Below are 72,089 nucleotides of genomic sequence, written 5' to 3'. Positions count from 1 at the left end.
GACACTGGGTGATCCTCGACTTGTAGACTATGTGCCCTGGACTGTTGCATTTAAATGCAATTGGGCTGTATAGTAGCAGAATATCATATACTAAATGTAGTCTGAAAAAAATATTGTGTTCTAAATATAATTTACAAAAATACCACCCTATTGAAGTTAATATATTACAACCTACACCTAGTGGGTTGCTATTTCAGTAAACAATATTAGGGAAACAATATTTATGTCAGATTATATTTTTGTCAATGATGTTGTATGCAGCCAATTCTGGCCAACAGTAAAGGTTGTAGAATTTCCCTTGCACATGACATTCTCATTCAGAGTACCCTTACTCGGTAGGTATGGCCATCAATTTGCCCACATTCAGTATTAGAATGAATCTCATTATAGCTGGCCGACAGAGCGCGCTGCACAACAGACAGTCACAGAATTTCACATAGCAACACAACCAGGTACTTGACATCTATTTGTGTATTTATGTACGTATGTGGTATTTCTATAGTGTGAACCATAGCAAAAGGCAGCGGAGCCAGATAGATAGCCCAGATTTTTAAAAACTGCAAAATACAACGCCCTGTTTTACATACTGCATTGAAATACCCTGGAACATGTTACATGATTTGCAAAATGCACAATGCAACACTTTAAGCAGGATAAATAAGCTCTAAGCTGGCTGATGTGGTTTGATATCCTTGTGACCATCCCACAAAAGTTGTGATCCAGTCCAATACAGCTATATGTGAAAGATGGTCATAATTAAAACAGACGTGTTAAGAATTATACATAATGCTCCCTGTAAAACGTGCAGAACACATGGATTAATCTTAAAGCAAAATGTGTGTGACCTAATACAGTAGCTATGTTGCTTTAAGATCAAATATATGACAGTTTTACCAGGCAAAAAAGGTACAATACCCACTTTAAACATAACATAATGCCTGGTTAAAATGCATTATTGATAAAATGACTTAAATATTATATATACTGTTAAATAATTATAACCTCTATTTCTTTAAACCCATTTGAAAGGCATACACAGTACAATGGCCCCTGCACACGTCATGCTGCACATTTAAATTAATTGTGCCATTAAATTTCCATGTACTTGCCATATTAGGCCTTGTGGTCCTCATTTAAAAAAGGCTGTCACTTGTTTTAGCAATGTTTAAACATTTTTGATAGTCCTGAGTACCTCACTGCTTTAAAACTAGAATGATGCAATGCCCCCAGCACAGGATAAGTTGCTGGGGACACTGCGCAATGCATTGTTAGTATTGGGTAGTAAACACTATAGCTCTAATTATAATACCCCAAACACAATTTATGTTGCCAACTGTGTTTTTTTAGAAATGTATTCTCTGACTAAGTTTTGGGCAGATAAAAAAATGCATCCAAAATGATTGCAAAAATAAACTCTTCATTTCGATCCCTCAACTGTTCTGCTTAATTGAAAAATAATCTGAAGGGCAAGCAGATGATCTTCATGCAAATCCAGGGCTCCATAGTAAGGGGACTCATCCCATACTCTGAAGGGTCTTTGTAGGAGGATGGCCTGGCTTATACCTGGTGGTACTTGGACCTTGTGTCAGGTCCAGTTATCCATTATTAGTAGATTAGAAGTGTTCTAGCAGTTTAGGCTGATAGAGGCAGCTATAGCAGAGCAGCTTAGGCTGAACTAGGAGACATGCAAAGCTCCTACTATACCACTTATATCATATAGCACTATATCATAAGAAACACAATATTCAGAGTCACTAAAAATAAAGGTACTTTATTTTAGTGACAATATGCCAAAAGTATCTCAGAGGATATACTCCCTTAGGAGGTAAGTCATTTACACAAAATATACACACAAACCAAAATCTGGTAAGTAAACAGTTCGAAAAGTAGTGCAAACACTGTAGAACACAATCGAATGCAATAGGAGACAATAGGCCTAGGGGCAACAAAAACCATATACTCCAAAAGTGGAATGCGAACCACGAATGGACCCCAGGCCTAGTGTAGTGTGTAGAGGGTCGCTGGGAGTGTAAGAAAACACTAAGGGTGTCCAGGATACCCCACCCCAAGACCCTGAAAAGTAGGAGTAAAGTTACCCTACTACCCCAAAAAGACAGTAAAGTCGAGATAGGGGATTCTGCAAAGACAACAACTGACTGCAAAGCACTGAAGACGGATTCCTGGACCTGAGGACCTGCAAAGGAAGGGGACCAAGTCCAAGAGTCACGAAAGTGTCCGGGGTGTCAGGAGCCGTGAGAAAGTAGCCTCTTTCTAGCCTTGTTACCCCCACTTTTGGCCTGTTTGTGAGTGTATGTCAGGGTGTTTTCACTGTCTCACTGGGATCCTGCCAGCCAGGGCCCAGTGCTCATAGTGAAAACCCTATGTTTTCAGTATGTCTGTTATGTGTCACTGGGTCCCTGCTAGTCAGGACCCCAGTGCTCATAAGTTTGTGGCCTATATGTATGTGTTCCCTGTGTGGTGCCTAACTGTCTCACTGAGGCTCTGCTAACCAGAACCTCAGTGGTTATGCTCTCTCTTTACAAATTGTCACTAACAGGCTAGTGACCAATTTTTCCAATTTACATTGGCTTACTGGAACACCCTTATAATTCCCTAGTATATGGTACTGAGGTACCCAGGGTATTGGGGTTCCAGGAGATCCCTATGGGCTGCAGCATTTCTTTTGCCACCCATAGGGAGCTCTGACAATTCTTATACAGGCCTGCCACTGCAGCCTGAGTGAAATAACGTACACGTTATTTCACAGCCATTTTACACTGCACTTAAGTAACTTATAAGTCACCTATATGTCTAACCTTTACCTGGTAAAGGTTAGGTGCAAAGTTACTTAGTGTGAGGGCACCCTGGCACTAGCCAAGGTGCCCCCACATTGTTCAGAGCCAATTCCCTGAACTTTGTGAGTGCGGGGACACCATTACACGCGTGCACTACATATAGGTCACTACCTATATGTAGCTTCACAATGGTAACTCCGAATATGGCCATGTAACATGTCTATGATCATGGAATTGCCCCCTCTATACCATCCTGGCATAGTTGGCACAATCCCATGATCCCAGTGGTCTGTAGCACAGACCCTGGTACTGCCAAACTGCCCTTCCTGGGGTTTCACTGCAGCTGCTTCCAGCCCCTCAGACAGGCAGCTACCCTCCTGGGGTCCAGCCAGGCCTGGCCCAGGATGGCAGAACAAAGGACTTCCTCTGAGAGAGGGTGTGACACCCTCTCCCTTTGGAAAATGGTGTGAAGGCAGGGGAGGAGTAGCCTCCCCCAGCCTCTGGAAATGCTTTCTTGGGCACAGATGTGCCCAATTCTGCATAAGCCAGTCTACACCGGTTCAGGGACCCCTTAGCCCTGCTCTGGCGCGAAACTGGACAATGGAAAGGGGAGTGACCACTCCCCTGACCTGTACCTGCCCTGGGAGGTGCCCAGAGCTCCTCCAGTGTGCTCCAGACCTCTGCCATCTTGGAAACAGAGGTGCTGCTGGCACACTGGACTGCTCTGAGTGGCCAGTGCCACCAGGTGACGTCAGAGACTCCTTGTGATAGGCTCCTTCAGGTGTTGCTAGCCTATCCTCTCTCCTAGGTAGCCAAACCCTCTTTTCTGGCTATTTAGGGTCTCTGTCTCTTGGGATTCCATAGATAACGAATGCAAGAGCTCATCCGAGTTCCTCTGCATCTCTCTCTTCACCTTCTGCCAAGGAATCGACTGCTGACCGCGCTGGAAGCCTGCAAACCTGCAACATAGTAGCAAAGACGACTACTGCAACTCTGTAACGCTGATCCTGCCGCCTTCTCGACTGTTTTCCTGCTTGTGCATGCTGTGGGGGTAGTCTGCCTCCTCTCTGCACCAGAAGCTCCGAAGAAATCTCCCGTGGGTCGACGGAATCTTCCCCCTGCAACCGCAGGCACCAAAAAGCTGCATTACCGGTCCCTTGGGTCTCCTCTCAGCACGACGAGCGAGGTCCCTCGAATCCAGCGACTCTGTCCAAGTGACCCCCACAGTCCAGTGACTCTTCAGTCCAAGTTTGGTGGAGGTAAGTCCTTGCCTCACCTCACTGGGCTGCATTGCTGGGAACCGCAACTTTTGCAGCTACTCCGGCCCCTGTGCACTTCCGGCGGATATCCTTTGTGCACAGCCAAGCCTGGGTCCACGGCACTCTAACCTGCATTGCACGACTTTCTAAGTTGGTCTCCGGCGACGTGGGACTCCTTTGTGCAACTTCGGCGAGCACCATTTCACGCATCCTTGTAGTGCCTGTTTCTGGCACTTCTCTGGGTGCTACCTGCTTCAGAGAGGGCTCCTTGTCTTGCTCGACGTCCCCTCTCTCTGCTGGTCCAATTTGCGACCTCCTGGTCCCTCCTGGGCCTCAGCAGCGTCCAAAAACGCTAACCGCACGATTTGCAGCTAGCAAGGCTTGTTGGCGTTCTTTCGGCGGAAAAACACTTCTGCACAACTCTCCACGGCGAGAGGGATCCGTCTACCAAAGGGGAAGTCTCTAGCCCTTTTCGTTCCTGCAGAAACCTCAGCTGCTTCTATCCAGTAGAAGCTTCTTTGCACCCGCAGCTGGCATTTCCTGGGCATTTGCCCATCTCCGACTTGCTTGTGACTTTTGGACTTGGTCCCCTTGTTCCACAGGTACCCTAGATTGGAAATCCACAGTTGTTGCATTGCTGGTTTGTGTCTTTCCTGCATTATTCCTCTAACACGACTTCTTTGTCCTTAGGGGAACTTTAGTGCACTTTGCACTCACTTTTCAGGGTCTTGGGGAGGGTTATTTTTCTAACTCTCACTATTTTCTAATAGTCCCAGCGACCCTCTACAAGGTCACATAGGTTTGGGGTCCATTCGTGGTTCGCATTCCACTTTTGGAGTATATGGTTTGTGTTGCCCCTATCCCTATGTTTCCCCATTGCATCCTATTGTAACTATACATTGTTTGCACTGTTTTCTAAGACTATACTGCATATTTTTGCTATTGTGTATATATATCTTGTGTATATTTTCTATCCTCTCACTGAGGGTACACTCTAAGATACTTTGGCATATTGTCATAAAAATAAAGTACCTTTATTTTTAGTATAACTGTGTATTGTGTTTTCTTATGATATTGTGCATATGACACTAAGTGGTACTGTAGTAGCTTCACACGTCTCCTAGTTCAGCCTAAGCTGCTCTGCTAAACTACCATTATCTATCAGCCTAAGCTGCTAGACACCCTATACACTAATAAGGGATAACTGGGCCTGGTGCAAGGTGCAAGTACCCCTTGGTACTCACTACAAGCCAGTCCAGCCTCCTACATTGGTTGTGCAGCGGTGGGATAAGTGCTTTGAGACTACTTACCACTCTTGTCATTGTACTTTTCTTAAGAGAAAAATATACAAAACAAGGTCAGTGTATATACACATAGCCAAAATGTTTTGCATTTTCTCTTTTCACTCTGTTCTAAGTGCTGAAAAGTACTTCTAACTTTCTAAAAAGTTCTAAAAAGTTTAAAAAGTTTTTTTCTCTGTCTTTCTACAAGCTCTGACAAACTTTTTATCTTTTACTATCACTTTAACTCTCTCTAAAAATGTCTGGCACAGGCCAAAATGTTGATCTGTCCAAACTTGCATATGATCACCTTAGCTGGAAAGGAGCAAGGAGTCTCTGCATAGAGAGAGGTTTGAGTGTAGGGAAGAATCCTTCCTTAGAACTGTTAATTAACATGCTTAGAGTACAGGATAAGGCCATAAGTGCCCCATCTGTTGAAAAAGTAGCTAATGGTTCTCAATCTGATCCAGGGACTCCCCCAGGAAAAGATTCAGGAAAGAAACTTCCTAGCCTGCCCATTACTAGACAGTCTAGCATAGTTGGTAATGATGAAGAGCCACACCATATAAATAGTGTTGTCTCACATCATAGCAAAAGCATTTATTCTCACCATACTGGTAGTGATGTTTCTGTTAGCCAAGCTGTTAGGGTGGCTTCTGTAAGGGACAGGTCTCCTTCTGTCCATTCTCACCATACTTCTGTTTCAAGGCATGTCCCTCCCACCCACCCTGATGACAGATTGTTAGAAAGGGAGCTCAATAGATTGAGAGTGGAACAAACCAGACTGAAGCTCAAGAAGCAACAGCTGGATTTGGATAGACAGACTTTAGAAGTAGAGAAGGAGAGACAGAAACTGGGTTTAGAAACCCATGGTGGCAGCAGCAGTATTCCCCATAGTCATCCTGCAAAAGAGCATGATTCCAGGAATCTGCATAAGATAGTTCCCCCTTATAAGGAGGGGGATGACATTAACAAGTGGTTTGCTGCACTTGAGAGGGCCTGTGCTGTACAGGATGTCCCTCAAAGGCAGTGGGCTGCTATCCTATGGCTATCATTTAGTGGAAAAGGTAGGGATAGGCTCCTTACTGTGAAAGAAAATTAAGCTAATGATTACAAAGTTCTTAAGAATGCACTCCTGGATGGTTATGGCTTAACCACTGAACAATACAGGATAAAGTTCAGAGAGACCAAAAAGGAGTCTTCACAAGACTGGGTTGATTTCATTGACCATTCAGTGAAGGCCTTGGAGGGGTGGTTACATGGCAGTAAAGTTACTGATTATGACAGCCTGTATAACTTGATCCTGAGAGAGCATATTCTTAATAATTGTGTGTCTGATTGGTTGCACCAGTACCTGGTAGACTCTGATCTGACCTCTCCCCAAGAATTGGGAAAGAAGGCAGACAAATGGGTCAGAACAAGGGTGAACAGAAAAGTTCATACAGGGGGTGACAAAGATGGCAATAAGAAGAAAGATGGTGAAAAATCTCAAGATAAGCATGGGGATAAGGGTAAAACCAAAGATCCCACTTCAAATCTTAAACACTCTTCAGAGGGTGGGGATAAAACAAATTCTTCCTCTTCTTCTCAACCCACACACATTAAAAAGCCTTGGTGCTTTGTGTGTAAAAACAGAGGCCATAGGCCAGGGGATAAGTCCTGTCCAGGTAAACCCCCTGAGCCTACCACCACTAATACATCAAGCTCTAGTGCCCCTAGCAGTAGTGGTACTAGTGGTGGGACTGCTGGCAACAGTCAAGCAAAGGGTGTAGTTGGGTTCACTTATGGGTCCATCATAGAAACTGGGGTAGTCAGTCCCAAGACAGTTTCTGTCACACCTAGTGGCATTGGCCTTGCCACACTGGCTGCTAGTCCCCTTACAATGGATAAGTACAGGCAGACAGTTTCAATAAATGGTGTTGAGGCCTTGGCCTACAGGGACACAGGTGCCAGTATCACTTTGGTGACTGAAAACCTAGTGCCTCCTGAACAACACATCATTGGACAACAGTATAAGATTATTGATGTCTATAACTCCACTAAGTTTCTTCCCTTAGCTATAATTCAGTTTAGTTGGGGTGGAGTTACTGGCCCTAAGCAGGTGGTGGTATCACCTAGCTTACCTGTAGACTGTCTCTTAGGTAATGACCTAGAGGTCTCAGGTTGGGCTGATGTAGAGTTTTATGCCCATGCAGCCATGCTGGGCATCCCAGAGGAATTGTTCCCTCTCATTTCTACTGAAATGAAAAAGCAAAGGAGAGAAGGCCTGAAAACTCAGGATCCCTCTCCATCAACAGGTAGAAAGGGTATCACAGTATCCCCTAACCACCCTGCCATTCAGGATACCATTCCTGTGGTGGGAGAAACCTCTCCTGGGGTGGCACCTGTTCCAAGGGAATCATCAGCTGGCGAAGCTGTACTCCCTGAGGTAGAAGTACCTCTCTGTGGGATAACTAACATTGGTGACAAAAAGAGCACCATTTTAGTTAACATGGAGCATCCCTCCAACCCTCCCAGAGAAACTTTAGTGCAGAAACTCTGCACTGCCTCACAACACTTAGGACAGCATCCCTGCCCTAGTGTGGAGCTGATAGGACAGCATCCCTGCCCTGCTCCAACCCAAGAGAAACAGCATCCCTGTTCTCTCTTCCAGCCATATGGACAAAGTTTTTGCCCAGCTATGGCTTTTCTGAGACAGCATCCCTGTCTGGCATTTCCATCACTACAAATAGGTTCAGTGGACAATTCCCACTGCTCTAAACTAAAACTTACTGATAGAAACTCTGAAAATACATCTTCACATTGTTGCTTAGCTAAAAAACTTCAAACAGGGTGGTTTACATCCCCACAGGGAAGTAACCATATAGTGGATGATAAAGGGAGTAACCAGTCTATTGCAGAGCTACTCTCTACTTATCACCACTTAGACAATAAAGTCTCAACTGGCCTTATTGTCCTTCGTTTGGGGGGGGGGTTGTGTGAGAAGTAGCCTCTTTCTAGCCTTGTTACCCCCACTTTTGGCCTGTTTGTGAGTGTATGTCAGGGTATTTTCACTGTCTCACTGGGATCCTGCCAGCCAGGGCCCAGTGCTCATAGTGAAAACCCTATGTTTTCAGTATGTCTGTTATGTGTCACTGGGTCCCTGCTAGTCAGGACCCCAGTGCTCATAAGTTTGTGGCCTATATGTATGTGTTCCCTGTGTGGTGCCTAACTGTCTCACTGAGGCTCTGCTAACCAGAACCTCAGTGGTTATGTCCTCTCTTTACAAATTGTCACTAACAGGCTAGTGACCAATTTTTCCAATTTACATTGGCTTACTGGAACACCCTTATAATTCCCTAGTATATGGTACTGAGGTACCCAGGGTATTGGGGTTCCAGGAGATCCCTATGGGCTGCAGCATTTCTTTTGCCACCCATAGGGAGCTCTGACAATTCTTACACAGGCCTGCCACTGCAGCCTGAGTGAAATAACGTCCACGTTATTTCACAGCCATTTTACACTGCACTTAAGTAACTTATAAGTCACCTATATGTCTAACCTTTACCTAGTAAAGGTTAGGTGCAAAGTTACTTAGTGTGAGGGCACCCTGGCACTAGCCAAGGTGCCCCCACATTGTTCAGAGCCAATTCCCTGAACTTTGTGAGTGCGGGGACACCATTACACGCGTGCACTACATATAGGTCACTACCTATATGTAGCTTCACAATGGTAACTCCGAATATGGCCATGTAACATGTCTATGATCATGGAATTGCCCCCTCTATACCATCCTGGCATAGTTGGCACAATCCCATGATCCCAGTGGTCTGTAGCACAGACCCTGGTACTGCCAAACTGCCCTTCCTGGGGTTTCACTGCAGCTGCTGCTGCTGCCAGCCCCTCAGACAGGCAGCTGCCCTCCTGGGGTCCAGCCAGGCCTGGCCCAGGATGGCAGAACAAAGGACTTCCTCTGAGAGAGGGTGTGACACCCTCTCCCTTTGGAAAATGATGTGAAGGCAGGGGAGGAGTAGCCTCCCCCAGTCTCTGGAAATGCTTTCTTGGGCACAGATGTGCCCAATTCTGCATAAGCCAGTCTACACCGGTTCAGGAACCCCTTAGCCCTGCTCTGGCGCGAAACTGGACAAAGGAAAGGGGAGTGACTACTCCCCTGACCTGTACCTCCCCTGGGAGGTGCCCAGAGCTCCTCCAGTGTGCTCCAGACCTCTGCCATCTTGGAAACAGAGGTGCTGCTGGCACACTGGACTGCTCTGAGTGGCCAGTGCCACAAGGTGACGTCAGAGACTCCTTGTGATAGGCTCCTTCAGGTGTTGCTAGCCTATCCTCTCTCCTAGGTAGCCAAACCCTCTTTTCTGGCTATTTAGGGTCTCTGTCTCTTGGGATTCCTTAGATAGCGAATGCAAGAGCTCATCCGACTTCCTCTGCATCTCTCTCTTCACCTTCTGCCAAGGAATCGACTGCTGACCGCGCTGGAAGCCTGCAAACCTGCAACATAGTAGCAAAGACGACTACTGCAACTCTGTAACGCTGATCCTGCCGCCTTCTCGACTGTTTTCCTGCTTGTGCATGCTGTGGGGGTAGTCTGCCTCCTCTCTGTACCAGAAGCTCCGAAGAAATCTCCCGTGGGTCGACGGAATCTTCCCCCTGCAACCGCAGGCACCAAAAAGCTGCATTACCGGTCCCTTGGGTCTCCTCTCAGCATGACGAGCGAGGTCCCTCGAATCCAGCGACTCTGTCCAAGTGACCCCCACAGTCCAGTGACTCTTCAGTCCAAGTTTGGTGGAGGTAAGTCCTTGCCTCACCTCACTGGGCTGCATTGCTGGGAACCGCGACTTTTGCAGCTACTCCGGCCCCTGTGCACTTCCAGCGGAAATCCTTTGTACACAGCCAAGCCTGGGTCCACGGCACTCTAACCTGAATTGCACGACTTTCTAAGTTGGTCTCCGGCGACGTGGGACTCCTTTGTGCAACTTCGGCGAGCACCGTTTCACGCATCCTTGTAGTGCCTGTTTCTGGCACTTCTCCGGGTGCTACCTGCTTCAGAGAGGGCTCCTTGTCTTGCTCGACGTCTCCTCTCTCTGCTGGTCCAATTTGCGACCGTCTGGTCCCTCCTGGGCCTCAGCAGCGTCCAAAAACGCTAACCGCACAATTTGCAGCTAGCAAGGCTTGTTGGCGTTCTTTCGGCGGGAAAACACTTCTGCACAACTCTCCACGGCGAGAGAAATCCGTCCACCAAAGGGGAAGTCTCTAGCCCTTTTCGTTCCTGCAGAAACCTCAGCTTCTTCTATCCAGTAGAAGCTTCTTTGCACCCGCAGCTGGCATTTCCTGGGCATTTGCCCATCTCCGACTTGCTTGTGACTTTTGGACTTGGTCCCCTTGTTCCACAGGTACCCTAGATTGGAAATCCACAGTTGTTGCATTGCTGGTTTGTGTCTTTCCTGCATTATTCCTCTAACACGACTTCTTTGTCCTTAGGGGAACTTTAGTGCACTTTGCACTCACTTTTCAGGGTCTTGGGGAGGGTTATTTTTCTAACTCTCACTATTTTCTAATAGTCCCAGCGACCCTCTACAAGGTCACATAGGTTTGGGGTCCATTCGTGGTTCGCATTCCACTTTTGGAGTATATGGTTTGTGTTGCCCCTATCCCTATGTTTCCCCATTGCATCCTATTGTAACTATACATTGTTTGCACTGTTTTCTAAGACTATACTGCATATTTTTGCTATTGTGTATATATATCTTGTGTATATTTTCTATCCTCTCACTGAGGGTACACTCTAAGATACTTTGGCATATTGTCATAAAAATAAAGTACCTTTATTTTTAGTATAACTGTGTATTGTGTTTTCTTATGATATTGTGCATATGACACTAAGTGGTACTGTAGTAGCTTCACACGTCTCCTAGTTCAGCCTAAGCTGCTCTGCTAAGCTACCATTATCTATCAGCCTAAGCTGCTAGACACCCTATACACTAATAAGGGATAACTGGGCCTGGTGCAAGGTGCAAGTACCCCTTGGTACTCACTACAAGCCAGTCCAGCCTCCTACAGGAGCCCACTAAACCCCGGATGAAGGTGCAAAAGGGCTGCCTCCCGGTGGAAGAAGCCAAAGATTCTACAACAACGGAAGGTGCCAGGAACTTCTCCTTTGGTCAGAAGATGTCCCACAGTGTTCTGGAGGATGCAGAGTTGTTTCCATGCACAAAGACCACAAACAAGCCTTGCTAGCAGCAAGAGTCACCGTTGAAGGTTTTGGGTGCTGCCAGGGCCCAGGAAGGACCAGAAGGTCGCCCCTTGGTGGGGGAGGCAGAGGGGACGCTCAGCAACACAGAGAGCCCATGCAGAAGCAGGCAGCCCCTGCAGAACTACCTGAACAGGCGTTCAGAAGATCTGAGCAAGATGGTCGACTCAGCACAACAAAAGAGGGTCCCACGGAGTCGGAGTCGAACTCAGCGAGTTGGGCAATGTAGGATGGAGTGCTGGGAACCTGGGCTAGGCTGTGCATGAAGGAAGTCTTGCAAAAGTGCACAGAAGCCCCAGCAGCTGCAGTTCACACAGTACACAGGATTACTGTCTGGCTTGGGGAGGCAAGGACTTACCTACACCAAATTTAGACAGAAGGGCCACTGGACTGTCAGGGATACTTGGATCCAGCTCCTGTGTTCCAGGGAACACTCTCGTCAAGATGAGAGGGGAACCAGAGGACCGGTGATGCAGACGTTTGGTGCCTGCATTGGAAGGGGGAAGATTCCGTTGACCCACGGAGATTTCTTCTTGGCTTCCAGTGCAGTGTGAAGGCAGACAGCCCTCAGAGCATGCACCACCAGGAAACAGTCGAGAAAGCCGGCAGGATGAGGCGCTACAATGATGCTGGTAGTCTTCTTGCTACTTTGTTGCGGTTTTGCAGGCGTCCTGGAGTAGTCAGTGGTCGATCCTTGGCAGAACTCGAAGAGGGAAGTGCAGAGGAACTTTGGTGAGCTCTTGCATTCGTTATCTGAAGAGAAACCCACAGGAGAGACCCTAAATAGACCTCAGAGGAGGATTGGCTACAGAGAAAGGTAAGCACCTATCAGGAGGGGTCTCTGACGTCACCTGCTGGCACTGGCCACTCAGAGATGTCCATTGTGCCCTCACACTCCTGCATCCAAGATGGCAGAGGTCTGGGACACACTGGTGGAGCTCTGGGCACCTCCCCTTGGGAGGTGCTGGTCAGGGGAGTGGTCACTCCCCTTTCCTTTGTCCAGTTTCGCACCAGAACAGGGCTGGGGGGGATCCCTGAACCGGTGTAGACTGTCTTATGCAAGGAGGGCACCATCTGTGCCCTTCAAAGCATTTCCAGAAGCCATGAGAGGCTACTCCTCTCAGGACCTCAACACCTATTTCCAAAGGGAGAGGGTGTAATACTGTAGGAGGCTGGCCTGGCTTATAGTGGGTACCTTGTGGTACTTACACCTTGTGCCAGGTCCAGTTATCCCTTATTAGTAGAATAGAGGTGTTTCTAGCAGCTTAGGCTGATAGAGGTAGATATGGCAAAGCAGCTTAGGCTGAACTAGGAGACATGCAAAGCTCCTACTATACCACTTATATCATATAGCACTATATCACAAGAAAACACAATACTCAGAGTTACTAAAAATAAAGGTACTTTATTTTAGCGACAATATGCCAAAAGTATATCAGAGGATACCCTCACTTAGGAGGTAAGTAATATACACAAATTATATGTACATAAAGCAATATCAGGTAAGTAACAGTTAGAAAAGTAGTGCAAACAATGTAGAATCACAATAGAATGCAATAGGTAGAACTAGGCCTACGGGCAACACACACCATATACTCCAAAAGTAGAATGCAAACCACAAATGGATCCCAGGCCTAGTGTAGGTTGTAGAGGGTCGCTGGGACTGTTAGAAAACACTAAGGGTGTCCAAGATACCCCACCCCAAGACCCTGAAAAGTAGGAGTAAAGTTACCCTACTACCCCACAAAGACAGTAAAGTCGAGATAGGGGATTCTGCAAGGACAGCAACTGCCAGGAAAACACTGAAGGCGGATTCCTGGACCTGAGGACCTGTAAAGGAAGGGGACCAAGTCCAAGAGTCACGCAAGTGTCCAGGGTGGCTTGAGCCCACGAAACCCCGGATGAAGGTGCAAAAGGGCTGCCTCCGGGTGGAAGAAGCCAAGGATTCTGCAACAACAGAAGGTGCCAGGAACTTCTCCTTTCGTCAGAAGATGTCCCACGGTGTGCTGGAGAATGCAGAGTTGTTTCCACGCAGAAAGACCGCAAACAAGCCTTGCTACCTGCAAGATCACGGTTGAGGATTTTGGGTGCTACTGGGGACCAGGAAGGACCAGGATGTAGCCCCTTGGAAGAGGAGACAGAGGGGGCGCTCAGCAACTCAGAGAGCCCCTGCAGAAGCAGGCAGCACCCACAGAAGTACCGGAAAAGGCACTTAGAAGATCTGAGGACAGCGGTCGACTCAGAGCCACAAAGGAGGGTCCCACGACGTCGGAGCCTCAACTCAGCAAGTTGGGCAATGCAGGAAGGAGTGCTGGGGAACCAGGCTAGGCTGTGCACAAAGGAATCCTTGGAAAAGTGCACAGAAGCCAGAGCAGCTGCAGATCACGCAGTACAGAGGATTATTGTCTGGCGTGGGGAGGCAAGGACTTACCTCCACCAAATTTGTACAGAAGGGCCACTGGACTGTGGGAGACACTTGGTCCCAGCTCCTGTGTTCCAGGGACCACACTCGTCAGGATGAGAGGGGACCCAGAGGACCAGTGATGCAGAAGTTTGGTGCCTGCGTTAGCAGGGGGAAGATTCCGACGACCCACTGGAGATTTCTTCTTGGCTTCCAGTGCAGGGTGAAGGCAGACAGCCCTCAGAGCATGCACCACCAGGAAACAGTCGAGAAAGCCGGCAGGACGAGGCACTACAATGTTGCTGGTAGTCTTCTTGCTACTTTGTTGCGGTTTTGCTGGCGTCCTGGAGCAGTCAGCGGTCGATCCTTGGCAGAAGTCGAAGAGGGAAGTGCAGAGGAACTCTGGTGAGCTCTTGCATTCGTTATCTGAGGAATAGCCAAGAGGAGAGACCCTAAATAGCTTCAAAAGGAGGATTGGCTACTGAGAAAGGTAAGCACCTGTCAGAGGGGGTCTCTGACGTCACCTGCTGGCACTGGCAACTCAGATCTGTCCATTGTGCCCCAACACCTCTGAATGCTAGATGGCAGAGGTCTGGGACACACTGGAGGAGCTCTGGGCACCTCCCCTGGGAGGTGCTGGTCAGGGGAGTGGTCACTCCCCTTTCCTTTGTCCAGTTTCACGCCAGAGCAGGGCTGGGGGATCCCTGAACCGGTGTAGACTGGCTTATGCAGAGATGGGCACCATCTGTGCCCATCAAAGCATTTCCAGAGGCTCGGGGAGGCCACTCATCCCCAGCCCTTCACACCTATTTCCAAAGGAAGAGGGTGTAACACCCTCTCTCAGAGGAAATCCTTTGTTCTACCTTCATGGAACCAGGCTGCCCAGGCCCCAGGGGGGCAGAAACCTGTCTGAGGGGTTGGCAGCAGCAGCAGCTGCAGTGGAAACCCCGGAAAGGCAGTTTGGCAGTACCCGGGTTCTGTGCTAGAGACCCAGGGATGCATGGAATTGTCCCCCCAGTACCAGAATGGTATTGGGGTGACAATTCCATGATCCTAGACATGTTACATGGCCATGTTCGGAGTTACCATTGTGACGCTACATATATGTAGTGCATGCGTGTAATGGTGTCCCCGCACTCACAAAGTCCGGGGAATTTGTCCTGAACAATGTGGGGGTACCTTGGCTAGTGCCAGGGTGCCAACACACTAAGAAACTTGGCACCTAACCTTCACCAAGTGAGGGTTAGACATATAGGTGACTTATAAGTTACTTATGTGCAGTGAAAAATGGCTGTGAAATAACGTGGATGTTATTTCACTCAGGCTGCAGTGGGAGTCCTGTGTATGAATTGTCTGAGCTCCCTATGGGTGCAAAAGAAAGGCTGCAGCCCATAGGAATCTCCTGGAACCCCAATACCCTGGGTATCTAGGTACCATGTACAAGGGAATTATAAGGATGTTCCAGTGTGCCAAGTGAGTACCAAACAGGTATGGTCTCAACTTTTTCAGTGCCCAGACCACAGCAAAGGCCTCCCTCTCTATGGCAGACCAACGCTTTTCTCTAGGGGTCAACCTTCTGCTGATAAAAGCAACCGGTTGATCCTGGCCCTCAGTATTCAGTTGTGATAGTACTGCCCCAACCCCTAATTGAGATGCATCAGTTTGTACAATTAATTTCTTGGAGTAACAAGGGCTTTTTAAGACAGATGCAGAGCACATGGCCTGTTTGAGCTCCTCAAAAGCTTTTTGACAGCTAGCTGTCCACATTACCTTCTTAGGCATCTTCTTAGTAAGTGAGATCATTAAGAAGGGCTGCAATGGAGCCATAATTCTTTATGAATCTCTCATAGTACCCTGTGAGGTGTAAAAAGCTTCTCACCTGGGTTTGAGTTGTAGGGGGAACCCAATCCATGATAGTTTGGATTTTCCCCTGTAGTGAGTGGTACAGTCTGTTCTCCACCTACCAGGTGTCCCAGATAAACCACTTTCCCCTGCCCTAACTGGCACTTTGAGGCCTTGATAGTGAGGCCTGCCTTTTGCAGGGCCTCCAAAACTTTCCATAGGTGGACCAGGTGATCATCCCAGGTTCAGCTAAAGACAGCTATATCATCTAGATATGCTGCACTAAAAGCTTCCAACCCTTGCAGGTCTGTGTTCACCAACCTTTGAAAAGTGGCAGGTGCATTTTTCAAACCAAAGGGCATTACTGTGAATTGGTAGTGCCCTCCAATGGTTGAAAATGCAGTCTTGGGTTTAGCATCTTCTTATAACCTAATCTGCCAATGCCCTGCAGTTAGATCAGAAGTGCTTAGATACTTGGCAGAAGTGAGTGTATCTTTGAGCTCATCTGCCCTGGGTATAGGGTGAGCATCTGTCTTGGTTGCTTGGTTGAGCCCTCTACAGTCAACACAAAATCTCATCTCTCTCTTTCCATCTTTGGTGTGAGGTTTTGGGACAAGCACCACTGGGCTAGCCCAGGGGCTTTCTGAAGGCTCAATCACCCCTAAGTCTAAAATTTTCTGTACCTCTTGTTTAATGCAGTCCCTGACATGGTCAGGCTGCCTATAAATTTTACTTTTGACAGGCAGGCTGTCTCCAGTACTAATTGTATGTTCACACTGTAGGAAAGTACCATCTTGCCTGGCATGTTACCTCCATTTTCAGTGTATGTATGTTTGTTTTTGCCATGTGTCACTGGGATCCTGCCAGGCAGGACCCCAGTGCTCATAATGTATGCCCTGTATGTGTTCCCTGTGTGGTGCCTAACTGTATCACTGAGGCTCTGCTAACCAGAACCTCAGTGTTTATGCTCTCTCTTCTTTCTAAAATTGTCACTGCAGTCTAGTGACTAATTTGACCAATTCTCATTGGCACACTGGAACACCCTTATGATTCCCTTGTATATGGTACCTAGGTACCAGGGTATTGGGGTTCCAGGAGATCCCTAGGGGCTGCAGCATCTCTTTTGCCACCCATAGGGAGCTCAGACAATTCTTAAACAGGACTGCCACTGCAGCCTGAGTGAAATAACGTCCACGTTATTTCACAGCCATTTTTCACTGCACATAAGTAACTTATAAGTCACCTATATGTCTAACCCTCACTTGGTGAAGGTTAGGTGCCAAGTTTCTTAGTGTGTGGGCACCCTGGCACTAGCCAAGGTACCCCCACATTGTTCAGGACAAATTATCCAGACTTTGTGAGTGCGGGGACACCATTACACGAGTGCACTACATATAGGTCACTACCTATATGTAGCGTCACAATGGTAACTCCGAACATGTCCATGTAACATGTCTAGGATCATGGAATTGTCACCCCAATACCATTCTGGTACTGGGGGGACAATTCCATGCATCCCCGGGTCTCTAGCACAGAACCCGGGTACTGCCAAACTGCCTTTCCGGGGTTTCCACTGCAGCTGCTGCTGCTGCCAACCCCTCAGACAGGTTTCTGCCCCCCTGGGGCCTGGGCAGCCTGGTCCCAGGAAGGTAGAACAAAGGATTTCCTCTGAGAGAGGGTGTAACACCCTCTCCCTTTGGAAATAGGTGTAAAGGGCTGGGGATGAGTGGCCTCCCCCAGCCTCTGGAAATGCTTTGATGGGCACAGATGGTGCCCATCTCTGCATAAGCCAGTCTACACAGGTTCAGGGATCCCCCAGCCCTGCTCTGGCGTGAAATTGGACAAAGGAAAGGGAAGTGACCACTCCCCTGACCAGTACCTCCCAGGGGAGGTGCCCAGAGCTCCTCCAGTGTGTCCCAGACCTCTGCCATCTTGGATTCAAAGGTGTTGGGGCAGAATGGACTGCTCTGAGTGGCCAGTGCCAGCAGGTGACGTCAGAGACCCCTCCTGATAGATGCTTACCTCTTTCAGTAGCTAAGCCTCCTTTCTCAGTAGCCAAACCTCCTTTTCTGGCTAGTTAGGGTCTCTCCTCTAGGCTATTCCTCAGATAACAAATGCAAGAGCTCACCAGAGTTCCTCTGCACTTCCCTCTTCGACTTCTACCAAGGATCGACCGCTGACTGCTCCAGGACGCCTGCAAAACCGCAACAAAGTAGCAAGAAGACTACCAGCAACATTGTAGCGCCTCATCCTGCCGACTTTCTCAACTGTTGCCTGGTGGTGCATGCTCTAAGGGCTGTCTGCCTTCACCTTGCACCAGAAGCCAAGAAGAAATCTCCTGTGGGTCGACTGAATCTTCCCCCTGCCAACGCAGGCACCAAACGTCTGCAACACCGGTCCTCTGGGTCCCCTCTCATCCTGACGAGCATGGTCCCTGGAACACCGGAGATGGGTTGAAGTGTCTCCCATAGTCCAGTGGCCCTTCTGTCCACATTTGGTGGAGGTAAGTCCTTGCCTCCCCACGCCAGACAGCAAACCTGTGGACTGTGTGATTTGCAGCTGCTGCGGCTTCTGTGCACTTTTCCAGGGCTTCCTTTGTGCACAGCCTAGCCCAGGTCCCCAGCACTCCGTCCTGCATTGCCCAACTCGCTCAGTTGAAATCCGACTCCGTGGGACCCTCCTTTGTGACTCTGAGTCCTCAGATTTTCTAACTGCCTGTGCCGGTACTTCTTCGGGTGCTGCCTGCTTCTGCTGGGACTCTCTGAGTTGCTGAGCGCCTCCTCTGTCTCCTCCTCCAAGGGGCGACATCCTGGTCCTTCCTGGTCCCCAGCAGCACCCAAAATCCTTAACCACGACTCTTGCAGCTAGCAAGGCTTGTTTGCTGTATTTCTGCCTGGAAACACTTCTGCAACCTCCAGCACGCCGTGGGACATCTTCCATCCAAAGGAGACGTTCCTGGCCCCCTTTGTTTTTGCAGAATCTTTGGCTTCTTCCTCCCAGAGGCAGCCCTTTTGCACCTTCATCCAGGGTTTAGTGGGCTCCTGCCCCCCCTGCACACTTGCGTGACTCTTGGACTTGGTCCCCTTCCTTTACAGGTCCTCAGGTCCAGGAATCTGTCTTCAGTGTTTTGTTGGTGCTTGTGGTTCTTGCAAAATCCCCTATCACAACTATTCTGTCTTTTTGGGGCAGTAGAGTAACTTTACTCCTACTTCTCAGGGTCTTAGGGTGGGGTATTTTGGACACCCTTACTGTTTTCTCGCAGTTCCTGTGACCCTGTACAACCTACCATAGGCTTGGGGTCCATTTGTGATTCGCATTCCACTTTTGGAGTATATGGTTTTTGTTGCCCCTAGGCCTATTTCTACCTATTGCATCCTATTGTGATTCTACATTGTTTGCACTACTTTTCTTACTGTTACTTACCTGTTTGGCTTTGTGTACATATAATGTGTGTATATTACTTCCCTCCTAAGTGAGGGTATCCTCTGAGATACTTTTGGCATATGGTCACTAAAATAAAGTACCTTTATTTTTAGTAACTCAGAATATTGTGTTTTCTTATGATATTGTGCTATATGATACAAGTGGTATAGTAGGAGCTTTGCATGTCTCCTAGTTCAGCCTAAGCTGCTTTGCCATAGCTACCTCTATCAGCCTACTCTGCTAGAACACCTCTATTCTACTAATAAGGGATAACTGGACCTGGCACAAGTTGTAAGTACCCCAAGGTACCCACTATAAACCAGTCCAGCCTCCTAAACACACCAAGAAGTAGTACCTGGTATAAGTGAAAATAGGTCAGAAAACTGACTTAAGAGATTAACACAGTTGTCCTTCTGTTCAGCAGTAAGACAATCTGCTAAGACTACTCCCTCCACTAAGCCATCAGCTTCAGTGGTGGAGAAGAGATCAGGGAGAGGGTTACTCTCTTCTTCCTGTCCCTCATCTGTTGCCATGAGCAGGGTGAGATCAGCCCTGTCATAGTAGGGTTTTAGGCGGTTGACGTGAATCACCCTAAGGGGACTCCTGGCAGTGCCTAGGTCTACCAAATAGGTAACCTCACCCTTCTTTTCAACAATTAGATGGGGTCCACTACATTTGTCCTGGAGTGCTCTTGGGGCCACAGGCTCCAATACCCACACCTTCTGTCCTGTGTGGTACTGAGTCAGGACAGCCTTCTGGTCATGCCATTGCTTTTGCAGCTCCTGGCTGGCCTGAAGGTTTTTGCTAGCCTTTTTCATATACTCAGCCATTCTTGATCTTAGGCCAAGTACATAGTCTACTATGTCCTATTTAGGAGCTTTTAAAGGTTGTTCCGAACCCTCCTTCACAAGAGCAAGTGGACCTCTTACAGGGTGCCCATAGAGGAGTTCAAAGGGGCTGAAGCCCACTCCTTTTTGGGGTACCTCCCTGTGAGAAAGTAGCCTCTTTCTAGCCTTGTTACCCCACTTTTGGCCTGTTTGTGAGGATATGTCAGGGTGTTTTCACTGTCTCACTGGGATCCTGCTAGCCAGGGCCCAGTGCTCATAGTGAAAACCCTATGTTGTCAGTATGTTTGTTATGTGTCACTGGGGCCCTGCTAGCCAGGACCCCAGTGCTCATAAGTTTGTGGCCTATATGTGTTCCCTGTGTGATGCCTAACTGTCTCTCTGAGGCTCTGCTAATCAGAATCTCAGTGGTTATTGTAGGAGGCTGGCCTGGTTTGTAGTGGTACCAAGGGGTACGTACACTCTGCACCAGGTCCAGTTATCCCTTATTAGTGTAGAAGAGGTGTCTAGCAGCTTAGGCTGATAGAAAAGGTAGCTTAGCAGAGCAGCTTAGGCTGAACTAGGAGACGTGTAAAGCTCCTACTATACCACTGGTGTCATATGCACAACATCATAAGCAAACACAATAGACAGATATACTAAAAATAAATGTACTTTATTTATATGACAATATGCCAAAAGTATCTCAGTGAGTACCCTCAGTATGAGGATAAGATATATACACAAGATATATGCACACAAACCAAACTTAGGTAAGTAATAGCAAGAAAGTAATGCAAACAGTGTAGAATTACAATAGCTTGCAATAGGAGCACATAGGTATAGGGGCAACACAAACCATATACTCCAAAAGTGGAACGCGAACCACGAATGGACCCCAAACCTATGTGAGCTTGTAGAGGATCGCTGGGACTGTAAGAAAACAGTGAGGGTTAGAACAATAGCCCACCCCAAGACCCTGAAAGGTAGGTGTAAAGTGCACCTACTACCCCCAGAGAGCACAAAAGTCGTAATAGGGGGATTCTGCAGGAAGAACAAACACCAGCAATGCAACAACAGTGGATTTCCGGACCTGAGTACCTGTAAGACAAGGGGACCAAGTCCAATAGTCGCGACAGTGTTGAGAGAACTAGGAGACGTGTAAAGCTCCTACTATACCACTGGTGTCATATGCACAATATCATAAGAAAACACAATAAACAGATATACTAAAAATAAAGGTAATTTATTTTTATGACAATATGCCAAAAGTATCTCAGTGAGTACCCTCAGTATGAGGATAGCAAATATACACAAGATATATGTACACAATACCAAAATTATGCAGTAATAGCAATAGAAAGCAATGCAAGCAATGTACAGTCACAATAGATTGCAATGAGAGCACATAGGTATAGGGGCAACACAAACCATATACTCTAGAAGTGGAATGCGAACCACGAATGGACCCCAAACCTATGTGAGCTTGTAGAGGGTAGCTGGGACTGTAAGAAAACAGTGAGGGTTAGAAAAATAGCCCACCCCAAGACCCTGAAAAGTGGGTGCAAAGTGCGCCTAAGTTCCCCAGAGAGCACAGAAGTCATGATAGGGGAATTCTGCAAGGAAGACCAACACCAGCAATGCAACAACAATGGATTTCCAGACGAGAGTACCTGTGGAACAAGGGGACCAAGTCCAAGAGTCACACTCAAGTCGGGAGTGGGCAGATGCCCAGGAAATGCCAGCTGTGGGTGCAAAGAAGCTGCCACAGGATGGTAGAAGCTGTGGATTCTGCAAGAACGAAGAGGACTAGGAACTTCCCCTTTGGAGGATGGATGTCCCATGTCGTGAAGAAGCTTGCAGAGGTGTTTCCGTGCAGAAAGACCGCAACCAAGCCTTGCTAGGTGCAGGAGAGACCAGGCTGTCGCCAATTGCGTGAGGAGACAGAGGGGGCGTCCAGCAAGACAAAGAGCCCACTCAGAAGCAAGCAGCACCCGCAGAAGTGCCGGAACAGGCACTACGAAGAAGAGTGAACCGGAGCTCACCCGAAGTCACAAAAGAAGGTCCCACGACGCCGGAGGACAACTCAGGAGGTCGGGCACTGCAGGTTAGAGTGTCGGGGACCTAGGCTTGGCTGTGCACAAAGGAAATCCTGGAAGAGTGCACAGGAGCCGGAGCAGCTGCAAATCACGCGGTACCCAGCAATGCAGTCTAGCGTGGGGGGGGCAAGGACTTACCTCCACCAAACTTGGACTAAAGAGTCACTGGACTGTGGGAGTCACTTGGACAGAGTTGCTGAGTTCCAGGGACCACACTCGTCGTGCTGAGAGGGGACCCAGAGGACCGGTGATGCAGTCTTTTGGTGCCTGCGGTTGCAGGGGGAAGATTCCGTCGACCCACAGGAGATTTCTTCGGAGCTTCTAGTGCAGAGAGGAAGCAGACTACCCCCACAGCATGCACCACTAGGAAAACAGTCGAGAAGGCGGCCGGATCAGCGATACAAGGTTGCAGTAGTCGTCTTAGCTACTTTGTTGCGGTTTTGCAGGCGTCCAGAGCAGTCAGCGGTCGATTCCTTGGCAGAAGGTGAAGAGAAAGATGCAGAGGAACTCTGATGAGCTCTTGCATTCGTTATCTAAAGAATTCCCCAAAGCAGAGACCCTAAATAGCCAGAAAAGGAGGTTTGGCTACTTAGAAAGGAGGATAGGTTGCTCTCTCTTTACTTCCAAATTTGTCACTAACAGGCTACTGACTAAATTTACCAATTCACATTGGCATAGTGGTACACACATATAATTCCCTAGTATATGGTACTTAGGTACCCAAGGTATTGGGGTTCCAGGAGATCCCTATGGGCTGCAGCATTTATTTTGCCACCCATAGGGAGCTCTGACAATTCTTACACAGGCCTGCCAGTGCAGCCTGAGTGAAATAACGTCCACGTAATTTCACAGCCATTTACCACTGCACTTAAGTAACTTATAAGTCACCTATATGTCTAACCTTCACCTGGTGAAGGTTGGGTGCAAAGCAACTTAGTGTGTGGGTACCCTGGCACTAGCCAAGGTGCCCCCACATCGTTCAGGTCAAATTCCCCGGACTTTGTGAGTGCGGGGACACCATTACACGCGTGCACTGTACTTAGGTCACTACCTATGTATAGCGTCACAATGGTAACTCCTAACATGGTCATGTAACATGTCTAAGATCATGGAATTGTCCCCCCAATGCCATTCTCTAGCACAGTTCCCAGGTACTGCCAAACTGCCTTTCCGGGGTCTCTACTGCAGCTGCTGCTAACCCCTCAGACAGGTTTCTGCCCTCCTGGGGTCCAAGCAGCCCTGGCCCAGGAAGGCAGAACAAAGGATTCCCTATGAGAGAGGGTGTTACACCCTCTCCCTTTGGAAATAGGTGTGAAGGCTGGGGAGCAGCAGCCTCCCCCAGCCTCTTGAAATGCTTTGATAGACACAGATGGTGCCCATATCTGCATAAGCCAGTCTACACTGGTTCAGGGATCCCCCAGCCCTGCTCTGTCACGAAACTGGACAAAGGAAAGGGGAGTGACCACTCCCCTGACCTGCACCTCCCTGGGGAGGTGCCCAGAGCTTCTCCAGTGTGTCCCAGACCTCTGCCATCTTGGATTTAGAGGTGCTGGGGGCACAGTGGACTGCTCTGAGTGGCCAGTGCCAGCAGGTGACGTCAGAGACTCCTCTGATAGGCTCTTACCTAACCTGGTAGCCAAACCTCCTTTTCTGGCTATTTAGGGTCTCTGCTTTGGGGAATTCTTCAGATAACGAATGCAAGAGCTCACCAGAGTTCCTCTGCATCTCCCTCTTCACCTTCTACCAAAGGATCGACCGCTGACTGCTCAGGACGCCTGCAAAACCGCAACAAAGTAGCAAGACGACTACTAGCAATATTGTAGCGCCTCATCCTGCCAGCTTTCTCAACTGTTTCCAGTTGGTGCATGCTCTGGGGGTAGCCTGCCTTCACCCTGCACGAGAAGCTCCGAAGAAATCGCCTGTGGATCGACGGAATCTTCCCCCTGCTAACGCAGGCACCAAAAGACTGCATCACTGGTCCTATGGGTCCCCTCTCAGCCTGACGAGCGTGGTCCCTGGAACTCAGCAACTCTGTCCAAGTGACTCCCACAGTCCAGTGACTCTTCAGTCCAAGTTTGGTGGAGGTAAGTCCATGCCTCCCCACGCTAAACTGCATTGCTGGGTACCGCGTGATTTGCAGCTGCTCCGGCACCTGTGCACTCTTCCAGGATTTCCTTCATGCACAGCCAAGCCTGGGTCCCCGACACTCTATCCTGCAGTGCACAACCTTCTGAGTTGTCCTCCGGCGTCGTGGGACTCCCTTTTGTGACTTCACGTGGACTCCGGTTCACTTTTCTTCCAAGTGCCTGTTCAGGTACTTCTGCGTGTGCTGCCTGCTTCTTTGAAGGCTCCCTGAGTTGCTGGGCACCCCTTCTGTCTCCTCCTCCAAGTGGCAACATCCTGGTCTCTCCTGGGCCACAGCAGCACCCAAAAACCTCTGCTGTGACCCTTGCAGCTAGCAAGGCTTGTTTGCGGTCTTTCTGCGTGGAAACACCTCTGCAAGCTTCATCGCAACGTGGGACATCCGTCTTCCAAAGGAGAGGTCCCTAGCTCCCTTCTTTCTTGCAGAACTCCAAGCTTCTTCCATACGGTGGCAGCTTCCTTGCACCCTCAGCTGGCATTTCCTGGGCTCCTGCCCACTCTCGACACTGTCGCAACTATTGGACTTGGTCCCCTTGTCTTACAGGTACTCAGGTCCATAAATCCACTGTTGTTGCATTGCTGGTGTTTGTTCTTCCTGCAGAATCCCCCTATCAAGACTTCTGTGCTCTCTGGGGGTAGTAGGTGCACTTTACACCTACCTTTCAGGGTCTTGGGGTGGGCTATTGTTCTAACGCTCACTGTTTTCTTACATTCCCAGCGATCCTCTACAAGCTCACATAGGTTTGGGGTCCATTCGTGGTTCGCATTCCACTTTTGGAGTATATGGTTTGTGTTGCCCCTATACCTATGTGCTCCTATTGCAAGCTATTGTAATTCTACACTGTTTGCATTACTTTCTTGCTATTACTTACCTAAGTTTGGCTTTTGTACATATATCTTCTGTATATATCTTATCCTCATACTGAGGGTACTCACTGAGATACTTTTGGCATATTGTCATAAAAATAAAGTAGCTTTATTTTTAGTATTTCTGTGTATTGTGTTTTCTTATGATATTGTGCATGACACCAGTGGTATAGTAGGAGCTTTACATGTCTCCTAGTTCAGCCTAAGCTGCTTTGCCATAGCTACCTTCTATCAGATTAAGCTGCTAGAAACACCTCTTCTACACTAATAAGGGATAACTGGACCTGGCACAAGGTGTAAGTACCTCTGGTACCCACTACAAGCCAGGCCAGCCTCCTACATTGGTTGTGCAGCGGTGGGATAAGTACTTGTAACTACTTACCACTTTGTCATTGTGTACTTTTGATAAGAGAATAATATACAAAACAGTTCAGTGTATGTACACCTAACCAAAAAGTTTTGCTTTTCTTCTCTCAAACTTTTTACAAAGTGCTGAAAAGTATTCTAAAAGTGTTCTAAAAGTTAGAAAAAGTTTTTTTCTCTGTTCTTTAAAAAGTCCTGAAACTTTTTCTTCCTTCTCACTATTTCTAAACCTTTTCCTATCGTGTCTGTAGAAGACTCTACTGTTAAAATGGTCAATACTACTTATGACAATTTGAATTACAAGAGCCTAAGGAGTCTCTGCTTAGAAAGAGGTTTAGTGATAGGAAAGAACCCTACCAAAGAATTTCTATTTAACATGCTTATTGTAAATGATGAGTCCCAGGCAGGCACATCAAATGAGAGGTTAATAGAAGGTTCCCAATCTGACTCAGGGGATGTCCTTGAGGGAGGTAGGGAGGGTTCTGATCAGGATCTGCCCCCTAACTGGACACCCAGTAATGTTGGTAGTAATGGAGGTTCCCATCACAGTAGGGAAGTCTTTATTCCTAGAGGCCAAGTTGCTAGGGTCCAGACAATTAGGGACAGACCCCATCTCTGTTGTTTCAAACGTGTCTTCTGTGTCCAAGCATTCCCAACCCACCCACCCTGAGGATAACTTGTTAGAATGGGAACTCAAAATGTTGAGGGTTGAAGAGACCAGACTGAAGCTTAAACAGCAACAGCTGGCCTTAGATAGGTAATCCCTAGACATTGAGAAGGAGAGACAGAGGTTGGGGTTAGGACCCCATGGTGGCAGCAACAGCAGTATTCCTGATAGTAATCCTGTTAGAAAGCATGATTCCAGGAATCTGCACAAGATAGTCCCCCCTTACAAGGAGGGGGATGACATCAACAAGTGGTTTGCTGCACTTGAGAGGGTCTGTATGGTACAGGGGGTCCCTCAAAGGCAGTGGGCTGCTATATTGTGGCTATCTTTCACTGGAAAGGGTAGGGGTAGGCTCCTTACTGTTAGAGAAAGTGATGCTAACAATTTTGCAGTTTTGAAGGATACACTCTTGGATGGATTTGGCTTAACCACTGAACAATACAGGATTAAGTTCAGAGACACCAGAAAAGAGTCCTCACAAGACTGGGCAGACTTTGTAGACTGTTCGGTGAAGGCCTTGGAGGGGTGGTTACATGGCAGTAGAGTATCTGACTATGAAAGCCTGTATAATCTTATTCTGAGAGAGCATATTCCGAATAACTGTGTGTCTGACTTGTTACACCAATATCTAGTGGACTCAGATCTGACCTCTCCCCAAGAATTGGGAAAGAAGGCCGACAAATGGGTCAGAACAAGAGTGAACAGAAAAGTTCATACAGGGGGTGACAAGGATGGCAAGAAGAAAGATGGTGAGAAATCTCAGGATAAGCATGGGGATAAGGGTAAAACCAAAGATCCTTCTTCACATCCTAAACACTCTTCAGGGGGTGGGGATAAATCAAATTCTTCCTCTTCTTCACAACATACACACATTAAAAAGCCTTGGTGCTATGTGTGTAAAAACAAAGGCCATTGGCAAGGGGATAAGTCCTGTCCAGGTAAACCCCCTGAGCCAACCACCACTAATACATCAAACGCTAGTGCCCCTAGCAGTAGTGGTAATAGTGGTGGGACTGCTGGCAACATTCAAAGTAAGGGTGTAGTTGGGTTCACTTATGGGTCCATCATAGAAACTGGGGTAGTGGTCCCAAGACAGTTTCAGTCACACCTGGTGGCACTGGCCTTGCCACACTGGCTGCTTGTCCCCTTACAATGGATAAGTACAGTCAGACAGTTTCAATAAATGGTGTTGAGGCCCAGGCCTACAGGGACACAGGTGCCAGTATCACTTTGGTGACTGAAAACCTAGTGTCTCCTGAACAACACATCATTGGACAACAGTACAAGATTATTGATGTCCATAACTCCACTAAGGGGCATATTTATACTCTGTCTGCGCCGATTGTGCGTCAAAAATTTTGACGCACATTCAGCGCAAACGTTGCCCCGTATTTAAACTTTGACGCCTGAGCCCGCAGATGACAAAATTACGCTGTGTGCGTCATTTTTTGGATGTGGCAACCCGCCTTGCGTTAATCATATGCATGGTAGGCATTCCCGTCCAAAAAATGGCTTAAAGGGCCGTGCGTCGTATTTATGCTTTCAGGCAAAAATGACGCACGGCCGGGAGGCGGAGCCGGAAAATGACGCACAGTCCGATTTGCGTCAAAATTTAACGCCTGGGTCAGGGCAGGCATTAAAATGGGGCAAACACACCTGTATTTAATCAGAACACACAGAACAAACAGCAGAGCAGCAACAGGGAGCCATGGAGGTGATTCTAATCCAATGTGCACGCAGACGCAGAGCCCAGCAGCAATAACAGCAGCTACAACAACACCAGCAGGGACCCCAAAGGCAGCGCAGAAGGCAGGAGAGGATATTCTGCCCCAGAACCACCCTTCAGGGCCTCAGGGAACACAACATCATCCAGAGGTACCGGTTGAACTGGCAGGCCATTCAGCAGCTGCTGCGCAACATTGAACCGCAGTTGGCCCCCACTTTGCTGACACCCGCACAATCCCAACAGAAACCAAGCTGCTTGCCGTGCTTCATATGCTGGCAAGTGGCTCTTTTCAAACAACTGGTGCCCTGGTTGGCGGAATATCACAACCATCATTCTCCGCCTTTTTGCCCAAAGTACTGGATGCCATCATTGGACTGACACCCCGCCACATCTGCTTCCCTAACACACTGCAGAAGCAGCAGGAAACAAAACAGGGGTTCTACCTCATCATTGGCTTCCACAGGTCGATGGGGCAATCGACTGCACACATGTACGCCTTGAGCCACCTGCTGCAACTGAACACCTCTACTGCAACAGGAAGCACACACATTCCATCAACGTGCAGGCCATAGTCGATCACCAGGGATTGATCACCAACATCGTGGCTAAATATCCTGGGAGTGTACATGACTCATTCATCTTCTGTCACTGCACCATCAATGAACACTTCCAGGATGGACGGTATGGCAATGGACTACTTGTTGGTAAGTACAAAGACCTACTTATATACACACTGCACAGCAACCCTCTAGGACACACAACACACACCACAACAGCAACATGTGAACAGGAACATACTGAGGTCATGACATTGCTAGCCATGTTTCTTAGGTCACCATCGAACCTGTCACACATCGGAAAATACTGTACAGCGTAATGTTAAGACGTCAAAGATCACAACGTGTGGAGTGGGTTGCCCAAATGTCACATTGCAAAATGTAAGTGTCCCAATGACTTTTACATTAATCCATTACATAAGTCTAAATGTATGGGATGTCCAGGGTACATTGATATGAACGTGTTAACAACACTGTCAATTTTAACTGTGTATGGATCTATCATCTCACCCCCAGTGAAGACACAGGGACACCTGTATCACAAGTCACAATGCTAGGGAGGGCACACTGTACTGCAAATCCCAAAACGTACTGCTGACAAACGGTTAGCAGACAAACACTTGTTCAGCCAAGGGAACAACACAATGCAGATGGTACATCCTACAAGCCTAGGATGCTACATTATAATACAAAAGAGTCACAGACAACACAAGACAACTACTGCCATGAAAGGTCATTTCAATAGGGCCAGCTACATCAGCATGATCCCATTCATTTTCTCTTGCAGCTGATCAGGGGTATGGCATCCAGCCATGGATTATGACACCTATTGGCAACACAAGTACTACTGCAGAGCGTGCCTATAACGACGCACATAGGAGGACACGCAGCATTGTCGAGAGGACCTTTGGCATCCTCAAGTCAAGGTTCCGGTGCCTCGACATCACTGGTGGTAGCCTCCTATATTCCCCGGAGATGGTCTGTAGGATCATCCTAACATGTGCAATATTGCACAACATTTGCATCAAAAGGAACATTCCCCTCCTGGAACCAGAGCCACACATACCTGAAGAGGAGGATGCTGGCCTGCAACATGAGGGGGAACTACAGAACATGGCCGCTGGTATACGCAGGCGGCAACAGATCGTCAACAATTTCTTCTGAATATAATCACCTTCACCACTTTAGTTAACTAATTTAAATAAACACCTATTATAATCACCATATCATGGTCTGGCTATTCATTTTTGCACACCTTCATCTCTACTTATCAGAATAAGAGTGTTGCCTCATGGAGCATTGCTGATATACTGAGTAGGACACTGACAATTCCAGAGCTAATGTGATGCCTAACATACAATGGTCACATACACACACACTGTTAATGACATATATCATGTACATTTCTCCTTTGAAGGCCAATAGCAGAGGACCACAACTATTTCACACATACATGTTGAAATCAAGGTCCAACGCAGCATATGGCACACAACTAAGACACCATCACTCAGTAATGTGTACCCTGATATTCCCTCCTCTACACGCACAGACCAACATTAGCAAACCAGTGTGCTACACCCTTTCCTATGGTATGCCATTGTCATAGAACATCTGATTGCATGGACGTCAGGTTAATTTATACACTGTCTTCTAGTTTCAAAGCCCTGTTAGCACCTGTAGATTGCGTCCTGTGTGAAAATGTCTGTTGGCCCTTAGAATGCAAGTCTCACCCACAGGACTGGTGAGAAACAGATGCAGCCCACACCTGTGATCACCTCCATGCACACCACCCATTTAAAAAAGCACTGCCCCTGCTGATGCCTGGAACAGCATAGGAGTTGCCATTTAGTCAATTACACCATTAAGCATTGATACTAATTAAGCTGTGTAACACAGCCACTGGGTTAATTTGTCACCTTCAAAAACACAGGACATACACAGTTTGGCATGTCAGCTCTCTAGTTTGTCCTCCAAACAGTCTGAGTCAGACCATTGATTATGTAACTTGTCAAATAGCTGGATCCTGAATCACCTTGCATTCTGTCAGCCTGACTGGCATCTGTCTGTGCGTCATACTAAAGTATCCCTGTGTCTACATATGTACCACACTTGCGTTAGCAAACCTCTCATTCATCAGAGGGTATTGGGCATGGGCTTCTTCAATGTATACACAAATACATTGTATAGCATCATCTGCCTTTTAACTGTACCATTTGAGTTACATCTTCTTGGAAAAGCAAAATTAGTGGCTCATCCCTTTTCTGGGTCGCATTTATGCATGAATGATAAAGTGTGACAGTGTCCCAGGGCCGTAGGCAGGGATTGGGTACGGGGCTTTCAGCACAACCAGCAACCTCTGATAATGTCCATGAAAAATACACAAATGTCAGGACCATAACAGTTCACACACAGAATCACAGTGTTCACAACATAGTGATGGGCCATGTGTGGTGAATAGCTGCGAGAATAATCAGCACAGAGGCTATGATGTTCCCAGATGCAGTGGGAATTGCAGAGGCTAACCTGTGTACAAAAGTTGTAAGGACACCTGCCAGAACATGACACCTGAGACATTATCTCACTCAGCACACCAATGTTGCCCTGTTGACTGTCTCATTACACGTCTTTAGTGACAGGGTGGGACCATCCACATGTAGGTTCACATGTCCACATCCACTTTACTCACATTGATCAACCAAGGATACTCAGTAGATACAGGAATAGCTGCCACTGACTCATCATGAGTCCTGGACCGAACTGTGACAAATTACACCCCAAACAATATATAGGATCATCATTGGACCACACACATGAACAAGACACCTATGTGCAACTGATCATTGGAAATATGTGGACACGTGCTGTCTTGTATGCTGGTCCACCACAGCCACTTGATAGTTGGGGCTCACTTCTATGGCCTCAACTGTGGTGTCATCATACATTTGAGATTCACCCTTGTCTGTCTGTGCAAACAACATGTTACCCACTTCCTCAATGCATGTGTATGACTCACTGTGGGATTCACCAACTAGTGCCTAGGAAGCTGTTACCAATACTCTAGGACATAGGATGTAGAAAATGTGGACCATTGACATGAACAAGCGTCTGGCATCCATCTGGTGCATGCTATGTCACATGTGGTGTCTACGTGACCCTAAATCTTGGAAGTCCACTTTACGGGTGTTGTTACATGTATGACTAACACATGCCCTCTCTCATTTCCACAATGACTTCCATCTAAGGATTGGACACATGGACGTCACATTCATACAAGCATATGTACAAAGATGCTTCATGTGATACACACACACTTGGTCAACAAATACATTAGTTGCCAAAGCACACACTTTGTGCCTAAGGCATTTAGGTATTGTACATATGTGCATCACATTGCTATCCTCTCCTTATGCCAAACATGCACAATTTCTGCAACACATATATGTAGGGCACACTTATGACCAACTATTGCGTCAGCCAACCGTAAAAATACTGTGAAGGGAGTAGCGGATCATGGTCCGCTGCAGTATGATGTCACACATGCGAACATACACCATCAACACAATAGTGTCTTCAATCAGCCTATCTCTGATGTGTCCCAAATGTAACATAACAAAAAAACAAGAAAAATTGCCCAAAACCAGTTAATGCACTGAAATTGTGACGTTCCTAGCGTTATGCGTAATTTTTTGTCTACCAAAACTGTATTTGCGTAATTCTTTTTTTTACGCAAAGGAGTGAAAATTAGCCCGCATCCAGATATTTGTACAGGCCATGTACTATTATGTGGATGCGGGCTAATTTTCACTTCTGTGCGTAAAAAAAAATGACGCAAATACAGTTTTGGTAGACAAAAAATTACGCATAACGCGAAAAAGGCGGGACTTTTCATACAGGAAGTGATGTAATAGGATATCCTGTTTACAGATCATGTACAGTGGGTGTACTTTCACTTTCACTTTGCAGTCTATGATCCTTCTAGACTGTGTGGCTGTGTAGAGAGTGTTGTCCTGAGATTTTGTGCTTTTTTGTCCTGTGTGCTATCTGTAAAGTCCATTTGTGAAATAAATATTGTTGTTGTATACTGTACTACTGTGTTTTGTCTAAATTTGTCCATTTATCTTGTGTTTTTGTTGTTTGTGGGAGTCTGTTGTGGGTAGTGTTAGTTTGGGGATAGTTGGGCTCTTTTAGTGGTTAAGTTTACTTTTCATCTGTATTTGTACCCCTACTTTCCCCCTTTTCCCCTTTCTATTTCTTTTACCCCTATTCCCTTTCACTTCTCAAGTATGTCTGCTAGGCCACTTCTTGGCAGGATGGGGGAAGAGGAGTTGGGGGGGGTTCATCTGGCTTGTGTGCCATTTCTTGCCGCTCATGATCCAGGCAGGGGGCAGGGTGATACAGGGGTATCCAACAGAGGTGCGCAGAATCCGGTGGGGAAAGGTGCTGCATCACCTTCAGCGTATGTATGCCAGCCAGAGGAGTGACCACCAGCTGAAGCACCGGTGGGCTGATCTCATCACCAGGGAGCAGGATCTCTTGGACCACCTGGGAATCATGATTGGTGGCACTGTTGGTGAGTACGAATCATGTAAATGTGCACGATTAAATGCTCTGTAGCGACATAAGAGGATTTGTACAATGTCTGCCAGATAACTTGCTGACTGTGTGTAATGCTGGGGAAACATAAAGGGATAATTGATGCACTATGGCAAGGATCACAATTGCTAGCTGTCAGGTAGCACGTGCTCAGCAAACTTACAGGATACTTTTCCATGAAGGAAATTGGTGCGGCCTTTTTGTCAGAAAAGCAAACAAAATAGGAGCCAATCATGTCTATATAGAGTACTATTGACAGAGAAGTAACGATGTGCCAACATTTAGGCTAACTTTGTTGACGCAATTGCTAGACTGACTTTAGAATCACTACATGATGCAGAAAATTAGTGCTGCCTTCACGTCAATTGATAATAGCAAAGTGGCTCAGACATATGTCTCATGTGAGTCTGGTGAGTGTGGAAGGAAAGCGTTCACGGAAGTACTATGAATGTTTGGGATTATTGTGTTCCTTGATCTTTTTGGATACATGTCAGAACTGGATTTGAAAACATCGTGAAAAGGTGTAAGGTGCCCTCAGCTAACATCTTAGAATGTTTGTTGGAGTTAGTTGTGCCACATTCCAAATATGGATGGCAGTCCAAGTGTATGCACATGGCTTCACATCTCCATGGTTGGTGCAAATCAGCATAGCTGGGCCACATCAATTGAATCAAATGTAACAACGGGGGGCTTACAAAAGTCCCTGCGCCTCCCTCTGTACATTGTACCTATGTGTCATTAATGTGTCATGGCCACAAGGCATGTTTGACTGGTAATGCAGTCCTCAAGTAACCAGGCTTTGGATGTCTCTCTTGGATGCACATGATGAGACGATTACACTCCATAATTTTTTCTGCTCATCAATTACGGGGCATGTTTGCAACCACATGATAGTTAGGGCCAATGTATGTGTGCAGATATGTGTGTAACTGTCACAGGAGACCCATGCTATGTACAAGTTGGCCGTGATATATCAGATGCAGTACCATCATGTCTGAATGGCTGCCATTTCCTTATTCAGCCTACACGTTGTATATGTTTATGAAATTGATACGCTGTGCACAGATTTTGAGCACATTTCTTCCTTCCATACCTTACAGGTGGACCGGCACCCTACACTGTGGGAGAGGTGGCGACATTTGAAGACCCCGACCACTCCAGTAAGTGTTGATATGTCTGTTATGTGTTGTGTTTGCTGTTTATGGACTCGTGTGAGTTGAACGCATAGCAAGGTGTGATGCGTTGGGCAAGCTTTTCTCTTGTTCCATGAGTGGGAATTCAGTTTCTCACATGTTTTGAGTTGGCCAATGCGTATCCAATGGTATTATGTAGGGATTGTAGGCCATTCATGTAGGCCCCACTGTGAGTACAGGGGTTAGTCATGTGGATGACACTTGTATCACCAAGAGTCGCACTGGAAGTCAGCTCAGATTTAGTCAGCCTGTCAGACCCACATTCTCCAAGATTGGTACAGCAAATTGCTTTCCAATAGACATCTGCTTCCCTATTTACCTACGTAATTATGAAACAGTAGGTAGAACCTCCTAGTAGCATGTACTTCCACATTTAGTGCTACAAGTATGTGGAACTTGAGTACAATGGCCTAGGTGTGCATGCAATTCATGATCATGGGTGTTCTAGCAACTATGTGTCTGATGTAAGTCAGGCCTCACTGGAAGTATATGTTGTGTACCAAGTTCTACATTTCCTGACATGTGTGGCCCTATGATTGCTCTAGGGTTTGCTGACTCCTAATTGTTGAGAGACCTTACCTGTGGTGTGTGTGTAGAGCCAAACATGTGTGGAGTTTTATATACACTCCTCGGTGTACATGTTGTTGGCAAATTATAGTTGTTTATCCACCCCCCCACCCTCAAACACGGGCATGGGTTTGTGAATGGGGTACCTAGTACTGATACTACCAGTATGTTACACATACATGTGAATAAGTGACGGTTTGGTTGCAAACTAGTATACACACTCAGGTTTGGCACTTGGTACTATACTGGCAAGTCCAGTTACAACTTGCAGACCATGTGGCTTTAGTTTTGCTTTCCATACACTGACATTTGTAGCCCAGGTCTTGGCGGAGGATATGCAGCATGATTCTTAGCTGATAACTGGCAGAACTCAGATTGCAAGTCAAAGCCAGTTGTTACCCATCTTGTAGGTTATGGATGTGCTATGTGTGATGTGACCTTTATAGGATGGCCTGCCATGTACTTCCTCAGGGACATTCAATGATCTGTATTGTGATATGAGCTGTTACAAGTACAGTAGATGTATTTTCTGACTAACTTCTTGCGCCATTTCACACAATGCAGTTACTAATGTAGAATATCTGCATTTGTCTTCACAGCTGGAAACATGACTCCAGACCGGGTCCGTGAATTCCAGTGCCGGGCCATGAGATACCAGCACATTCTGCTGGTGGAGTCGGGGTTCCGGAGGATGGCCCGGCGATATCGCCATGAACGGGCTTCCGGGGCGTGGAGAGCCTTCCCACAGGGTGGCCCTACTTTGCCCACCACCAGCACAACCACCAATCAAAGCCAGGTGGCCCCACCCACAGCTGGGACTGTTGGACCTACATCTGCTGTACTTCCAGGCCCCAGCATTGCCACCAGTGCAGGACAGCCGACTAGGCATGGCACCACACCCACACAGACCTCCTCCACCGGTACCCAGACTGCCACAGCTCCATCTGTTGACCCTGCAGCCTTCAACCAAATAGAACGTAAGATGGACAGAGTGCTACGCAAGTTGAGCCACCTGAGCCGGGATGTGCGCCACATTAACCGGCGTGTTAAGTCTATTAAGAGGACCCTCCGGAGGGCCAACCTCTAGACATTTTTTGATGGACATGATTCCCTCCCCTCCCTCCTCTTTCCTTGTTCTTATAGTTAGTGGGCTTAGGGGGCTTAGTGTTAGGTTAGTATAGGCTGTTAGTTTAGTTAGTGTTAGTGGTTGGGGGGTCCAGAATCTTTATATATTTACTTCTTAAGTGTGTGGGTGGGTGGGTGGGGGGCTATGTTGGGGTTCTTATGTGTTAAAAAAAAAAAAAAAAAGTACAAAACAAATATATATTTGTATAGGATAGTATAGTATGTGTTTAGGTTAGTATGTGTTGTCCTCCATGTGTCCCGTCTCATAAGGGGGATGGGGGGCAGATGTTTAGAACGTTTTGTTACATGTGATAAATAAGTGTAGCTTAGGTTAGTTAGGGACAGTTGTGGGTAATGACTAGTCAGGGTAGATTAGGGTAGGTAAGATTTTTCCCTCAGTTTCCTCTTCTGTGATTAGCATTTAATAAGTATTTGGTTAACCCTTAATAGTATGTGTAGAATGGGACTTGATCGTGGGTTTGGATTCAGTGTACATACATTTTGTACTATATCATCTGTGTCCTATGCTAGAAACAAATCCCAACTGAGCTGTACGATTGGCAGCTAGCCCAGAGCTACCTTGCAAAGTGTCGACCCTTTGTTGCAACCGCCAATCACAGTTAATATGGATGGCAATGTGTTTCTGTTGATAAGTGTGTTCTGAAAGTCACAAACAGTGCTTCCAGACTTGGTATTGGGGAAACAGTTTTAGGTCTGACTGCAGTGTGATGATCATGGACACCCTTATAAGATGAGTTCTCATTGGCAATCTTGTATTCTTGTCTTCATGACTCTCCTACATCATTTGTGACACAATTCAGCATGATTACCTATTTGTATGTAAACTCAGGCACCTTCGTTTATGCAGTTTTTGTAGTGTTTGCTTAGATTGGTGTGCAATGTTATTTGTGTTATTTTTGCATGTTGACAACATTTTGCGGCCACTATTTGATGACTTAGTTATCCCCTGAGGAAGCATTCTTCTGTCCAAAACAGCATGATGGTGTATAGTTTCTCACTTCATCAGATTTGTCCCTCAGGATGGGCAGAGTATGATGAAATCATGGGCACTGTGCAGATTTCTCTGACTACATATTATCAGGACAGTTGTATTGACAAGCTACGTAATTTGACAGTAGGCACATTTCAGTTATCTACTGCACAGTTGATATGTCACATTACCCAGAGACAGATTTGTTGTGTAAGTGCTATTTATTGAAAAGTGCTGTAGTGCTATTTGTACATTGTCCATGATTGTGAGTCCATTATAGTGACATCTTATATTGTGATCCAACACAAGAGTTTACCAAAATGCTTTTGACATGCTGGGTTTGATGTTTCAGACAGTGCAGAGGGACAGAATTTGCCAATGAGTTGGAGAGAGACAATCACTGGGCTGGGTGACAAGATATACAGTGGTTTGCAGAACAGTGCTTGAGTACAGTTGTTGCAAGACAGACAAGTTACAAAGCGCAGGACCTTGGTAAATGTGGGCCATGTGGCAGGGACTAGTGCTTCCGGGTCATTTTCCTTGTGAATGTGATCTGTTCCATGTCTTCTTCTTCTGATGTGTGTGTTGCCTCCTCTGTCCTTGTTGTTGGTTGTGAAGGGGCAACACACACCTCAGTCAGACATCCCGGTCGCTGCTCCTTGTGAAGGTCTTAAGGGCAGTACTGCAGCAAGGAGGATCTGCTGGTTCTTGAGAATAGCAACCACATCACGATGGTAGGCAGCCAGGTCGGCCCTGAGGGGGTCATGATTGCATTCGTGCATGCAGTGGAAGGTTTGGGGTGCGAGGTGTTGTGGCAACTCCCTTACTGCAGTGGTGAATTCCTTGACAGTTTCTTGTAGTCCTTGCAGGAAGGATGTTAGGGCTTGCATAGCTGCTGCCTGATCTGCAGATGACATCATGCACGAATGCACCCCCTCAAGGCTGGCTGCCATATTTTGCATCCCCACCGCACCTCCTTGGCCAGCTCCCGCTGTACTCCAACTACAGTTCTCTCAAAGCTGGTGCCAGTGTCGTCTGAGTCCTCAGCTGTATTGGAGCTGGCAGGTCTTACAATTGGGGTAGTGGGTGGATCCTCTGCGATGGCTGCTTGTTCTGTGCTCCTCCTTGTGACTGAAGGTGGGGTCTGGAGGGTTTCAAGGACCTTTTGGATAGTGTCCTGGGGAATGTTTATCGGCTCGTCATCCATGTCATCAGGGAAATCTGGGACAGGCATATCCACAGAAGATCCATCTTCCTCTGCAATGAAACAGGGTACAATTAGTGTGACTGTATTGTGGCAATTTTGATGTGACGTGCCTGCCTTTTGATGAATTCACTTTGTGATCTTATTTTGTGTTAATTTCTCCAGTCCTTCAGATGGGCATTCTTCCAGGCCTATGGCTCACCTGCATGTCACATGTATGTTATTGAGTTATTAGACTTGTCAGCCTCATCGCCTTTAGGTGTTGGTTTATGCCAAATAGAGAATTGCCACCTTCTTTTCCTACTCAAGCCTCTGTCTACATCCATTCTCATGGTGAGACCTTTCACTGGCTGTGGGTGGTCTGATGGCCCTGGCAGCACACTTAACAATCTGGACCTGCCCCAATCTCTGATCTTTTACATCCACTTAAATGTATTTGACAAGTGGCATATCCTATGCATGGCAATGTTATGATCTGATATGGATGTTGACATTGGGAATGTGTACTGCTGATGTTGGGGAATGTGTGTTAAATTGGATTGCCCTGATAATCGGATCAGTGTCCTATTTTCTCCTCGGACTGTGCAGGTGTATTTCAGTGACCAGTTACATGTGTCCCCCCCTCAATGCTGTTGTCTGAGCAGTATGACATTTGGGATGTTGCATTGTTACCCAGGTACAGGATGGACCCTGACATATGCAGCATGGGTGTGTCCTTAGTGGTGTGTAGCTCCTATTGTTGTTTACATTGGCTGATGTTTGCGACAACTATGGGCATTGACATTTGAGAGTACTAGGCCCTTTGTCTTGTTTCTGGGGATTGTTGAAGTTGTCATCCTCACCCCCTAATTTAGGTGTGTATGATCCATGGGGAGGTTACTGCCATTGGCTACTTGAGCTGCACACAGAGCGGAGGTGGTAGTGGCAACTGTTGTCGCAGTTACATTCCGGTTGTCGGTATGGTTAGAGGTTGTTGAGAGGGCCCTAGTTAATGTAGGGGTATGGTGGCTGACATGTGCCGGGATGTCAGTTTGACATTGTGGCCTTCCCTCCTGGCGTGGCTTTCCCTCTGCTCCATTGTTGGCATGACACCATGCCCCCATGGGACTGTTGTTGGTCTTGTGTAATGATGTGCCCCAGGGCTTCTCAGAACGGGCCATGCCCCCATGCCGTGCCCCTTTACCCATGCCACTCCATGTATAAGATGACTTCCATGCATTTTGTGGTCGGTATCCCCCCACTCACAGTTGACATTATTGCATTATAATTCCCCATGTGACTTACCCTGCATGTGCGTTGTCTCCTGGTAGTCTGCGCTGTCCTGTCCTTAAATCCCTGTGACGATCTCCTCAGGGATGACGGCTGCGACCATCTCCTCCATGTGGTCCAGGGCTTTCTGGTGTGCTGGACTCCCACCTCCAGTCTGCAGTGCTGCCTTCCTGTTCCTGGCCATCTTTTCCTTGGTCCTTACGCTTGCAGTCATGCCAGCGTTTCTTGCACTCGATGACTGTTCTGCGTACTTCAGCCACACTGTTAATCTTGTCGACAATTTTTTGCCATATAGCCTCTCTCCTACTGATTGGCAACTTTGAGGTGACAAACAGTTGGTGCTGGTGTTCCGTCACCTCTTTAACCAGAATTTCCTGCTCCTCTGCACTAAAGCAACACTTTCTTTTCTTCTTAAAAGTGTCCTGGTTCTTGTGTGGGTCCTCCTGGCTGGTTCCTGGTCTGCTGTCATCTTCCTGGGGTCTGTAGTGGCATCTGGGATCCATTTTGGCTCTCCTCTAGTGAAATGGCAGTGTTCACAGGTTTTTTGACGCTATTGCGTCAAAAAACGGTGCATATCCGGTTTGTGGGGTCGTAAATCGACCCACAGTCATTTCCGCCGTGTTAACGTCATTTTGCTTTACGACTTGACGCTGCGGTGTGCGTACAAAATAATGACTCCAACCTGTGGTTTGCGCCGCCGTGCGTCAAAGTATAAATATGACGCCCGCATGGCGCACCAAAATGGCGTTGGCCGGTGGTAATATTTTTGACGCAAAACTGCGCCGGCGCAGTTTTGCGTCAAAAAGTATAAATATGGGCCTAAGTTTCTTCCCTTAGCTATAGTTCAGCTTAGTTGGGGTGGAGTTACTGGCCCTAAGCAGGTGGTAGTGTCACCTAGCTTACCTGTAGACTGTCTCTTAGGTAATGACCTAGAGACCTCAGGTTGGGCTGAGGTAGAGTTTCATACCCATGCAGCCATGCTGGGTATCCCTGAGGAATTGAAAGGAAAAAGCAAAGGAGAGGAACAGGCCTGAAAACTCAGGATCCTTCTCCAACATGTAAAAAGGGCATCACAGTATCCCCTACCCACCCTGCCATTCAGGATACCATTCCTGTGGTAGGAGAAACCTCTCCTGGGGTGGCACCTGTACCAAGGGAACCATCAGCTTGCACAGCTGTACTCCCTGAGGTGGAAGTACCTCTCTGTAGGATAACTAATATTGGTGAGAAAAAATCCACCATTGTAGTTAACATGGAGCATCCCTCCAACCCTCCCAGAGAAACGTTAGTGCAGCAACCCTGCACTGCCTCAAAACACTTAGGACAGCAGCCCTGCCCTAGTGTGGAGCTCATAGGACAGCACCCCTGCCCTGCTCCAAAACAAGAGAAACAGCATCCCTGTTCTCTCTTACAGCCATATGGACAAAGTTTTTGCCCAGCTATGGCTTTACTGAGACAGCATCCCTGTCTGGCATTCTCATCACTAGAAATAGGTCCAGTGGACAATCCCCACTGTTCTAAACTAAAACTTACTGATAGGAACTCTGAAAATATATCTTCACATTGTTGGTTAGCTAAAAAACTTCAAACAGGGTGGTTTACATCCGCACAGGGAAGTAACCATTTAGTGGATGATAAAGGGAGTAACCAGTCTATTGCAGAGCTACTCTCCACTTATCACCACTTAGACAATAAAGACTCAACTGGCCAAGGTTAGCCTTATTGTCCTTCGTTTGGGGGGGGGGGGGTTGTGTGAGAAAGTAGCCTCTTTCTAGCCTTGTTACCCCCACTTTTTGGCCTGTTTGTAAGTATATGTCAGGGTGTTTTCACTGTCTCACTGGGATCCTGCTAGCCAGGGCCCAGTGCTCGTAGTGAAAACCCTATGTTGTCAGTATGTTTGTTATGTGTCACTGGGACCCTGCTAGCCAGGACCCCAGTGCTCATAAGTTTGTGGCCTATATGTGTTCCCTGTGTGATGCCTAGCTGTCTCACTGAGGCTCTGCTAATCAGAACCTCAGTGGTTATGCTCTCTCTTTACTTCCAAATTTGTCACTAACAGGCTAGTGACTAAATTTACCAATTCACATTGGCATACTGGTACACCCATATAATTCCCTAGTATATGGTACTGAGGTACCCAGGGTATTGGGGTTCCAGGAGATCCCTATGGGCTGCAGCATTTCTTTTGCCACCCATAGGGAGCTCTGACAATTCTTACACAGGCCTGCCAGTGCAGCCTGAGTGAAATAACGCCCACGTTATTTCACAGCCATTTACCACTGCACTTAAGTAACTTATAAGTCACCTATGTGTCTAACCTTCACCTGGTGAAGGTTGGGTGCAAAGTTACTTAGTGTGTGGGTACCCTGGCACTAGCCAAGGTGCCCCCACATCATTCAGGGCAAATTCCCCGGACTTTGTGAGTGCGGGGACACCATTACATGCGTGCACTATACATAGGTCACTACCTATGTGTAGCGTCACAATGGTAACTCCGAACATGGTCATGTAACATGTCTAAGATCATGGAATTGTCCCCCCAATGCCATTCTGGCAGTGGGGGGACAATTCCATGATCCCCCGGGTCTCTAGCACAGTACCCGGGTACTGCCAAACTGCCTTTCCGGGGTCTCCACTACAGCTGCTGCTGCTGCCAACCCCTCAGACAGGTTTCTGCCCTCCTGGGGTCCAGGCAGCCTTTGCCCAGAAAGGCAGAACAAAGGATTCCCTCTGAGAGAGGGTGTTACACCCTCTCCCTTTGGAAATAGGTGTGAAGGCTGGGGAGGAGTAGCCTCCCCTAGCCTCTGGAAATGCTTTGATGGGCACAGATGGTGCCCATCTCTGCATAAGCCAGTCTACACCGGTTCAGGGATCCCCCAGCCCTGCTCTGGCGCAAAACTGGATAAAGGAAAGGTGAGTGACCACTCCCCTGACCTGCACCTCCCGGGGGGGGGGGTGCCCAGAGCTCCTCCAGTGTGTTCCAGACCTCTGCCACTTGGATTTAGAGGTGCTGGGGGCACACTGGACTGCTCTGAGTTCCAGTGCCAGCCGGTGACGTCAGAGACTCCTTCTGATAGGCTCTTACCTAACCTGGTAGCCAAACCTCCTTTTCTGGCTATTTAGGGTCTCTGTTTTGGGGAATTCTTCAGATAAAGAATGCAAGAGCTCACCAGAGTTCCTCTGCATCTCCCTCTTCACCTTCTACCAAAGGATCGACCGCTGACTGCTCAGGACGCCTGCAAAACCGCAACAAAGTAGCAAGACGACTACTAGCAACATTGTAGCGCCTCATCCTGCCGGCTTTCTCGACTGTTTCCAGGTGGTGCATGCTCTGGGGGTAGCCTGCCTTCACCCTGCACCAGAAGCTGCGAAGAAATCTCCCGTGGGTCAACGGAATCTTCCCCCTGCAAACGCAGGCACCAAAAGACTGCATCACTGGTCCTATGGGTCCCCTCTCAGCCTGACAAGCGTGGTCCCTGGAACTCAGCAACTCTGTCCAAGTGACTCCCACAGTCAAGTGACTCTTCAGTCCAAGTTTGGTGGAGGTAAGTCCTTGCCTCCCCACGCTAGACTGCATTGCTGGGTACCGTGTGATTTGCAGCTGCTCCGGCTCCTGTGCACTCTTCCAGGATTTCCTTCATGCACAGCCAAGCCTGGGTCCCCGACACTCTATCCTGCAGTGCACAACCTTCTCAGTTGTCCTCCGGCGTCGTGGGCCTCCCTTTTGTGACTTCGCATGGACTCCGGTTCACTTTCCTTCCAAGTGGCTGTTCAGGTACTTCTGCGGGTGCTGCCTGCTTCTGTGATGGCTCCCTGAGTTGCTGGGCGTCCCCTCTGTCTCCTCCTCCAAGTGGCGACATCCTGGTCCCTCCTGGACCACAGCAGCACCCAAAAACTTCTACTGCGACCCTTGCAGCTAGCAAGGCTTGGTTGTAGTCTTTCTGCGTGGGAATACCTCTACAAGCTTCATCGCGACGTGGGACATTCGTCTTCCAAAGGAGAAGTCCCTAGCTTCCTTCTTTCTTGCAGAACTCCAAGCTTCTTCCATCCAGTGGCAGCTTCCTTGCACCCTCAGCTGGCATTTCCTGGGCTCCTGCCCACTCTCGACACTGTCGCGACTATTAGACTTGATCCTCTTGTCTTACAGGTACTCAGGTCCGGAAATCCACTGTTGTTGCATTGCTGGTGTTTGTTCTTCCTGCAGAATCCCCCTATCATGACTTCTGTGCTCTCTGGGGGTAGTAGGTGCACTTTACACCTACCTTTCAGGGTCTTGGGGTGGGCTATTTTTCTAACCCTCACTGTTTTCTTACAGTCCCAGTGATCCTCTACAAGCTCACATAGGTTTGGGGTCCATTCCTGGTTCGCATTCCACTTTTGGAGTATATGGTTTGTGTTGCCCCTATACCTATGTGCTCCTATTGCAATCTATTGTAATTCTACACTGTTTGCATTACTTTCTTGCTAGTACTTACCTAAGTTTGGTTTGTGTACATATATCTTGTGTATATATCTTATCCTCATACTGAGGGTACTCACTGAGATACTTTTGGCATATTGTCATAAAAATAAAGTAGCTTTATTTTTAGTACTTCTGTGTATTGTGTTTTCTTATGATATTGTGCATATGACACCAGTGATATAGTAGGAGCTTTACATGTCTCCTAGTTCAGCCTAAGGAGTTGTGAACTTGTAAGTTACACCACACTCCTTCCACATTGCTTTGAGGTATGCAGTCATGAAGTTACTACCTCTGTATGATACCACTTCCTTACGGAAACCCATCCTGGGAAAAATTCCCAGGAGGGCCTTTGCCACTGCAGGAGCTGTAGTGGTCCTTAAGGGGATGGCTTCAGGATACCTAGTGGCATGGTCCACTACCACAAGGATGAATCTATTACCTGAAGCTGTTGGAGAGTCAAGGGGGCCAACTATGTCAACCCCTACCCTTTCAAAGGGCACCCCAACCACTGGAAGTGGAATTAGAGGGGCCTTTGGAGTGCCACCAGTCTTGCCACTGGCTTGGCAGGTCACACAAGATTTACAAAAGTCGTTTGTGTCCTTTGACATATGAGGCCAGTGAAACAAGGGGACAAGTCTTTCCCAAGTTTTCGTCTGGCCCAAATGCCCACCCAAAGGAATGTCATGTGCTAAGGTGAGAAGAAACTCTCTGTACTGCAGGGGAATTACCAATCTCCTGGCAGCTCCAGGTTTTGGGTCCCTTGACTCTGTGTACAAGAGGTTGTCTTCCCAGTACACCCTATGACTGTCACTGACATCCCCATTCTGCTGTTTGACAGCTTGCTGTCTGAGACCCTCTAATGTGGGACAGGTTTGCTGTGCCCCACTCAGCTCTTCCCTGGCAGGCCCCACTGCACCCAAAAGCTCAGCAGTGTCTGCTGCCAGCTCCTCTGGTGTAGGTTCTGCACAGGGAGAGGATTCCTCTTCCTCAAAAGGGGAATCATCTGTAGAGGGAGGGATAGTGGGTAGGGATTTACCCTTTCTACCCCTAGCTTTAGGGAGCACTTGGTCCATTGTTCCAGGATCCAAGTTTCCCTGTCCTTTTTGCTTCTTGGCCTGAGCCCTTGTCAAAGCAAAAATATGCCCAGGAATGCCCAGCATTGCTGCATGAGCCTCAAACTCCACTTCTGCCCAAGCTGATGTTTCCAAATCGTTTCCTAGTAGACAATCTACAGGTAAATCAGTGGCTACCACAACTTTCTTTGGACCAGTAACACCCCCCCCCCCCCCCAGTTGAGATTCACAACAGCCATGGGGTGGCTAAGAGTGTTGTTATGAGCGACTGTCACTTGGTACTGCTGACCAAGTAGGTGTTGATCAGGGTGGACCAGTTTTTCTATCACCATAGTTACACTGGCTCCTGTGTCCCTTTAGGCCTCAACCTCAACACCATTGATTAGGGGAAGTTGCTTGTACTTACCCATATTAAGGGGACAAGCAACCAAGGTGGCAAAATCAATGCCACCATCAGGGACTAAAACAGCCTCTGTGGTCTCCCTAACAAGACCAACCCCAACTACATTGCCAATAGTGAGCCCAGCTACACCCTTGGATTGGCTATTAGTAGTAGATTTTCCACCACCACTGCTATTACTAGGGGCACTAGAATTTGCAGCAGGGGTTGTGGTGGTGGGAGGTTTGGTGTTTTTCTTTGGACAAGTGGAATCACTTGCCCAATGGCCTTTGACTTTACACAAATAACACCAAGGCTTTTTCTGATTATTGTTAGAAGAGGATTTGGACCCACCACCCTCAGGGGATTTTTGTGGGCCTGATGAAGACTCAGAATGCTTACATTTGTCCCCACCCTTCTCAGAAGACTTACCATTCTTCTTCCAGCCATCCTTGTCACCCCCTGTATGAACTGTTCTGTTCACCCTTGTTCTGACCCATTTGTCTGCCTTCTTTCCCAATTCTTGGGGGTCAGATCAGAGTCCACTAGGTAGTGGTGCAACAAGTCAGACACACAATTGTTAAGAATATGCTCTCGCAGAATAAGATTATACAGGCTTTCATAGTCAGAAACCTTACTGCCATGCAACCACCCTTCCAAGGCCTTCACTGAACAGTCCACACAATCTGTCCAGTCTTGAGAAGACTCTTTTCTGGGGTCTCTGAACTTAATCCTGTATTGTTCAGTGGTTAAGCCAAATCCATCCAAGAGTGCATCTTTCAAAACTTTGTAATTATTGGCATCACTTTCCCTGACAGTAAGGAGCCTATCCCTACCCTTTCCAGTGAAAGATAGCCACAAAATAGCAGCCCACTGCCTTTGAGGGACCAACTGTACCATATAGGCCCTCTCAAGTGCAGCAAACCACTTATTAATGTCATCCCCCTCCTTGTAAGGGGGGACTATCTTGTGCAGATTCCTGGAATCTTGCTCTTTAACAGGATTGCTATCAGAAATACTGCTGCTGCCACCATGGGGAACTAACCCCAACCTCTGTCTTTCCTTCTCTATGTCCAGGGATTCCCTATCCACGGCCAGCTGCTGCTGTTTAAGCTTCAATCTGGTCTCTTCTACCCTCAACGTTTTGAGTTCCCTTTCTAACAAGTTATCCTCAGGGTGGGTGTGTTGGGAATGTTTGAACACAGAGGAAATGTGGGAAGTTTCAGAGGGAGACCTGTCCCTAACTGTCTGGACCCTAGTAACCTGGCCTCTAGGGGTGAAAGATGTCCTACTGGTGTGGGACCCTCTAACACTACCAGTGTCACTAGGTACCCTGCTAGGTGCCAGGACTTTGTAAAAACCCTCCCCAGCTTCCTCATGGAACTCCTCTGAGTCTGACTGGGAAGCTTCCCCATTTTCTAACCTCTCCTGAGATGGGCCAGACTGGTTCTGGTCATCTACAATGAGCATGTTAAAGAGAAACTCTTTTGTAGGATTCTTACCTATACTCAAACCTCTATCCAGGCAGACTCCTCAAACATTTATAGTTCAAACTCTCATATGTTGCATTAACAGTTTTGGGAGTGGGTTCAACAACAGACATGATAGTATAGGTTTAAGGATAGTGAGAGAAAAAGTTTTAGAACTTTAGAAAGCACAGAAAAAAACTTTTTCAAACTTTGGGAAAACTTTTAGAAGTTTTCAAAACTTTTCAGAAACTTTGTTAAAAATTTTAGAATAGAAAAGTAAACTTTTTTGGTTAGATGTACATATACTGAACTATTTGGTATAATATTTTCTTATGAAAAGCACCAAATGACAAAGTGGTAAAGCAGTTGCAAGTACTTATCCCACCGCTGCACCACCAATGTAGGAGGCTGGCCTGGCTTATAGTGGGTACCTTGTGGTACTTACACCCTGTGCCTGGTCCAGTTATCCCTTATTAGTAGAATAGAGGTGTTTCTAGCAGCTTAGGCTGATAGAAGGTAGCTATTGCAAAGCAGCTTAGGCTGAACTAGGAGACATGCAAAGCTCCTACTATACCACTTATATCATATAGCACAATATCATAAGAAAAAACAATACTCAGAGTTACTAAAAATAAAGGTACTTTATTTTAGTGACAATAGGCCAAAAGTATCTCAGAGAATACCCTCACTTAGGAGGTAAGTAATATACACAAATTATATGTACACAAACCCAAAACAGGTAAGTAATAGTAAGAAAAGTAATGCAAGCAGTGTAGAATTACAATAGGATGCAATAGGTGAACATAGGTCTAGGGGCAACAGAAACCATATACTCCAAAAGTGGAATGCGAATCACAAATGGACCCCAGACCTATGGGAGCTTGTAGAGGGTCGCTGGGGCTGTAAGAAAACAGTCAGGGTGTCGAAGATACCCCACCCAAGACCCTGAAAAGTAGGAGTAAAGTTCCCCTACTACCCCAAAAGGACATAATAGTCGTCATAGGGGGATTCTGCAAGAACCACAAACACCAGCAAAGCACTGGAGACGGATTCCTGGACCTGAGGACCTGCAAGGTAAATTGACCAAGTCCAAGAGTCGCAATAGTGTCCAGGGGGGGCCGGAGCTCAGGAAACCCCGGATGAAGGTGCAAAGAGGCTGCCTCCGGGTGGAAGAAGCCAAGGATTCTGCAACAACGAAAAGGGCTAGGAACTTCTCCTTTGGATGGAAGATGTCCTACGGCGTGCTGGATGTTGCATAAGTGTTTCCAAGCAGAAATACCACGAACAAGCCTTGCTAGCTGCAAGGGTCGCGATAGAGGTTTTTGGGTGCTGCTGGGGACCAGGAAGGACCAGGATGTCGCCCCTTGGAGGAGGAGACAGAGGTAGCACTCAGCGACTCAGAGAAAGCTCCCACAGAAGCAAGCAGCACCCACAAAAGTACCGGAGCAGGCACTTGGAAGATCTGAGGACAGCGGTCGACTCAGAGTCACAAAGGAGGGTCCCATGATGTCGGAGTCCAACTCAGAGGGTTGAGCACTGCAGGACGGAGTGCTTGGGACTCAGGCTAGGCTGTGCGCAAAGGAATCCTTAGAGAAGTGCACAGAAGCCGGATCAACTGCAAATCACGCGGTACACAGGTTTGCAATCTAGGGTGGGGAGGCAAGGACTTACCTCCACCAAACTTGGCCTGGAGGATCACTGGACTGTGGGGGTCACTTGGATCTAGCTTCTGTGTTTCAGGGACCACGCTCGTTGAGATGAGAGGGGACCCAGAGGACTGGTGATGCAGACGTTTGGTGCCTGCGTTGGCAGGGGGAAGACTCTGTCAACCCACAAGAGATTTTGTTCGGGATTTCCAGTGCAGGGTGAAGGCAGACAGCCCTCAGAGCATTCACCACCAGGAAGCAGTCGAGAAAGCCGGCAGGATTAGGCGCTACAATGTTGCTGGTAGTCGTCTTGCTACTTTGTTGCGGTTTTGCAAGCGTCCTGGAGCAGTGATCAGTCGATCCTTGGCAGAAGTCGAAGAAGGAAGTGCAGAGGAACTCTGGTGAGCTCTTGTTTTCGTTATCTGAAGAATACCCCAGAGGAGAGACCCTAAATAGCTCCAAAAGGAGGATTGGCTACTGAGAAAGGTAAGCACCTGTCAGAGGGGGGTCTCTGACGTCACCTGCTGGCACTGGCCACTCAGAGCTGTCCATTGTGCCCCAAAACCTCTGAATCCAAGATGGCAGAGGTCCCGGGGTTGCATGGGATTGTCCCCCCAATACCAGAGTGGTATTGGGGTAACAATTCCATGATCTTAGAAATGTTACATGGCCATGTTCGGAGTTACCATTCTGACTCTACACATAGGTAGTGACCTATGTGTAGTGCACATGTGTAATGGTGTCCCCGCACTCACAAAGTCTGGGGAATTTGCTCTGAACAATGTGGGGGCACCTTGGCTAGTGCCAGGGTGCCCACACACTAAGTTACTTGGCACCTAACCTTCACCAACTGATGGTTAGAAATATAGGTGACTTATAAGTTACTTATGTGCAGTGAAAAATGGATGTGAAATAACGTGGACGTCATTTCACTCAGGCTGCAGTGGCAGTCCTGTGTAAGAATTGTCTGAGCTCCCTATGGGTGGCAAAAGAAATGCTGCAGCCCATAGGGATCTCCTGGAACCCCAATACTCTGGGTACCTAAGTACCATATACAAGGGAATTATATGGGTGTACCAGTGTGCCAATGAGAATTGGTAAATTTAGTCACTAGCCTGCAGTGACAAATTTAGAAAGCAGAGAGAGCATAAGCACTGAGGTTCTGGTTAGCAGAGCCTCAGTGATACAGTTAGGCACTGTAGGAGGCTGGACTGGCTTGTAGTGAGTACCTAGGGGTACTTGCCCCTTGCACCAGGCCCAGTTATCCCTTATTAGTGTATAGGGTGTCTAGCAGCATAGGCTGATAGATAATGGTAGCTTAGCAGAGCAGCTTAGGCTGAACTAGGAGACGAGTGAAGCTCCTTCAGTACCACTTAGTGTCATATGCACAATATCATAAGAAAACACAATACACAGTTATACTAAAAATAAAGGTACTTTATTTTTATGACAATATGCCAAAGTATCTCAGAGTGTACCCTCAGTGAGAGGATAGGAAATATACACAAGATATATATACACAATACCAGAAATATGCAGTATAGTCTTAGAAAACAGTGCAAACAATGTATAGTTACAATAGGATGCAATGGGGACACATAGGGATAGGGGCAACACAAACCATATACTCCAAAAGTGGAATGCGAACCACGAATGGACCCCAAACCTATGTGACCTTGTAGAGGGTCGCTGGGACTATTAGAAAATAGTGAGGGTTAGAAAAATAGCCCACCCCAAGACCCTGAAAAGTGAGTGCAAAGTGCACTAAAGTTCCCCAAAGGACAAAGAAGTCGTGATAGGGGAATAATGCAGGAAAGACACAAACCAACAATGCAACAACGATGGATTTCCAATCTAGGGTACCTGTGGAACAAGGGGACCAAGTCCAAAAGTCACAAGCAAGTCGGAGATGGGCAGATGCCCAGGAAATGCCAGCTGTGGGTGCAAAGAAGCTTCTACTGGACGGAAGAAGCTGAGGTTTCTGCAGGAACGAAAAGGGCTAGAGACTTCCCCTTTGGTGGACGGATCCCTCTTGCCGTGGAGAGTCGTGCAGAAGTATTTTCCCGCCGAAAGACCGCCAACAAGCCTTGCTAGCTGCAAATCGTGCGGTAAGCGTTTTTGGATGCTGCTGTGGCCCAGGAAGGACCAGGATGTCGCAAATTGCGTCAGGAGAGAGAGGGGACGTCGAGCAAGACAAGGAGCCCTCTCAGCAGCAGGTAGCACCCGGAGAAGTGGCAGAAACAGGCACTATGAGGATGCGTGAAACGGTGCTCACCCGAAGTCGCACAAAGAAGTCCCACGTCGCCGGAGAACAACTTAGGGGGTCATGCAATGCAGGTTAGAGTCCCGTGGACCCAGGCTGGACTGTGCACAAAGGATTTCCGCCGGAAGTGCATGGAGGCCGGAGTAGCTGCAAAAGTCGCGGTTTCCAACAATGCAGTCTGGCGTGGGGAGGCAAGGACTTACCTCCACCAAACTTGGACTGAAGAGTCACTGGACTGTGGGAGTCACTTGGACAGAGTTGCTGGATTCAAGGGACCTCCCTCGTCATGCTGAGAGGAGACCCAAGGAACCTGTGATGCAGTTCTTTGGTGCCTGCGGTTGCAGGGGGACGATTCCGTCGACCCACGGGAGATTTCTTCAGAGCTTCTAGTGCAGAGAGGAGGCAGACTACCCCCACAGCATGCACCACCAGGAAAACAGTCGAGAAGGCGGCAGGATCAGCGTTACAGAGTTGCAGTAGTCGTCTTTGCTACTATGTTGCAGTTTTGCAGGCTTCCAGCGCGGTCAGCAGTCGATTCCTTGGCAGAAGGTGAAGAGAGAGATGCAGAGGAACTCGGATGAGCTCTTGCATTCGTTATCTAAGGAATCCCAAGAGACAGAGACCCTAAATAGCCAGAAAAGAGGGTTTGGCTACCAAGGAGAGAGGATAGGCTAGCAACACCTGAAGGAGCCTATCACAAGGAGTCTCTGACGTCACCTGGTGGCACTGGCCACTCAGAGCAGTCCAGTGTGCCAGCAGCACCTCTGTTTCCAAGATGGCAGAGGTCTGGAGCACACTGTAGGAGCTCTGGGCACCTCCCAGGGGAGGTACAGGTCAGGGGAGTGGTCACTCCCCTTTCCTTTGTCCAGTTTTGCGCCAGAGCAGGGCTAAGGGGTCCCTGAACCGGTGTAGACTGGCTTATGCAGAAATGGGCACCAAATGTGCCTATGAAAGCATTTCCAGAGGCTGGGGGAGGCTACTCCTCCCCTGCCTTCACACCATTTTCCAAAGGGAGAGGGTGTAACACCCTCTCTCAGAGGAAGTCCTTTGTTCTGCCATCCTGGGCCAGGCCTGGCTGGACCCCAGGAGGGCAGATGCCTGTCTGAGGGGTTGGCAGCAGCAGCAGCTGCAGTGAAACCCCGGGAAAGGCAGTTTGGCAGTACCAGGGTCTGTGCTACAGACCACTGGGGTCATGGGATTGTGCCAACTATGCCAGGATGGTATAGAGGGGGCAATTCCATGATCATAGACATATTACATGGCCATATTCGGAGTTACCATTGTGAAGCTACATATAGGTAGTGACCTATATGTAGTGCACGCGTGTAATGGTGTCCCCGCACTCACAAAGTCCGGGGAATTGGCCCTGAACAATGTGGGGGCACCTTGGCTAGTGCCAGGGTGCCCTCACACTAAGTAACTTTGCACCTAACCTTTACCAGGTAAAGGTTAGACATATAGGTGACTTATAAGTTACTTAAGTGCAGTGTAAAATGGCTGTGAAATAACGTGACGTTATTTCACTCAGGCTGCAGTGGCAGGCCTGTGTAAGAATTGTCAGAGCTCCCTATGGGTGGCAAAAGAAATGCTGCAGCCCATAGGGATCTCCTGGAACCCCAATACCCTGGGTACCTCAGTACCATATACTAGGGAATTATAAGGGTGTTCCAGTAAGCCAATGTAAATTGGTAAAATTAGTCACTAGCCTGTTAGTGACAATTTGAAAGAAATGAGAGAGCATAACCACTGAGGTTCTGATTAGCAGAGCCTCAGTGAGACAGTTAGGCATCACACAGGGAACACATACCTATAGGTCACAAACTTATGAGCACTTGGGTCCTGACTAGCAGGGTCCCAGTGACACATAACAAACATACTGAAAACATAGGGTTTTCACTATGAGCACTGGGCCCTGGCAAGCAGGATACCAGTGAGACAGTGAAAACACCCTGACATACACTCACAAACAGGCCCAAAGTGGGGGTAACAAGGCTAGAAAGAGGCTACTTTCTCACAGGCACCACACAGGGCACATACTATGAGCACTGGGATCCTGCCTAGCAGGATCCCAGTGACACAAGGGCAAAAACAAACATACATACAGTGAAAATGGGGGTAACATGCCAGGCAAGATGGTACTTTCCAACACTGCCCCAGGCACCTTTTATGGCTGAACCACATCAACCGCACAATAAGCAAAGACTAATTTAGCTTTATTTTAACTGTACTAATTGGAGACTTAAGGTTGTTTTAATAGTTCACCTCTGTCATTACATTTAGATTACTCTCACACCAAATGATCTGGGCCTCCACAACTTCACAGTGACTGTCGTCTCAACTTCAAATGTTTTCCTGTTGATTCAAGGCTGTAGCCAATGTTGATAAATCACCTCTTTCGGTGTGAGGAGAGGCCCTATTTGGATCCGTTCCAGGTCTTAGAATCTGCTGCTGCTTGACCCCCAGAGGAGAAAGAATCGTGGTCTGTGTGGGTGTGGTGAACTGGAGACAGCTGCAGAACTGGCATGGCCACTGAGGACTACATCCCACCGGTCGAAATAGAATGACAGCAGGAGTGGCTGGAAGGCACATGAGAATCCTTCTTGAGGGGGGCAGTGGTGAGCAGGGTGCAAAGTGAGATCATGGGTGCATGGTATGTTGACGCTCTCCCTGAGCGAACTGCACAAGATCAATGACAGATGGGGAATACAAGAGAAAAGGCTCCCTTTGATGGCGCTACCTCAGGAACTGGGAGCTCCAGATGTAATGGAAACTAGATTGTACACTGAGCAGTAGTGGCTCTGACAGAAAGTCTGCTGCTATGACTTTTTCTTCTAAATGAACAAGGTGCATGCACCATTAGCTTTTTGTGAGTTGATGAATGTGAAGGCTGTCACCTACTCTTACTAATACATGATTACCCTTACTCAAGAGGCACTAAAGGAACTTGAAATTCTTGGGCTCTTCCAGGCACTCAATGATCCTCTCCTACCCCTAAAGGTCACAGATATTGCATAGGGGAACCAGAGTCTTCACAATAGTGACCTTCCAGCCCAGATAGATTAATGCATCAGAAGAAACATTCAATAAGAAAGGTGATTAGCTTCTTCAGTGTCCTTGTGCCTTGCACAGACAGCCCAGTAACTTAAGAGATGCACTGTAAGGGATCACTCCAGAACGAAGCACAAAGCAGCATGGCACTTACTAAAGAGGACCTGTTTACCAGTTTTCAACTATTCAAAACTAAATTTAAAGAGGAAATGAGAACAGACATGTGTAAGAGCCTCTCAGATCTTAGCACAGACCTAGGCTGCAAGGGGGCGGAGTCTGGCTGCCGTCTGAAATGGCCTCCTCAAAGTAGAGCTCCTAGACTGGAGGGAAGAAGGATTACCCAAACAGCTGTCAAAAAGCCTCCTTGGAGCCAGAATGAAAGGAAATATACATGTCATAACAGCAACATAACTCTGAAGTTATTTCTGAAGTGAGAGATGACAGTTAAAAGGAGTTCTTAATTGAAGCACTGAAGGCCAGCTACAAATCATCTGAACAGGGCCCCTCAGCTGAGCAAAGTACAACACTTTCTGTCAGGAAACAGAGTCAGCTGCTGAAGAGATAAGGGGCTTTCTTCCTGTTTAAACTGGGACACTGCTCCAGGGAAATTAAATTACTGTTGACCTTTGGTTGAACTCTCCACATAGAACAGGGAAGCCTCTGACAACTCTGAGGTATTTTCTCTTGATTTAACTGTTCAGACTCCATTATGTGAAAATGTGAGCACAGGAATTTCTTGTCAGCAGAATGCGTGGAGCAAATGCAGTTCGGAAAGTGGGTGTTGTACACCATTTCTGCAGCTGAGAGAGTTTGTGAAAGTTACTCATTCTGTCAGGAAATATAGCCAGTTTCTAAACAGATAAGTGGAATTCCCTTTCTTGAAAGTTGGAAGGCTGCTGTAGGGGAAACATATGAACTTTCACTTCTGAGGTAGTTCTCTTCCTTTGACAGTTTAGAGTCTGCTACGCAATTAAGTAAATGCTGGACACCTGTCTGAAAGCATTCAGTCATTATTCTTTAAAATTCTAGAAGTCTGTGACAAAGACTAATTCTGCCAAGAAACACAGCCAGCTGCTGATAAGATAAGTGAAAAGGCTGCTGTAAGAGAAGCATATGAGAACTCTCAACTCTGAGATATTTCTCTTCACTTAACTGTTTAGATTCCATTACGTGATTATGTAAGCGCAGGAATTTCTTGTCTACAGGTGTGTGGCGTAAATACAGTTTGGCAAGTGAGTGTTGTACACTGTTCCTACAACTGATAAGAGTTTGAGAAAATTACTCATTCTATCAGGAAACATAGACAGTTTCTGAAGAGACATGTGAAATTCCTTTCCTTGAATGTCGAAAGGCTGCTGTATGAGAAGTGTAGGAAGTTGGCTCTGTATGCACTATTTCAAAGTAAGGAATAGTATGCACAGAGTCCAAGGGTTCCCCTTAGAGGTAAGATAGTGGCAAAAAGAGATAATTCTAATGCTCTATTTTGTGGTAGTGTAGTCGAGCAGTAGGCTTATCAGAGGGTAGTGTTAAGCATTTTTTGTACACACACAGGCAATAAATGAGGAACACACACTCAGAGACAATTCCAGACCAATAGGTTTTTGTATAGAAAAATATATTTTCTTAGTTTATTTTAAGAACCACAGGTTCAAGATTTACAAGTAATGCTTTAAATGAAAGGTACTTCACTTAGGAACTTTAGGAACTTTGAATTAGCAAAATAGCATATACAGTTTTCACACAAATGACCTATAGCTATTTTAAAAGTAGACACAGTACAATTTTCAACAGTTCCTGGGGGAGGTAAGTGTTTGTTAGTTTTTGCAGGTAAGTAAACCACCTACAAGGTTCAAGTTTGGGTCCAAGGTAGCCCACCGTTGGGGGTTCAGGGCAACCCCAAAGTTACCACACCAGCAGCTCAGGGCCTGGGCCGGTCAGGTGCAGAGGTCAAAGTGGTGCCCAAAACGCATAGCCTTCAATGGAGAAGGGGGTGCCCCGGTTCCAGTCTGCCAGCAGGTAAGTACCCGCGTCTTCGGAGGGCAGACCAGGGGGGTTTTGTAGGGCACCGGGGGGGACAAGTCCACACAGAAAGTACACCCTCAGCGGCACAGGGGCGGCCGGGTGCAGTGTGCAAACAAGCGTCGGGTTCGTAATAGGATTCAATGGGAGACCAAGGGGTCTCTTCAGCGATGCAGGCAGGCAAGGGGTGTGCTCTTCGGGGTAGCCACCACCTGGGAAAGGGAGAGGGCCACCTGGGGGTCACTCCTACACTGGAGGTCGGATCCTTCAGGTCCTGGGGGTTGCGGGTGCAGTGTCCTTACCAGGCGTCGCGTCTTTGAAGCAGGCAGTCGCGGTCAGGGGGAGCCTCGGGATTCCCTCTGCAGGCGTCGCTGTGAGGGCTCAGGGGGGTCAACTCTGGCTACTCACGGTCTTGTAGTTGCCGGGGAGTTCTCCACAAGTCGAGCTGGGGGCGTCGGGTGCAGAGTGCAAAGCCTCACGCTTCCGGCGGGAAACGTGTGTTGTTTCAAAGTTGCTTCTTTGTTGCAAAGTTGCAGTCTTTGGGGAACAGAGCCGCTGTCCTCGGGAGTTCTTGGTCCTTCTAGATGCAGGGTAGTCCTCTGAGGCTTCAGAGGTTGCTGGACCCTGGGAACGCGTCGCTGGAGCAGGGTCTTTAGAAGTGGGGAGACAGGCCAGTAGAGCTGGGTCCAAAGCAGTTGGTGTCTCCGTCTTCTCTGCAGGTTTTTTAGTTCAGCAGTCCTCTTCTTCTTAGGTTGCAGGAATCTAGTTTCCTAGGTTCTGGGGGGCCCTTAAATACTAAATTTAAGGGTGTGTTTAGGTCTGGGGGGTTAGTAGCCAATGGCTACTAGCCCTGAGGGTGGCTACACCCTTTTTGTGCCTCCTCCCTGAGGGGAGGGGGGCACATTCCTATCCCTATTGGGGGAATCCTCCATCTGCAAGATGGAGGATTTCTAAAAGTCAGAGTCACCTCAGCTCAGGACACCTTAGGGGCTGTCCTGACTGGCCAGTGACTCCTCCTTGTTTTTCTCATTATCTCCTCCGGCCTCGCCACCAAAAGTGGGGCCGTGGCCGGAGGGGGCGGGCAACTCCACTAGCTGGTGTGCCCTGGGGTGCTGTAACAAAGGGGGTGAGCCTTTGAGGCTCACCGCCAGGTGTTACAGTTCCTGCAGGGGGAGGTGATAAGCAGCTCCACCCAGTACAGGCTTTGTTACTAGCCACAGAGAGACAAAGGCACTCTCCCCATGTGGCCAGCAACATGTCTGGTGTGTGGCAGGCTGCTAAAACCAGTCAGCCTACACGGGTAGTTGGTTAAGGTTTCAGGGGGCACCTCTAAGGTGCCCTCTGGGGTGTATGTTACAATAAAATGTACACTGGCATCAGTGTGCATTTATTGTGCTGAGAAGTTTGATACCAAACTTCACAGTTTTCAGTGTAGCCATTATGGTGCTGTGGAGTTCATGCACGACAGACTCCCAGACCATATACTCTGCTACCCTGCACTTACAATGTCTAAGGTTTGGCTTAGACACTGTAGGGGCATAGTGCTCATGCACTTATGCCCTCACCTATGGTATAGTGCACCGTGCCTTAGGGCTGTAAGGCCTGCTAGAGGGGTGACTTATCTATACCTGTAGGCAGTGTGAGGTTGGCATGGCACCCTGAGGGGAGTGCCATGTCGACTTAGTCTTTTTATCCCCACTAGCACACACAAGCTGGCAAGCAGTGTGTCAGTGCTGAGTGAGGGGTCCCCAGGGTGGCATAAGACATGCTGCAGCCCTTAGAGACCTTCCCTGGCTTCAGGGCCCTTGGTACCAGGGGTACCAGTTACAAGGGACTTACCTGGATGCCAGGGTGTGCCAATTGTGGAAACAAAAGTACAGGTTAGGGAAAGAACACTGGTGCTGGGGCCTGGTTAGCAGGCCTCAGCACACTTTCAAATCATAACTTAGCATCAGCAAAGGCAAAAAGTCAGGGGGTAACCATGCCAAGGAGGCATTTCCTTACACAACTCCACCCCCCCCCCCAAAGGAAAGAGGATGAGACTAACCTTTCCCAAGAGAGTCTTCATTTTCTAGGTGGAAGAACCTGGAAAGGCTATCTGCATTGGCATGGGCAGTCCCAGGTCTGTGTTCCACTATGAAGTCCATTCCCTGTAGGGAGATGGACCACCTCAACAGTTTTGGATTTTCACCTTTCATTTGCATAAGCCATCTGAGAGGTCTGTGGTCAGTCTGAACTACAAAGTGAGTACCAAAGAGGTATGGTCTCAGCTTCTTCAGGGACCAAACCACAGCAAAGGCCTCCCTCTCAATGGCACTCCAACGCTGCTCCCTGGGGAGTAACCTCCTGCTAATGAAAGCAACAGGCTGGTCAAGGCCATCATCATTTGTTTGGGACAAAACTGCCCCTATCCCTTGTTCAGAGGCATCAGTCTGCACAATGAACTGCTTGGTGTAATCTGGAGCTTTGAGAACTGGTGCTGTGCACATTGCTTGTTTCAGGGTGTCAAAGGCCTTTTGGCATTCTACAGTCCAGTTTACTTTCTTGGGCATTTTCTTGGAGGTAAGTTCTGTGAGGGCTGTCACTATGGATCCATATCCCTTCACAAACCTCCTGTAGTACCCAGTCAAGCCAAGGAATGCCCTGACTTGAGTCTGGGTTTTTGGAGCTGCCCAGTCCAGAATAGTCTGGATCTTAGGCTAGAGTGGCTGAACTTGGCCTCCACCTACAAGGTGTCCCAAGTAAACCACAGTTCCCTGCCCTATCTGGCATTTGGATGCCTTGATAGAGAGGCCTGCTGCTTGCAGAGCCTTCAAAACCTTCTTCAGGTGGACCAGGTGATCCTGCCAGTTGGAGCTAAAGACAGCAATATCGTCAAGATAAGCTGCACTAAAGGACTCCAAGCCAGCAAGGATTTGATTCACCAACCTTTGGAAGGTGGCAGGGGCATTCTTTAAACCAAAGGGCATAACAGTAAACTGATAATGCCCATCAGGTGTGGAGAATGCTGATTTTTCTTTTGCTCCTGGTGCCATTTTGATTTGCCAGTACCCTGCTGTCAAGTCAAAGGTACTTAAGAATTTGGCAGCACCTAGTTTGTCTATCAGTTCATCTGCTCTTGGAATGGGATGGGCATCTGTCTTGGTGACAGAATTAAGTCCTCTGTAGTCCACACAAAACCTCATCTCTCTCTTTCCATCTTTGGTGTGAGGTTTGGGGACTAAGACCACTGGGCTAGCCCAGGGACTGTCAGAGTGCTCAATGACTCCCAATTCCAGCATCTTGTGGACTTCCACTTTGATGTTTTCCTTAACTTGGTCAGACTGTCTGAATATTTTGTTTTTGACAGGCATGCTGTCTCCTGTGTCCACATCATGGGTACACAGGTGTGTCTGACCAGGGGTTAGGGAAAAGAGCTCAGCAAACTGTTGCAGGACCTTCCTACAGTCAGATTGCTGTTGGCCAGAGAGGGTGTCTGAATAGAGCACTCCATCAACTGAGCCATCTTTAGGGTCTGTGAAGAGGAGATCAGGGAGAGGTTCACTCTCAGCTTCCTGGTCCTCATCTGTTACCATCAACAGATTCACATCTGTCATGGAAGAGCTTGAGGCGGTTCACATGGATCACCCTTTTGGGGGCCCTGCTAGTGCCTAGGTCCACCAGGTAGGTGACCTGACTCTTCTTTTCTAGCACTGGGTAAGGGCCACTCCACCTGTCCTGAAGTGCCCTGGGAGCCACAGGCTCCAGAACCCAGACTTTCTGCCCTGGCTGAAATTCAACCATAGCAGCCTTTTGGTCATGCCAAAACGTCTGGAGCTGTTGGCTGGCCTGAAGGTTTTTACTTGCCTTTTCCATATACTCTGCCATCCTTGAACGTAGGCCTAGTACATAGTCCACTATATCTTGGTTAGGCTCATGAAGAGGTCTCTCCCAGCCTTCTTTCACAAGAGCTAGTGGTCCCCTTACAGGATGGCCAAACAGAAGTTCAAAGGGGGAAAACCCTACTCCCTTCTGAGGCACCTCTCTGTAAGCGAAAAGCAGACATGGCAAGAGGACATCCCACCTCCTTTTGAGTTTTTCAGGGAGCCCCATGATCATGCCTTTCAATGTCTTGTTGAATCTTTCCACAAGTCCATTGGTTTGTGGATGGTATGGTGTGGTGAATTTGTAAGTCACCCCACACTCATTCCACATGTGTTTCAGGTATGCTGACATAAAGTTGGTACCTCTGTCAGACACCACCTCCTTAGGAAATCCCACTCTGGTAAAAATACCAATGAGTGCTTTGGCTACTGCAGGGGCAGCAGTCAACCTAAGGGGAATTGCTTCAGGGTATCTAGTAGCATGATCCACTACTACTAGTATGTATTGGTTCCCTGAGGCTGTGGGAGGTTCAAGTGGACCCACTATGTCCACACCCACTCTTTCAAAGGGGACCCCCACCACTGGAAGTGAGTGGAATGAGGGGGGCCTTTGGGTGCCCACCTGTCTTACCACTGGCTTGACAGGTGGCACAGGAGACACAAAACTCCTTGACCTTCTGGGACATGTTGGGCCAATAGAAATGGTTGACTAGTCTCTCCCACGTCTTGGTCTGTCCCAAATGCCCAGCAAGAGAAATGTCATGAGCTAAGGTCAGAATGAACTCCCTAAACTCCTGAGGCACTACCACTCTCCTAGTGGCACCAGGTTTGGGATCTCTTGCCTCAGTGTAAAGGAGTCCATCTTCCAAATAGACTCTATGGGTTCCTGTTATTTTTCCATTGGACTCTTCAGCAGCTTGCTGCCTAAGGCCTTCAAGAGAGGGACAGGTTTCTTGCCCCTTACACAACTGTTCCTTTGAGGGTCCCCCTGCGTTGGTGACTGGATAAGTTTGTCCAGCCAGGTATTGACCAGGGGAAACCAGTTTCTCTGTCACCATGGTGACACTGGCACCTGTATCCCTCAGGCCTTCTACACTTTTCCCATTAATTAAGAGTTGTTGCCTGTATTTTTGCATATTAGGGGGCCAGGCAGCCAGTGTGGCTAAATCCACCCCACCCTCAGAGACTAGTGTAGCTTCAGTGTGAACCCTGATTTGCTCTGGGCACACTGTTGATCCCACTTGGAGACTGGCCATTCCAGTGTTAGCTGGAGTAGGGTTACAAGTGGAACCTTTCTTGGGACAGGCCTTGTCTCCAGTTTGGTGTCCTGGCTGATTACAGCTACGACACCAGGCCTTTTTGGTATCAAAGTTTTTACCCTTGTACCGAAAATTGGATTGTGAAGAGGCTCTGGGCCCACCCTCCTGAGCAGGTTTTTGGGGCCCTGTAGAAGACTCTTTACTATTTTTCCCTTTGGATGTCTCAACACTCTTCCGCTGGGGAGTCTTTGTGACCCTTTTCTTTTGGTCACCCCCTGTGGAAGTCTTGGTCACCCTAGTCTTGACCCAATGGTCCGCCTTCTTTCCCACTTTTTGGGGAGAAATTGGTCCTAGGTCTACCAGATGCTGATGCAGTTTATCATTGAAACAATTACTTAACAGGTGTTCTTTCACAAATAAATTGTACAGCCCATCATAATCATTTACACCACTGCCTTGAATCCAACCATGCAGTGTTTCACTGAGTAGTCAACAAAATCAACCCAGGTCTGGCTCGAGGATTTTTTAGCCCCCCTGAACCTAATTCTATACTCCTCAGTGGAGAATCCAAAGCCCTCAATCAGGGTAGCCTTCATGAGGTCATACTCGATCGAGTCTTGTCTTCTAATTCTTCTTGACCTTTCTGCAGCCTTTGACACTGTCAATCACAACACTCTCCTTAACACTCTTCAACAGAGAATGGGCATGGAGGGCACTGTGCTCAAATGGTTTGCCTCCTTCCTCTCTGATAGATCCCAAATGATCAAAATAGCGAACAGTCTTTCAGCTCCTGTAGCAGTCAGTCAAGGTGTTCCTCAAGGCTCCATACTTGCACCCACACTGTTCAATCTCTATTTAGAACCGTTGGGAAATCTGCTGAGTAAATCCGGGATCCACTATCATCTATATGCGGATGACACTCAGATTTACCTTAAGGTGGCCTCCAATCACGATCTCTCCTTCCTTAGCTCTACCCTCGACTCCATTCAAAACTGGATGGTAACTCATCAACTGATCCTGAATCCCTCCAAAACAGAATTCCTCCTCCTTTCCTCCTCCCTTTCTCATCCCCCAGTGCAAACATGGATGGATCAGATCAATCTAATGAACAATAAGCCCATCATTGTCGAGAGCGCAAAATCCCTTGGTGTCATTCTCGACAAAAAACTTAATCTACTCTCCCACATTAACTCCATTGCAAAGTCTGCTCGACACCAACTGCGCCTTCTTTGGGGGATTCGTCGCTTCTTCCCGGAGTACGACCTTAAAACCCTGGTCCAAGCGCTGGTTCTCTCCAGATTGGACTACTGCAACTCTCTTCTTACTGGCCTTCCCAAATCCCACCTTTCCCCCCTGAAGTCTATTCTCCATTCAGCAGCTCGTTTCATATATGGGGCCAAAAGAAGCGACCACATCACACCCATTTTATCCACCCTCCGTTGGCTTCCCATAGAGGCAAGATCTATCTACAAAACTGCATGTATCACCCACAAAGCCTTGCACTCCTCCTCCCCTCGCTACCTGGTGAATAAACTGAAACTCTCTGGGGGCTCCAGACCATCACGTAATGCAGAAAAGTTATTGCTTGAACCTCCCATTTTCAAGAAGGAAAGATTGATGGCCCAATCCTTTTCAGGCAACGCGGTGAGAATCTGGAACTCACTTCCGCCTCAGCTTCGGACCACCACCTCTTCCCAGGCCTTCAAAACTGACCTCAAAGCTCTCCTCCTTCAAAGACACTTCCAAAGTTAATTCAAGCCCTCTGTTTTCAGAAGGAAGTCCTACCATTATAGGATATTCTGTTCTCCATGCCTATAGAAGTGCCTTCCCAGGGTGTTTTTGTGTTTTGAGTGTCTGCCATTTAGTGCAGTATTTTACCTCTACCTGTATCTTGTACTCGTTTGTAACATGCACACTGCACCTTTCCTTTTCAACGTATCATTTGCTACCTCTTATATCTTGTTTGCTTTTGATACATGCACAACGGCCACCACTGCCTCATGTAACGTAACTATTGTTTTAGTGTTTTGAGTGTCTACCATTGATTGCAACTTTTTTTACCTCTATTCGTACTTTATTTACTCTTGTAACCTGCACACGTCACTTTTTCCTCTCATAACGTATCGTTTGCTACCTCGTTTATTTTTTGCTCTTGATACGTGCACAATTATCACGATTGCCTCTTGTAATGTAACGCTTGTTTTTGTAACAGGCTCACTTGTAATTTTTCTCCTCTTGTATCTTTACTTTGCCTATTGTGAAGCGCTCTGACACCTTCGGGTAAAGTCCGCGCTATATAAAAACGCATTAAATAAAAATAAATAAAAAATAAATAGGATTCTGCATCTTTTCCAGAGAGTGTGAGGAGTCTATCCCTACACTTTCCAGTGAACATTTCCCAAAGGAGAGCACCCCAGTGAGATCTGTTTACTTTTCTGTTTGCACAAGTCCTCTCAAAAGCTGTGAACCATTTGGTGATGTCATCACCCTCTTCATATTTAGTTACAATCCCTTTAGGGATTTTCAACATGTCAGGAGAATCTCTGACCCTATTTATGTTGCTGTCACCATTGATGGGACCAGGACCCATCTCTTGTCTTTCCCTTTCTATGGCTGGGAGCTGTCTCTCTAAAGCCAATCTTTGCCCATCCTGGCTAGCAGGAGGTCCTCTTCATTGAGGCTGTCCTCAATGATTCCAGAGTTGCTGGACTCTCCTGTGAGAGAACCAGTATCTCTGACTATCACATTTGGAACCAGGGCTTGAGGAGCCCTGGTTTCCCTAACTAGGACTGGAGGTGGAACTTCCTCCCCATCAATAGTTTCCTCCTCTGTGAGGTCATCCTCAGAGGGGTTGTTCTTGGCAAACTCTGACAAAAGCTCCTGGAGCTGTAATCTGGTAGGGTTTGAACCAGTTCTAATCTTTTTTATTTTGCCGAGAGACCTTAACTCTTTCATCCTAAGATTCAGGTAAGGGGTGATGTCGAGTTCCATCACATTCTCATCTGCATTAGACATTATGGGGGTCATTCTGACCTCGGCGGTAAAAGGCGCTTACCGCTGGTCAGAAGACCGCCATAACACCGCGGCGGGCGTGGGAAACCGCCACGGTCATTCTGACCCGCAACAGGCAAACCGCCAAAAACCCGCCATCCACAAAAGTCCGCCACACCAACGGGCAGCGAAAAACTGGCGATGACCAAACCTCCACCGTCACGCCAACAGAAATACACCCATTCCATTCCGACCCACGAATCCATGCGGCGGTCTTTCAACCGCGGTATTCCATTGGCGGTACACACCGCCGCGGTCAAAATACACACACAGCTCCAAAACACTGCCACATTGGACATTTTGAAATACACACACCTGATACACATACAAACACCACTCCCACACACCCAACACAATATAAAACACACACCCACATCACCCACAAACCCCTACGAGCACCATTTATTGACTAAGGCCAGAGAGAGACACCACCAGCTAGTACAGAGCATTCACAGGCACATAACACCATCACCCACACAACATCCACGCACAAAACACCACACACCACCACACTCACCACACTCATCACCACAAACACCACCCCACACCTCATCCACACCACCCCATGGCACCCCAAAGACACCCCAGGTTTTCAGACGCTGAACTCAGGGTCATGGTGGAGGAAATAGTTCGGGTAGAGCCCCAGCTGTTCGGGACACAGGTGCAGCACACCACCATTGCCAGGAAGATGGAGCTATGGCAAAGAATAGTGGACAGGGTCAACGCTGTGGGTCAGCAGCCACGAAATCGGGACGACATCAGGAAGCGGTGGAACGACCTACGGGGGAAGGTGCGTTCCATGGTATCCAGACACAACATCGCGGTGCAGAAGACTGGCGGCGGACCCCCACCTCAACCCCCAGAATTTACAACATGGGAGGAACAGGTCTTGGCGATCCTGCATCCTGAGGGCCTCGCAGGAGTAGGCGGAGGAATGGACTCTGGTAAGTCTAATCTCAACTACTTCATCCCCCCCCACCCACCGGCATGCCAAATCATACCCCCACCCTCCCCCCCCACCCCCATCACACTATGCTAATGTCTCACCATCACAACCCACCCATCCCAACACCAAGCCCTGCATGCGACCACAAACCATGGACACCCATCACCTAAGCATGCCCACTACACATACCCATCCCCCCCAAACCACCGTCACAACAGCCCCCACAAGGGAATGCCAGCACTGGGGTACACGGGCACCCACCCATTGCACGCTATGGCACACACAGAAGCAATAACCATACTCTTATACCCCTGCAGGACCCGAACGCCACGACACCGCCCAGGAGGGTCCAGAAATGTCCATTCCACCCCCAGAAGAGGCCCACGGTGATGACAGCAGCTCTGTCTCCCTGGACCCAGATGACCAGCCCGGCCCATCGGGGACCTCGGGACAGTCGGTTCCCCTCAGACAGCCACAGGCCACAGCAGACCTACCCCCCTATGGGAACAGCAGCACAGCACCCACCCAGCGGGCCCATGCCTCTGTCTCCAGAACATGTCAATCAGCGGTGTGTCCACCACTACAGGGCACCCAGGTTAACCCACCACCCCAACAACAACAGGGACCTGGGGGCAGTGGTAGTGGGCACACGGTCCAGAGGACAGAGGCCCAGGGAAACAGGGGAACTGGGAGGGCTACTGTGCAACAGGGGAGGGGGGCAGGCCCAGGGAACCCACTCTCCACGAGGCCCTATCCTCCATCATGGGAGCATACCACCACTCCCAGGAGACGATGGCAACGGTCCTGGCCAGGTTCCAGGAGATCCAGGTACTGCAGGAGGAACAGTTTATGGGGTTCAGGGAAGAACTCAGAAACATCAGTTCCGCAATGGGCACCATCGTTGTGGCCCTCAATCAGATTGTCAGCACATTGCGGGACCATGTGGCACCACAAAGGGCCCCTGTCACTAGCATGGACCAAGAACAGGCTACCACCTCCGCCGGCGCTAGTGGACAGGAGGCCCGACACAAGAACAACAGGCCACCAGAACCCCACCCCCTGCAGAAGGAGAACCACCCCGCAAGCGGGGCCTGAGATCTAGGAAGAAGACAGAGTAGGATGCCAAGACCCCCACCAGGAAAGGATACCCCCTGATTGTCATCCCACTGTCCCACATTGTCACCCTGTCCAACCTTAAACTGCCCCTGCTCCACCTTCCACAGGCATATGGACAATGCACCTGTGAGACTGAAAATCTGGACTCTGCCATGGACATTCCTCCACCATCACTCATCACCGAATTGCAACCATTACCCAAAAATGAGCACTTTAATAAACACACTTATTGCACAAAAATAATCTGGAGTCTGCCTGTATTTTTGAACAAATGTATTACACAAAACCGTGCCAAAATGTCCAGTTATATTGTGATGACAACATACCACTGTCACACAGCTGTAGTCCATGGGGAAACAAAGCAGAGGTCACGGAGTGGGGCTCACATCTCTGAAATTGGAAGGGAAAGTCACAACTCAGTTAACATACACTGGGGGGAAACTCAGACAGTAGAGAGGCAGGAGACTTTAAGTAAATGTAAAATGCCAGTGTGGATTCTTACCTGTATGTCATTGAAAATACTGCTGTATTACTGTGTCCCTGTTGTCTCTGTCGTCCTCTTCGTCTTCCTCCTCTTCACTCTCCGCAGGCTCCACAGCTGCCACAACACCACCATCTGGACCATCCTCCTGCAGGAAAGGCACCTGGCATCGCAAAGCCAGGTTGTGAAGCATACAGCAGGCCACGATGATATGGCACACCTTCTTTGGTGAGTACATTAGGGATCCACCTGTCATATGGAGGCACCTAAACCTGGCCTTCAGGAGGCCGAAGGTCCGCTCGATCACCCTCCTAGTACGCCCATGGGCCTCATTGTACCGTTTCTCTGCCCTTGTCCTGGGATTCCTCACTGGGGTCAGTAGCCATGACAGGTTGGGGTAACCAGAGTCACCAATTAGCCACACACGGTGTCTCTGAAGTAGTTCCATCACGTAAGGGATGCTGCTATTTCGCATGATGTAGGCGTCATGCACTGACCCAGGGAACTTGGCATTTACATGGGAGATGTACTGGTCAGCCAAACAGACCACCTGGACATTCATGGAATGATAACTTTTTCTGTTCCTGTACACCTGTTCACTCGTGCTGGGGGGGACCAAAGCAACATGTGTCCCATCAATTGCACCAATGATGTTGGGAATATGTCCAAGCGCATAGAAATCACCCTTCACTGTAGCCAAATCGCCCACCTCAGGGAAAACAATGTAGCTCCGCATGTATTTCAGCAGGGCAGACAACACTCTGGACAACACCTTGGAAAACATAGGCTGAGACATCCCTGATGAAATGGCCACTGTTGTTTGAAATGACCCACTTGCCAAAAAATGGAGTACTGACAGAACCTGCACTAGAGGGGGGATCCCTGTGGGTTGTCGGATGGGTGACATCAGGTCTGGCTCCAGCTGGGCACACAGTTCCTGTATAGTGGCTCTGTCAAGCCTGTATGTCAGTATGACATGTCTTTCTTCCATTGTCGACAGGTCCACCAGCGGTCTGTACACAGGAAGATTCCTCCATCTCCTCGCAAGTCCCAGCGGACGGTGCCTAGGAAGGACAACATGGAGCACAGAGTCAATCAACCCACAGGTACGTTACCACAGCTTGCACAGTACACGATTCTCAATGCATTGAAAGGCTTGTATGAGTGTTGATGCAAGGCCTAGGCATGTGTGACGCAGTAGAAATTTAGATATGGGGGCCTTTGAAATGGCGGCTGCCTGACCTGTGAAGTGCGACAGTGGGATGTGAGGTCAATGCGCTGGCGTGACACACCGTGGCGGTAGGCGGTCGAAGACCACGGCGCAAAGCTGCATTGGTTAACATTGAACCCTATGGGTTTCAGGAGCCAATGACGATGTGCGCCGGCGGTACGCCCCGGCGGCGGTACGCCCCGGCGCGGGCGTGACCGCCATTTTCTATCTGCTTAATCACTCGATACCTGATCATCCACAGGAGAGGACCTATACTGCAAGTGCTGCTGTGACCTCGGTCTGGAAGAGACAATGGCTGCTGCGAATGGGGAAAGGGCCCCTGCCTTCACTTCTGAAGAATTGGAGAAACTCGTGGATGGGGTCCTCCCCCAGTATGCGCTACTCTACGGTCCTCCAGACCAACAGATAAGTACACTGGGACCATGCTTTGTGTCCAATGCCTGGATTGAGTGGGGTGAATGAAAGATGGTGGGGAGGGGAGCGAATGAGGCATGCATCAAACGACAGATGAGAGCATGTGCCACATGGCAAGGGTGGGGATGGGGGGCCACTCACATCGAGCATGCAGAAGGTGATGATTTTTTATTTTCTCTCCCTGTACATATCACATAGGTCAGCGCCCATCAGAAAATCGACATTTGGCGTTCCATCGCCAAGGACGTCCGGACCCTGGGGGTCCACAACAGACGGGGCACCCACTGCCGGAAGAGGTGGGAGGACATCCGCCGCGGGAGCAGGAAGACCGCAGAGGCTCTGCTGGGGATGGCCTCCCAACGTAGGAGGGGTGCCAGTCGTACCTTGACCCCCCTGTTGTCCCGGATCCTGGCGGTGGCCTACCCCGATTTGGATGGGCGCGTGAGGACATCACAGCAGACACAAGGGGGTGAGTACAAGCACATTCTGCTGATTTTGCGCACATTGGAGGTGTCTGGGTGGGGGAAGAGGGTTGTGGGTATCCCTAGGCCAGGGCGATTTCTGTAGGCTAGGCCCCTCCGTTAGGCATGGCCCTGTGCCCCCGCCCCCCACCTCTGTAGGTTGCCTAGTACAGCTATTCATGGCCCTGTGTCACCTATGTGTTGAGTTGTCGTCCATAGGCTTGTAGGTCATGTCCCACAGATTGAGTAGTGTACCCCAAGTGCGCGGCGTAGTGCAGGGGGCTTCTGTGTCTGTCCTCTCTGCCAACGGTGTCGCCAATGCATGCACTCAACATGTCTTTGTTTCTCCACCCCCCCCCCCCCTTTTTTGGTGGTCTTCCTGTTCATGTGTGCATTAGCATCATCAGGCAGAGGAAAAGTGGCATCGGAGCACGAGGGAGCTGCATCTCACATGGCCATGGAGGGCCATGCAACTGACTCGGATTTCACCAGTGAGACGTAGGGCGAGGGGAGCTCCACAGCAGGGACACGTGGTGACACCAGCGACACAGACACGTCCTCGGAAGGGAGCTCCCTTGTGGTGGCGGCAACATCCGTGCCCACCGCAACAACAGGTACAGCCGCCACCCAGCGCACCAGCTCCGCCCTCCCAGCAGCCCCTCAGCCTTCGCCCTGTGCCCGCTCACCCAGGAAGGTGGGCATCTCCTTCGCCCCAGGCACCTCAGGCCCTAACCCAGTTACCCCTGCTGCCCTTAGTGAGGAGGTCATTGACCTCCTGAGGACGCTCATTGTTGGGCAGTCTACCCTTTTGAATGCCATCCAGGGTGTAGAAAGGGAGGTGCACCGGAGTAATGCATACCTGGAGGGCATTCATTCGGGTCAGGCTGCCCATCAGCGATCGTTCAACGCTCTGGCCTCAGCACTGACGGCAGCCATTGTCCCTGTCTCCTGTCTCCCTCCTCCAACTTCCTCAACCCAGTCCCACTCCCCTGTATCTCTGCCTATCCCAGACACACCTACAGACCAGCCTGCACACACCTCAACACCCAAGGGAAGCTCATCCAGACATAAGCACCACACATCACACAAGCATTCACCCAAGCAACATCCACATGCAGACATGCCAACAGCCACTGGCTCCTCTGTGTCCCCCTCCTCCTCGTCTCCCTCCTCCCTCCCTGTGACGTCTCTACTCACACTTGCATGCACAACATCTTCAGCCACTACGTCCATCACCAGCACACCCACCAGAACACTCCGCACACATGCAGTCAACACCCCCACTACCATTTACACGTCCCCTGTGTCCTCTCCCAGTGTGTCTGTCACCCCCTCTTCCAAACCACACAAACGCAGGCAGTCACCCACCCAACAGCCATCCACCTCACGACAGCCTCCAGCACAAGCACCTGCACCCAAAGACACCAGACTTCACTCTCCTACAACCACATCCTCTTCCTCCACTCCCATACCCACTACAACTACCCGTCCCTGTCTTTCTAAATTGATTTTCCTTTCCAACCTTGACCTCTTTCCAACAACTGACCCACCCCCTCCATCTCATAAGACTCCAATCAGCACCTGAGCCACCACAAAACCTGGACCTACAAAGACAATAGTCCAAGGATTTTGGAGTCCACCACCTTCAAGGCCAGCTACTTCGGCTAGGAGTAAAGAGACGGCCAGCCCACCCCCTGAAAAAAAAGCTAAGAAAGCCAGTGCCCGGCGCGAGAGGCCAAAGACAGCAGGCTCCAAAAGCACTACCCTGGCACCGTCAGGGAGTGGGGTGTCACCTGGCACACCGCCAAAGGGAGGAAAGGGCCACAGACGAGCAGGGAAGGGTGGCAAGGGCAGCACGCCCGACAAGTCCGGCAGCAGGCGTGCTGCCCAGGAGGGCCCCACCAGCCCCATTCCAGGTGTGCAGGAGGACTCCCACGGCAGCACAGGAGGGCCCCGCAAGCGAGAAGACAGATGTGCACGAAGGGCCCGGCAGCCACATGTCAGGTGGCGAGTGAAATCCATGTAATGGCCGGATCTGGTGACCTGGACACACATGTCAAGCACCGCTGAACAGGGCCCTTCAAGCCAAGCACCGCTGAACAGGGCCCTTCAAGTCAAGCACCGCTGAACAGGGCCCTTCAAGTCAAGAACCGCTGAACAGGGCCCTTCAAGTCAAGCACCGCTGAACAGGGCCCTTCAAGTCAAGCACTGCTGAACAGGGCCCTTTAAGTCAAGAACCGCTGAACAGGGCACCGCCGTCTCAAGAACCGCTGAACAGGGCCCTTCAAGCCAAGCACCGCTGAACAGGGCCCTTCAAGCCAAGCACCGCTGAACAGGGCCCTTCAAGTCAAGAACCGCTGAACAGGGCACCGCCGTCTCAAGAACCGCTGAACAGGGCCCTTCAAGCCAAGCACCGCTGAACAGGGCCCTTCAAGTCAAGCACCGCTGAACAGGGCCCTTCAAGTCAAAAACCGCTGAACAGGGCCCTTCAAGTCAAGAACCGCTGAACAGGGCACCGCCATCTCAAGCACCGCTGAACAGGGCCCTTCAAGTCAAGCACCGCTGAACAGGGCCCTTCAAGTCAAGAACCGCTGAACAGGGCACTTCAAGTCAAGAACCGCTCCGCTGTGCCCTTCAACTCAAGCACCGCTCCGCTGGGCACCGCCGTCTGCTCCGCTGGGCACCGCCGTCTCTGCACCGCTCCGCTGGGCCCTTCAACTCAAGCACCGCTCCGCTGGGCACCGCCGTCTCTGCAGCGCTCCGCTGGGCCCTTCATCTCAAGCACCGCTCCGCTGGGCATCGCCGTCTCTGCACCGCTCCGCTGGGCCGTTCAACTCAAGCACCGCTCCGCTGGGCACCGCCGTCTCTGCACCGCTCCGCTGGGCCCTTCATCTCAAGCACCGCTCCGCTGGGCACCGCCGTCTCTGCAACGCGCCGCTGGACCCTTCATCTCAAGCACTGCTCCGCTGGGCACCGCCGTCTCAAGCACCCCTGGCCCATTGGCAGAAGGGGCAGGCCCGCATCTGTGTCGGGCAGGGCTGCACGAAGCACTCTGGGCACCATGCCTCCTCCAGAACCAGTGGAGTCTGTAATCCACTTGTGAGACTGTGGCTTTGCACTCCCCAGGATGGCACAGTGGGCAATCCACCCACTGTAGAGACTTGTGAGACTGTGGCTTTGCACTCCCCAGGATGGCACAGTGGGCAATCCACACACTGTAGAGACTTGTGAGACTGTGGCTTTGCACTCCCCAGGATTGAACAGTGGCCATGGGGGCCCCACGTGGATCTGGCGTCGTGGACTCATCTGGCTGAGGTGCCCCCCTTCCCTTTCCCCTGAGGTGCCTGTAGTTTTGCTATCTGATGCCCCTGCAGTGTTCTCTCCATTGGAGTCGGGTATCCTGTGTGGGCTTTGCCCATGTGTTTAGGCCCATTGGCCAACGAACAATGGCTGATACCCAATTTGGACAGGACAATT

The sequence above is a fragment of the Pleurodeles waltl genome, chromosome 2_2 (assembly GCF_031143425.1).
Source record: "Pleurodeles waltl isolate 20211129_DDA chromosome 2_2, aPleWal1.hap1.20221129, whole genome shotgun sequence".
In the NCBI taxonomy this organism is placed as follows: Eukaryota; Metazoa; Chordata; class Amphibia; order Caudata; family Salamandridae; genus Pleurodeles; species Pleurodeles waltl.
This window is presented reverse-complemented; position numbering follows the sequence as displayed.